The sequence below is a fragment of the Neolamprologus brichardi genome, chromosome 22 (genome assembly GCF_056152115.1).
Source record: "Neolamprologus brichardi isolate AB-2024 chromosome 22, ASM5615211v1, whole genome shotgun sequence".
In the NCBI taxonomy this organism is placed as follows: domain Eukaryota; kingdom Metazoa; phylum Chordata; class Actinopteri; order Cichliformes; family Cichlidae; genus Neolamprologus; species Neolamprologus brichardi.
This window is the reverse complement of record NC_142124.1, coordinates 31,144,333-31,214,875: the sequence shown is the minus strand read 5'-3', so window position 1 is coordinate 31,214,875 and position 70,543 is coordinate 31,144,333. Positions and strand designations below refer to the sequence as shown.

Sequence of the window (70,543 nt, the reverse complement as noted above, 5' to 3'; positions counted from 1 at the left end):
GCCAGGCGGCCCGGTCCGGGTTTTTTATTCTTTCTTTCACACGCCTGGTGGGCGGTGCCACCCGATCACAAGGGCTGGCAAGGCTTTCGGAGCCTAGGGAGCGGACACCCGCGAAAAGGGTGGCCAGGCGGCCCGGTCCGGGTTTTTTCTTCTTTCTTTCACACGCCTGGTGGGCGGTTCCACCCGATCACAAGGGCTGGCAAGGCTTTCGGAGCCTGGGGAGCGGACACCCAGACAAAGGGTGGCCAGGCGGCCCAGTCCGGGTTTTTTCTTCTTTCTTTCACACGCCTGGTGGGCGGTGCCACCCGTCACAAGGGCTGGCAAGGCTTTCGCAGCCTAGGGAGCGGACACCGGCGAAAACGGTGGCCAGGCGGCCCGGTCCGGGTTTTTTCTTCTTTCTTTCACACGCCTGGTGGGCGGTGCCACCCGATCACAATGGCTGGCAAGGCTTTCGGAGGCTGGGGAGCAGACACCCGCACAAAGGGTGGCCAGGCGGCCCGGTCCGGGTTTTTTCTTCTTTCTTTCACACGCCTGGTGGGCTGTGCCACCCGATCACAAGGGCTGGCAAGGCTTTCGGAGCCAGGATAGCGGACACACGCACAAAGGGTGGCCAGGCGGCCCGGTCCGGGTTTTTTCTTCTTTCTTTCACACGCCTGGTGGGTGGTGCCACCCGATCACAAGGGCTGGCAAGGCTTTCGGAGCCTAGGGAGCGGACACCCGCGAAAAGGGTGGCAAGACGGCCCGGTCCGGGTTTTTTCTTCGTTCTTTCACACGCCTGGTGGGCTGTGCCACCCGATCAGAAGGGCTGGCAAGGCTTTCGGAGCCTGGACAGCAGACACCCGCACAAAGCTTGGCCAGGCGGCCCCTTCCGGGTTTTTTCTTCTTTCTTTCACACGCCTGGTGGGCGGTGCCACCCGTCACAAGGGCTGGCAAGGCTTTCGCAGCCTAGGGAGCGGACACCGGCGAAAACGGTGGCCAGGCGGCCCGGTCCGGGTTTTTTCTTCTTTCTTTCACACGCCTGGTGGGCGGTGCCACCCGATCACAAGGGCTGGCAAGGCTTTCGGAGCCTGGGGAGCGGACACCCAGACAAAGGGTGGCCAGGCGGCCCGGTCCGGGTTTTTGCTTCTCTTCTTCTTTCTTTCACACGCCTGGTGGGCGGTGCCACCCGATCACAAGGGCTGACAAGGCTTTCGGAGGCTGGGGAGCAGACACCCGAATAAAGGGTGGCCAGGCGGCCCGGACCGGGTTTTTGCTTCTCATCTTCTTTCTTTCACACGCCTGGTGGGCGGTGTCACGCGATCACAATGGCTAGCAAGGCTTTCGGAGCCTGGGGAGCGGACACCCGCACAAAGGGTGGCCAGGCGTCCCGGTCCGGGTTTTTTCTTCTTTCTTTCACACACCTGGTGGGCTGTGCAACCCGATCACAAGGGCTGGCAAGGCTTTCGGAGCCAGGATAGCGGACACACGCACAAAGGGTGGCCAGGCGGCCCGGTCCGGGTTTTTTCTTCTTTCTTTCACACGCCTGGTGGGCTGTGCCACCCGATCACAAGGGCTGGCAAGGCTTTCGGAGCCTGGATAGCGGACACCCGCACAAAGGGTGGCCAGGCGGCCCGGTCCGGGTTTTTTATTCTTTCTTTCACACGCCTGGTGGGTGGTGCCACCCGATCACAAGGGCTGGCAAGGCTTTCGGAGCCTAGGGAGCGGACACCCGCGAAAAGGGTGGCCAGGCGGCCCGGTCCGGGTTTTTTCTTCTTTCTTTCACACGCCTGGTGGGCGGTTCCACCCGATCACAAGGGCTGGCAAGGCTTTCGGAGCCTGGGGAGCGGACACCCAGACAAAGGGTGGCCAGGCGGCCCAGTCCGGGTTTTTTCTTCTTTCTTTCACACGCCTGGTGGGCGGTGCCACCCGTCACAAGGGCTGGCAAGGCTTTCGCAGCCTAGGGAGCGGACACCGGCGAAAACGGTGGCCAGGCGGCCCGGTCCGGGTTTTTTCTTCTTTCTTTCACACGCCTGGTGGGCGGTGCCACCCGATCACAATGGCTGGCAAGGCTTTCGGAGCCTGGGGAGCGGACACCCGCACAAAGGGTGGCCAGGCGGCCCGGTCCGGGTTTTTTCTTCTTTCTTTCACACGCCTGGTGGGCTGTGCCACCCGATCACAAGGGCTGGCAAGGCTTTCGGAGCCAGGATAGCGGACACACGCACAAAGGGTGGCCAGGCGGCCCGGTCCGGGTTTTTTCTTCTTTCTTTCACACGCCTGGTGGGTGGTGCCACCCGATCACAAGGGCTGGCAAGGCTTTCGGAGCCTAGGGAGCGGACACCCGCGAAAAGGGTGGCCAGACGGCCCGGTCCGGGTTTTTTCTTCGTTCTTTCACACGCCTGGTGGGCTGTGCCACCCGATCAGAAGGGCTGGCAAGGCTTTCGGAGCCTGGACAGCAGACACCCGCACAAAGCTTGGCCAGGCGGCCCCTTCCGGGTTTTTTCTTCTTTCTTTCACACGCCTGGTGGGCGGTGCCACCCGTCACAAGGGCTGGCAAGGCTTTCGCAGCCTAGGGAGCGGACACCGGCGAAAACGGTGGCCAGGCGGCCCGGTCCGGGTTTTTTCTTCTTTCTTTCACACGCCTGGTGGGCGGTGCCACCCGATCACAAGGGCTGGCAAGGCTTTCGGAGCCTGGGGAGCGGACACCCAGACAAAGGGTGGCCAGGCGGCCCGGTCCGGGTTTTTGCTTCTCTTCTTCTTTCTTTCACACGCCTGGTGGGCGGTGCCACCCGATCACAAGGGCTGACAAGGCTTTCGGAGGCTGGGGAGCGGACACCCGAATAAAGGGTGGCCAGGCGGCCCGGACCGGGTTTTTGCTTCTCATCTTCTTTCTTTCACACGCCTGGTGGGCGGTGTCACGCGATCACAATGGCTAGCAAGGCTTTCGGAGCCTGGGGAGTGGACACCCGCACAAAGGGTGGCCAGGCGTCCCGGTCCGGGTTTTTTCTTCTTTCTTTCACACGCCTGGTGGGCTGTGCCACCCGATCACAAGGGCTGGCAAGGCTTTCGGAGACAGGATAGCGGACACACGCACAAAGGGTGGCCAGGCGGCCCGGTCCGGGTTTTTTCTTCTTTCTTTCACACGCCTGGTGGGCTGTGCCACCCGATCACAAGGGCTGGCAAGGCTTTCGTAGCCTGGGGAGCGGACACCCAGACAAAGGGTGGCCAGGCGGCCCGGTCCGGGTTTTTGCTTCTCTTCTTCTTTCTTTCACACGCCTGGTGGGCGGTGCCACCCGTCACAAGGGCTGGCAAGGCTTTCGCAGCCTAGGGAGCGGACACCGGCGAAAACGGTGGCCAGGCGGCCCGGTCCGGGTTTTTTCTTCTTTCTTTCACACGCCTGGTGGGCGGTGCCACCCAATGACAATGGCTGGCAAGGCTTTCGGAGCCTGGGGAGCGGACACCCGCACAAAGGGTGGCCAGGCGGCCCGGTCCGGGTTTTTTCTTCTTTCTTTCACACGCCTGGTGGGCTGTGCAACCCAATCACAAGGGCTGGCAAGGCTTTCGGAGCCAGGATAGCGGACACACGCACAAAGGGTGGCCAGGCGGCCCGGTCCGGGTTTTTTCTTCTTTCTTTCACACGCCTGGTGGGTGGTGCCACCCGATCACAAGGGCTGGCAAGGCTTTCGGAGCCTAGGGAGCGGACACCCGCGAAAAGGGTGGCCAGACGGCCCGGTCCGGGTTTTTTCTTCTTTCTTTCACACGCCTGGTGGGCTGTGCCACCCGATCAGAAGGGCTGGCAAGGCTTTCGGAGCCTGGACAGCAGACACCCGCACAAAGGGTGGCCAGGCGGCCCCGTCCGGGTTTTTTCTTCTTTCTTTCACACGCCTGGTGGGCGGTGCCACCCGATCACAAGGGCTGGCAAGGCTTTCGGAGCCTGGGGAGCGGACACCCAGACAAAGGGTGGCCAGGCGGCCCGGTCCGGGTTTTTGCTTCTCTTCTTCTTTCTTTCACACGCCTGGTGGGCGGTGCCACCCGATCACAAGGGCTGACAAGGCTTTCGGAGCCTGGGGAGCGGACACCCGAATAAAGGGTGGCCAGGCGGCCCGGACCGGGTTTTTGCTTCTCATCTTCTTTCTTTCACACGCCTGGTGGGCGGTGTCACGCGATCACAGGGGCTAGCAAGGCTTTCGGAGCCTGGGGAGCGGACACCCGCACAAAGGGTGGCCAGGCGTCCCGGTCCGCGTTTTTTCTTCTTTCTTTCACACGCCTGGTGGGCTGTGCCACCCGATCACAAGGGCTGGCAAGGCTTTCGGAGCCAGGATAGCGGACACACGCACAAAGGGTGGCCAGGCGGCCCGGTCCGGGTTTTTTCTTCTTTCTTTCACACTCCTGGTGGGCTGTGCCACCCGATCATAAGGGCTGGCAAGGGTTTCGTAGCCTGGGGAGCGGACACCCAGACAAAGGGTGGCCAGGCGGCCCGGTCCGGGTTTTTGCTTCTCTTCTTCTTTCTTTCACACGCCTGGTGGGCGGTGTCACGCGATCACAAGGGCTGGCAAGGCTTTCGGAGCCTAGGGAGCGGACACCCGCGAAAAGGGTGGCCAGGTGGCCTGGTCCGGGTTTTTTCTTCTTTCTTTCACACGCCTGGTGGGCGGTTCCACCAGATCACAAGGGCTGGCAAGGCTTTCGGAGCCTGGGGAGCGGACACCCAGACAATGGGTGGCCAGGCGGCCCGGTCCGGGTTTTTTCTTCTTTCTTTCACACGCCTGGTGGGCTGTGCCACCCGATCACAAGGGCTGGCAAGGCTTTCGGAGCCCAGGGAGCGGACACCCGCGAAAAGGGTGGCCAGGCGGCCCGGTCCGGGTTTTTTCTTCTTTCTTTCACACGCCTGGTGGGCGGTGCCACCCGATCACAAGGGCTGGCAAGGCTTTCGGAGCCTGGGGAGCGGACACCCAGACAAAGGGTAGCCAGGCGGCCCTGTCCGGGTTTTTTCTTCTTTCTTTCACACGCCTGGTGGGCTGTGCCACCCGATAAGAAGGGCACGCAAGGCTTTCGCAGCCTGGAAAGCGGACACCCGCACAAAGGGTGGCCTGGCAGCCCGGTCCGGGTTTTTTCTTCTTTCTTTCACACGCCTGGTGGGCGGTGCCACCCGATCACAAGGGCTGGCAAGGCTTTCGGAGCCTGGGGAGCGGACATCCAGACAAAGGGTGGCCAGGCGGCCCGGTCCGGGTTTTTTCTTCTTTCTTTCACACGCCTTGTGGGCGGTGCCACCCGATCACAAGGGCTGGCAAGGCTTTCGGAGCCTGGGGAGCGGACACCCGCACAAAGGGTGGCCTGGCGGCCCGGTCCGGGTTTTTTCTTCTTTCTTTCACACGCCTGGTGGGCGGTGCCACCCGATCACAAGGGCTGGCAAGGCTTTCGGAGCCTGGGGAGCGGACATCCAGACAAAGGGTGGCCCGGCGGCCCGGTCCGGGTTTTTTTCTTCTTTCTTTCACACGCCTTGTGGGCGGTGCCACACGATCACAAGGGCTGGCAAGGCTTTCGGAGCCTGGGGAGCGGACATCCAGACAAAGGGTGGCCCGGCGGTCCGGTCCGGGTTTTTTCTTCTTTCTTTCACACGCCTTGTGGGCGGTGCCACCCGATCACAAGGGCTGGCAAGGCTTTCGGAGCCTGGGGAGTTGACACCCGCATAAAGGGTGGCCAGGCGGCTGGTCCGGGTTTTTTCTTCTTTTCTTCTGTCTTTCACGCGCCTGGTGGGCGGTGCCACCCGATCACAAGGGCTGGCAAGGCATTCGGAGCCTTGGGAGCGGACACCTGCGAAAAGGGTGGCCAGGCGGCCCGGTTCGGGTTTTTTCTTCTTTCTTTCACACGCCTGGTGGGCGGTGCCACCCGATCACAAGGGCTGGCAAGGCTTTCGGAGCCTGGGGAGCCGACACCCAGACAAAGGGTGGCCAGGCGGCCCGGTCCGGGTTTTTTCTTCTTTCTTTCACACGCCTGGTGGGCTGTGCCACCCGATCACAAGGGCTGGCAAGGCTTTCGGAGCCTTGGGAGCGGACACCCGCGAAAAGGGTGGCCAGGCGGCCCGGTCCGGGTTTTTTCTTCTTTCTTTCACACGCCTGGTGGGCGGTGCCACCCGATCACAAGGGCTGGAGAGGCTTTCGTAGCCTGGGGAGCGGACACCCAGACAAAGGGTGGCCAGGCGGCCCGGTCCGGGTTTTTGCTTCTCTTCTTCTTTCTTTCACACGCCTGGTGGGCGGTGTCACGCGATCACAAGGGCTGGCAAGGCTTTCGGAGCCTAGGGAGCGGACACCCGCCAAAAGGGTGGCCAGGTGGCCTGGTCCGGGTTTTTTCTTCTTTCTTTTACACGCCTGGTGGGCGGTTCCACCCGATCACAAGGGCTGGCAAGGCTTTCGGAGCCTGGGGAGCGGACACCCAGATAATGGGTGGCCAGGCGGCCCGGTCCGGGTTTTTTCTTCTTTCTTTCACACGCCTGGTGGGCTGTGCCACCCGATCACAAGGGCTGGCAAGGCTTTCGGAGCCCAGGGAGCGGACACCCGCGAAAACGGTGGCCAGGCGGCCCGGTCCGGGTTTTTTCTTCTTTCTTTCACACGCCTGGTGGGCGGTGCCACCCGATCACAAGGGCTGGCAAGGCTTTCGGAGCCTGGGGAGCGGACGCCCAGACAAAGGGTAGCCAGGCGGCCCTGTCCGGGTTTTTTCTTCTTTCTTTCACACGCCTGGTGGGCTGTGCCACCCGATCAGAAGGGCACGCAAGGCTTTCGCAGCCTGGAAAGCGGACACCCGCACAAAGGGTGGCCTGGCGGCCCGGTCCGGGTTTTTTCTTCTTTCTTTCACACGCCTGGTGGGCGGTGCCACCCGATCACAAGGGCTGGCAAGGCTTTCGGAGCCTGGGGAGCGGACATCCAGACAAAGGCTGGCCAGGCGGCCCGGTCCGGGTTTTTTCTTCTTTCTTTCACACGCCTTGTGGGCGGTGCCACCCGATCACAAGGGCTGGCAAGGCTTTCGGAGCCTTGGGAGCGGACACCCGCACAAAGGGTTGCCTGGCGGCCCGGTCCGGGTTTTTTCTTCTTTCTTTCACACGCCTGGTGGGTGGTGCCACCCGATCACAAGGGCTGGCAAGGCTTTCGGAGCCTGGGGAGCGGACATCCAGACAAAGGGTGGCCCGGCGGCCCGGTCCGGGTTTTTTTCTTCTTTCTTTCACACTCCTTGTGGGCGGTGCCACCCGATCACAAGGGCTGGCAAGGCTTTCGGAGCCTGGGGAGCGGACATCCAGACAAAGGGTGGCCCGGCGGTCCGGTCCGGGTTTTTTCTTCTTTCTTTCACACGCCTTGTGGGCGGTGCCACCCGATCACAAGGGCTGGCAAGGCTTTCGGAGCCTGGGGAGTTGACACCCGCATAAAGGGTGGCCAGGCGGCTGGTCCGGGTTTTTTCTTCTTTTCTTCTGTCTTTCACGCGCCTGGTGGGCGGTGCCACCCGATCACAAGGGCTGGCAAGGCTTTCGGAGCCCAGGGAGCGGACACCCGCGAAAAGGGTGGCCAGGCGGCCCGGTCCGGGTTTTTTCTTCTTTCTTTCACACGCCTGGTGGGCGGTGCCACCCGATCACAAGGGCTGGCAAGGCTTTCGGAGCCTGGGGAGCGGACACCCAGACAAAGGGTAGCCAGGCGGCCCTGTCCGGGTTTTTTCTTCTTTCTTTCACACGCCTGGTGGGCTGTGCCACCCGATCAGAAGGGCACGCAAGGCTTTCGCAGCCTGGAAAGCGGACACCCGCACAAAGGGTGGCCTGGCAGCCCGGTCCGGGTTTTTTCTTCTTTCTTTCACACGCCTGGTGGGCGGTGCCACCCGATCACAAGGGCTGGCAAGGCTTTCGGAGCCTGGGGAGTTGACACCCGCATAAAGGGTGGCCAGGCGGCTGGTCCGGGTTTTTTCTTCTTTTCTTCTGTCTTTCACGCGCCTGGTGGGCGGTGCCACCCGATCACAAGGGCTGGCAAGGCATTCAGAGCCTTGGGAGCGGACACCTGCGAAAAGGGTGGCCAGGCGGCCCGGTTCGGGTTTTTTCTTCTTTCTTTCACACGCCTGGTGGGCGGTGCCACCCGATCACAAGGGCTGGCAAGGCTTTCGGAGCCTGGGGAGCCGACACCCAGACAAAGGGTGGCCAGGCGGCCCGGTCCGGGTTTTTTCTTCTTTCTTTCACACGCCTGGTGGGCTGTGCCACCCGATCACAAGGGCTGGCAAGGCTTTCGGAGCCTTGGGAGCGGACACCCGCGAAAAGGGTGGCCAGGCGGCCCGGTCCGGGTTTTTTCTTCTTTCTTTCACACGCCTGGTGGGCGGTGCCACCCGATCACAAGGGCTGGAGAGGCTTTCGTAGCCTGGGGAGCGGACACCCAGACAAAGGGTGGCCAGGCGGCCCGGTCCGGGTTTTTGCTTCTCTTCTTCTTTCTTTCACACGCCTGGTGGGCGGTGTCACGCGATCACAAGGGCTGGCAAGGCTTTCGGAGCCTAGGGAGCGGACACCCGCGAAAAGGGTGGCCAGGTGGCCTGGTCCGGGTTTTTTCTTCTTTCTTTCACACGCCTGGTGGGCGGTTCCACCCGATCACAAGGGCTGGCAAGGCTTTCGGAGCCTGGGGAGCGGACACCCAGACAATGGGTGGCCAGGCGGCCCGGTCCGGGTTTTTTCTTCTTTCTTTCACACGCCTGGTGGGCTGTGCCACCCGATCACAAGGGCTGGCAAGGCTTTCGGAGCCCAGGGAGCGGACACCCGCGAAAAGGGTGGCCAGGCGGCCCGGTCCGGGTTTTTTCTTCTTTCTTTCACACGCCTGGTGGGCGGTGCCACCCGATCACAAGGGCTGGCAAGGCTTTCGGAGCCTGGGGAGCGGACGCCCAGACAAAGGGTAGCCAGGCGGCCCTGTCCGGGTTTTTTCTCCTTTCTTTCACACGCCTGGTGGGCTGTGCCACCCGATCACAAGGGCTGGCAAGGCTTTCGGAGCCTGGGGAGCGGACACCCGCATAAAGGGTGGCCAGGCGTCCCGGTCCGGGTTTTTTCTTCTTTCTTTCACACGCCTTGTGGGCGGTGCCACCCGATCACAAGGGCTGGCAAGCATTTCGGAGCCTGGGGAGCGGACACCCGCATAAAGGGTGGCCAGGCGGCCTGGTCCGGGATTTTTCTTCTTGTCTTCTTTCTTTCACACGCCTGGTGGGCGTTGCCACCCGATCACAAGGGCCGTCAAGGCTGTCGGAGCCTGGGGAGCCGACACCCGCATAAAGGGTGGCCAGGCGGCCCGGTCCGGGTTTCTTCTTCTTTCTTTCACACGCCTGGTGGGCGGTCCCACCCGATCACAAGGGCTGGGAAGGCTTTCAGAGCCTAGGGAGCGGTGGAAACCCGGACTGGGCCGCTTGGCCACCCTTTGCCTGGTGCGAGCGGCAAGATGCCGAGCTTGACAGTTGGGCGTCTTCTTTACTGTGAAAACTGCGGTGTATCACCTACTCGACCTAGTGATCAACGAGTACCCGACTGAAGCGTGCAACGGGTGCAAGACCAATCACCCCAGCCAGAGACAACACGAGTGTCTGCGAGTCTTGGAGGATGACTTTTACGCTGAACATTATTACAGCAGCAGGAAAAGACTCCTCACGCCTAGTTTCATTCCTTCCATTCAACGTCTCCTGATCGCCCGCAACATGGAGGCGGACGACGTCAAGGTCGGTACCGTGGCGGAGATGCTGTTGCATGAGCTGAAATCGGCGAGGAAAATCTTCGACGCCATCACCAAGGCCTACAACAAACTGGTGGGAGAGGACGTGGTGAAAATCGGCCAGCTGCGGCTGGTCACAGAGTGTTACAAAGGAGATTGCTGAGATTCATTTGTCACGAAAGGCTGATTCTTTCAATGTACGCATCCTACAGTGATATTTTTATCATGTATTCACAGCGCCTGAAACACGGACAGTTTGTTGATATTTTTTCATGTAAACCTTTTTTTTCATGTAAACCTGTTCTTGACATATCTACTGAGATTCGTTTGTCTTGAAAGGCTGATTCAACCCCGTTGTTGACTTTTATTATGCCTTCCAAATTGCCTCAGTTGTATCGTGAGTGTAATTTCAAATAAAATAAAATAAAACTCAGAAGCGTCTGTGTGTTGTATTATTATTATTATTATTATTATTATTATTGTCATTATGCTTCATTTTCATGTACTGGGGTATCAATGACCCCCACGCTGCCGCAGCAGCTTCTGTGCGTGGCCCCCAAGTGCTACGTTTTCTTTCCCGATCCCCTGACGAAACCCATTAGAACTCGACGACCCCAAATGATCGTTCTTTTTTTTTTTTTTTCATTTTCATTCACCTGTCTCTACTGAGGACGGGGTATTCTGGAACCCCCGGGGTCTGGGGCTGCCCCGAAGGGGAGCACAAGGGTTAGGTTCTAGGTTTTTGCCCGGGATGTTTTTGGTTTGTTTATTTTATAATCTGTTAAGTACATTAGCACTAGAATTACTGAGCCTTTTTTCCCTGGTGCAAGTCCCTACTACTAGTTTTACTAGCCTGTGCAAATTTGCGTAAATTCCCCCTGACCCTAACACCCCTTGGCACCCCGCTGAGATTTTCACAGGTCTTCAGCTCCATTGTTCTCCTGCTTTTGTTGTGCAAAGACACCCTCCCCCAACCCCCAACCATGAGAGTTTCAGGTCTTTCCTTCCTGCAAGGCTACTTTCCTTCCTTACCTGCAGCGTACAATACACCATGGTAGTTCTTGTCAATCCTTGTCACTATATTGCATGCCTGTCCATAAACACATATACACAGTTGTACATATATTTATATAGCCACACCTTACATAATATGCATAAAGTCTAGTTATACACACACACATACATATATATATACATATACATATATATATATATATATATATATATACATATATACACATATATATACATATATACACATATACATATATATATATACACATATATATATACATATATATATACACATATATACACATATATACACATATACATAAACACCCAGCACGCCCCTGCGGGCGGTTTATCCTTCAAGCTCGGGTCCTCTACCGGAGGCCTGGGAGCTTGAGGGTCCTGCGCAGTATCTTAGCTGTTCCCAGGACTGCGCTCTTCTGGACAGAGATCTCCGATGTTATTCCCGGGATCTGCTGGAGCCACTCGCCTAGCTTGGGAGTCACCGCACCTAGTGCTCCGATTACCACGGGGACCACCGATACCTTCACCCTCCACATCCTCTCGAGCTCTTCTCTGAGCCCTTGGTATTTCTCCAGCTTCTCGTGTTCCTTCTTCCTGATATTGCTGTCATTCGGAACCGCTACATCGATCACTACGGCCGTCTTCTTCTGTTTGTCTACTACCACTATGTCCGGTTGGTTAGCCACCACCATTTTGTCCGTCTGTATCTGGAAGTCCCACAGGATCTTAGCTCGGTCATTCTCCACCACCCTTGGGGGCATTTCCCATTTTGACCTCGGGACTTCCAGGTTATACTCGGCACAGATGTTCCTGTACACTATGCCGGCCACTTGGTTATGGCGTTCCATGTATGCCTTGCCTGCTAGCATCTTGCACCCTGCTGTTATGTGCTGGATTGTCTCTGGGGCATCTTTACACAGCCTGCACCTGGGGTCTTGCCTGGTGTGATAGATCCCAGCCTCTATGGATCTTGTACTCAGAGCTTGTTCTTGTGCTGCCATGATTAGTGCCTCTGTGCTATCTTTCAGTCCAGCTTTGTCCAGCCACTGGTAGGATTTCTGGATATCAGCCACCTCCTCTATCTGCCAGTGGTACATACCGTGCAGGGGCCTGTCCTTCCATGATGGTTCCTCGTCTCCCTCCTCTTTCTTGGGTTTCTGCTGCCTGAGGTATTCACTGAGCACGCTGTCAGTTGGGGCCATCTTCGTGATGTATTCTTGGATGTTTGTTGTCTCATCCTGGACTGTGGTGCTGACACTCACCAGTCCCCGACCCCCTTCCTTCCGCTTAGCGTACAGCCTCAGGGTGCTAGACTTGGGGTGAAACCCTCCATGCATGGTAAGGAGCTTTCTTGTCTTTATGTCAGTGGCTTCTATCTCCTCCTTTGGCCAGCCTATTACCCCAGCAGGGTACCTGATCACGGGCAGGGCGTACGTGTTGATGGCCCGGATCTTGTTCTTACCGTTCAACTGACTCCTCAGGACTTGCCTGACCCTCTGCAGGTACTTGGTGGTTGCAGCTTTCCTAGCAGCCTCTTCATTGTTCCCATTCGCCTGCGGTATCCCCAGGTACTTGTAACTGTCCTCTATGTCTGCAATGTTGCCTTCTGGTAGTTCAATCCCCTCAGTTCTGACTACCTTCCCTCTCTTTGTTACCATCCGACTACACTTCTCCAGCCCGAACGACATTCCAGTGTCATTGCTGTATAGCCTGGTAGTGTGGATCAGTGAATCGATGTCTCGTTCACTCTTGGCATACAGCTTGATGTCATCCATGTACAGGAGGTGGCTGACAACTGCTCCGTTCCGTAGTCGGTATCCGTAGCCAGTCTTGTTAATGATCTCACTGAGGGGGTTCAGGCCTATGCAGAACAGCAGTGGGGACAGAGCATCTCCCTGGTAGATCCCGCACTTGATGGTGACTTGTGCTATGGGCTTGGAGTTGGCCTCTAGTGTTGTACGCCACATCCCCATTGAGTTCCTGATGAAGGCTTTTAGGGTCCCATTGATCTTGTACAATTCTAGGCATTCCAGTATCCAGCTGTGGGGCATTGAGTCATAGGCCTTCTTGTAATCAATCCAGGCACTGCACAGGTTGGTTAGTCTGGTCTTGCAGTCTCGGCTGACTGTTCTGTCTACCAGTAGCTGGTGTTTTGCGCCTCTGGTATTCTTGCCAATTCCTTTCTGTGTCCCGCTCATGTATTGGCCCATGTGCCTGTTCATCTTAGCCGATATGATGCCTGACAGGAGCTTCCATGTAGTACTGAGGCAGGTTATTGGTCGGTAGTTGGAGGGGACTGGTCCCTTCTTGGGGTCCTTGGGGATCAGGACCGTCCGACCTTCGGTTAGCCATTCCGGGTGTCCCTCGTTAACTAGCAGCTGGTTCATTTGTGCTGCCAGATGCTCGTGGAGTGCAGTCAGCTTCTTCAGCCAGTAGGCGTGAACCATGTCGGGCCCTGGTGCTGTCCAACTCTTCATACTGGAGACCCTTTCTTGGATATCTGCCACTGTGATGGTTACTGGACCCTGTTCAGGGAGGTCGCTATGGTCTGCCCTCAGATCCACTAGCCACTGAGCATTGCCGTTATGGGTTGCGTCCTTCTCCCATATGCTCTTCCAGTATTGCTCCGTCTGCATATATATATATACACATATATATACACACACACATATATATATATATATATATATATATATATATATGTATGTATATGTGTGTGTGTGTAGATATAGATGTGTGTGTGTATACACACACCAATATTTTTGAATGCACGTGTCCATATTTATGTTTCCAGATTGTTTGTATAGTGCACTTTCTATACCGTGCTCTTTAGTTTTTATTTAGCTGCTTTTTTCTTGCACTGTCCACTTTTTTGCAATGACAATGCAGATTTTCCACTTGTGGGACAAATAAATGCAGGTGTGTGTGTGTGTGTGTGTGTGCGCAACATTGGCATTTGTTTACTCAGATCCAAGGCAGGCCAAACCTCTGTGTTACAACCTACATACAAAAGACACACATTCACAATATATGGGTACACAAGTCTGTTTTATTTCAAAGTGTTTCAGACTTTACAGCGTTTGCAGACCCAGTGTCCATCATCCCTGCATTTGGCACAGGTGAATTTCTGACATGTTGCACAGGTAAACCTGCTGCGATTCCTGTTGCAGCTCTCTTGCACCTGGCACTGCGTTGTCTTTACAGTCCCTGGCACAGCAGCTGCAGCAGCTTCAGCAGCCTGCCTCTGTGCTAATATTTCCTTGAGCTGCATGAATCGGCAACGAAGTTGCTGAGCTAGAAGACTCAGAAACAATCTTCTTTTGCCTCTCCACCCTGTACATGCCTTGTACAAAATGTAGGCATTCACCGCCGCCAGGTCCAGCATATTGTAGAAAACCGCTACTGGCCACCTGCATGTTCCTGCTCTTACGGAATACATCCGCGTCATTTGGTCCAACACGTCTACACCACACTGTAAAAGCAGAGAGAGAGAGAGTCATGAGTATATGTTTTTTTCTATAGGCCTGTATAGCACACATCAGAAAACATTGTAGCACTGGTGTAAAATTGTACACACATTCACATACCTTCATGTGGTTATAGTCTGTTATCCTGTTGGGTTTCCTCTTTCTGTCATCACCGATCATCACGTCTTGGTGCATGGAACTTAGAACACACACAGTCTTGTTTTTTTTAGGTGCATAAATTGTCAAGGAGACACCACCACTTCTAAGCACTGAAGAATACCTCTCGCTTTGCAGTATCTTTTGCAAGTTGAGGAAGTTCACGCCGGACTTTATTCACAGTGCCCAGTAACGTTGTTTTGCGCTGCAGCAGTCTGTGCGACAGTGACAGTGAAGTAAAGAAATTGTCCGTTGTGACGTTTCTCCCATCATCCAAAAACGGCTCCATCAGTTTTATGACCACGTTCTCTGCCAGCCTCTCTCCCTTCTGACGACTGGGGTCCTTTCCCAAGTAAGGAGATGCACTGCAGACATATTTGGTGTCCAAATCCGTGGCCATCCAAAACTTGATCCCAAATTTGTCTGGCTTGGTTGCAATATACTGTGCGAATGGACAACAAACCTTGGTAGGGAACAGCTGTTCATCTATGGGCATGTGTTCTCCTGGAGTGAAACTCTTAGCACAGTTCTCGTTGAAGCGTGTCCAGATGTCGGAGATCGCCGCAAATTTGTCTGTTTTCACCCGTTCTGCCCGCGTGTCCCTGTCATCAAATCGAAGGTGTTGCATAATTGAAATGAATCTATCTCGGGGCACTGTCTCTTTGATTACTGGCACCAGAAATCCTTCTGACCAGCAATCCACAATGGCACCAACAGGACACATGATTGCTCTTACAAACAGGATTGAAATGAATGCCATCAGTTCATGAACTGACAAATTCCAGTCCGGCTCTGTTCTGCGGGCTTGATGTACCGTGCACTCTCTGATGGTCTGCAGCATTCCCACGTCTAACAGGCAAAGGAAGCTTTGGAGCACACTTGTAATCTTACGTTGTCAGAAGATAAACAAATAGAGAATGGTAAATTTACATGAACCTCACTCTAAATGGGTTTATATAAATATCATGAGGTGTGAATGTGTGTCTTTTATATTTGCAGGTCAGTCAATGTGTGGGATATTTTGTATAGATATGGCAGGCATTTCTGAAAGTTGTAACACAGAGGTTTGGCCTGACTTGGAGTGAGCAAATGCAAATGTGCCAGGCCTCAAGGATAATGGGTAGTTTGCACAACAAAAGCTGGAGGAGAAACAAGCTGACGACCTGTGAAAATCTCAGCAGGGGTGATTAACACCTCGGGACTTGCACCAGAAAATAAAACAGCCAGTAATTCTAGGGGGTGTTGGGTTTAGGGAAGTTACACAAATTTGCGCAGGTTAGTAAACCTAGTGTTAGGTATCTAAGTTGTTCACCTTCTTAATGGCTTAGTGGTTAGAACACATCCTAAAGTGTCCACCTTTGCTCAGTGCAGCAGAAAACTTGTTTTGGTCTTATGATGTTCATTGGCAAAAAGTAGAATTTTGGTTTTAATGATGTAGGAAGCAGGAAGGTCATACTGGTACAGTTGTAGCCATCCTAAGCTTTACTGATTTTTCTTTTTGGCAAAAGAAAACAAACTGATCAAAGTTCTTATTGATCACTATTTTAGTTGTAAGTCATTAGACTTAATAGTTATAATAACAATCATTATGTCAGGGCTCTGTGTGCGGGCAGGCGGAGAAGAGGATCCAAGCACAGGACTCGAACACAGAATTGTAAATCAAAACCTCAGCTTTATTGCTGACATGAAAACCAAACTTGACATGAACAAATTAATTTCATAAGTTAGGGTTCAACTGTATTTGCTTTGAAAGCTTCGTCTCAATGCCGTGACCCGGATTCGAACCGGGGTTGCTGCGGCCACAACGCAGAGTACTAACCACTATACGATCACGGCTGGTCAGCTCCAGGCTGAACGTCCATGTAGTCAATCACCTCCAATCCACAGGAGTCCATTTTAAACCCACTAAGCAGGACTGTACATTTTAAGTTTGACACGTTTAGGTCGTATCAACATTGGAACTACAAACATGTTGTGCTTTTCACTGCCAGTCTGGATGTTGCATTTTCTTATTCCACCGTAAAAGCCTGGTATCTGCGTGTAACAGCTGACCTGTACGATGTGCAGAAGAACACCAAAATGTATTTACCGTCAGACCACGAGACGTCCCTGTGTTAATGGAGATATTGTTACTGTGCCACGTGCGTAAATGTGCGCATCGTTGACACAGATTTTGAGATTGATATAAGGGAAAAAGCACAATAAAGATCGCAGCTGACCAGTTGCTCTGCAGCCGTGATCGTATAGTGTTTAGTACTTTGCATTGTGGCCGCAGCAATCCTGGTTCAAATCTGGGTCACGGCAGAGTGGTTGTGATTTGTAGTTGGGGACCTTCATGTTTTTAGTGGTAAATAGTTGTTTGTGTGTATTTTCATTTTTTCCATTTAAAAGGTATACTTTGCCTCATTCTCGAGTTATCGCATAAGAACAATTGCAGAAAACTTGGCCTCTGACTTTTACCTCGAGGTTGAGAAAAATCCAAGTTGCTTCTTTCTTGAGTTATCACATTCACAAGAATTACAGAAATATGAAGTGCTCCAGTAAATATGTTGTTATACTGCAAGAGCATCACAAGCATTTAACATGAAACCTTCCCAGCTTGGTGAAAAACACAGGCTGACCCTGAGATTTCGTAATGATGAAACAGCAGCTTCAGATAAGACTTTCTGGTAGCTGAGATCAGCACCGTGTTTAGGACGAACACTTTGATCAGACTTTGTGCCTGTACATTTTTAATTCACAAAGTTGTTGAAAAAATCCGTCAGAGTATGGATGACATGCAACAGTAAAAGACACTGAATTATTATTATTTTGATTAAACAGAAGATTTCCAACAAAGAGTTATGTCACATTTTCTCAAATAAAATAAAAATAATAAAGTAAAATAGGTATTAATTCAAATAAAAATTGTAGTGTAATATATAAGAAAATGTTTAGTTGTTTAAGTACCACCTATTGTGTAGGAACACATGATGTAAAAATGTCCTTGTTCCAGCGTTGATGAATCATACCAAGAAGTCAAAGCCTTTATCCCTTTGACTTTATGGAAGCAGTTTTTTTGTCATTAAATTCTGAACTTGTGCTCCACTTTATCTGCTGTATTTGCTTTAAAAGCTTCACCTCAATGCCGTGACCCGGATTCGAACCGGGGTTGCTGCGGCCACAACGCAGAGTACTAACCACTATACGATCACGGCCAGTCAGCTGCAGGCTGAACGTCCATGTAGTCGATCACCTCCAATCCACAGAACATGTTGTGCTTTTCACTGCCAGTTACAGTCTGGAATTTGCTTTTTTTTTCATGTTCCACCGTAAAAACTGGAATCTGCATGTAACAGCTGACCTGTACGATGTGCAGAAGAACAAAAATTCCCACTAATTTTGGTATGATCCGAGCTCAGGCACTAGGCGACTGAGCACAGCACTTACGCATGTATGCGAGGGGGGAGAAGCTGCTGCCTGCGAGTTTGCTGTTGGAGAAGTGCAGACAGGCAGACAGAGGAAAGCTTAAGTTTGACCAGGTACCAAAGGAAATCATTCGTACTGTACAAATAATGTAAACATGACGGCGTATCACGAAAGATTGATATCAAGCTGATCACTTGACCCATGTTAAGTTACTTGCTCTTCGAGTAAATCAACAAATGGCGAAATGAAAAGCCGAACAACAACAATGCTGTTTCTTTAGAGAGTCATAGCTTACATGTGTGTTTATTTCATATTTTCAGTTGTTACCCTCCACGGCTAAATAAAGCTCTCTAAACCAGTTTCAGTTATGTACTGATGAACACAACAATGGACATGAGAGGCTTCTTACAAAGAAAAAACTCAGGTAGATGTTATTTTATATATTATGCTTTGTATATTGTTCAGTGTATTTCTATGCAAAATAAGAGGAATTTCAATACACAGCAGTATATTCAATTCAATTCAATTTTATTTATATAGCGCCAAATCACAACAAAAGTCGCCTCAAGGCGCTTCATAGATACAGAGAAAAACCCAACAATCATATGACCCCCTATGAGCAAGCACTTTGGCGACAGTGGGAAGGAAAAACTCCCTTTTAACAGGAAGAAACCTCCGGCAGAACCAGGCTCAGGGAGGGGCGGCCATCTGCTGTGATTGGTTGGGGTGAGAGAAGGAAGACAGGATAAAGACATGCTGTGGAAGAGAGACAGAGGTTAATAACAGATATGATTCAATGCAGAGAGGTCTGTTAACACACAGTGAGTGAGAAAGGTGACTGGAAAGGAAAAACTCAATGCATCATGGGAATCCCCCGGCAGCCTACGTCTATTGCAGCATAACTAAGGGAGGATTCAGGGTCACCTGGTCCAGCCCTAACTATATGCTTTAGCAAAAAGGAAAGTTTTAAGCCTAATCTTAAAAGTAGAGATAGTGTCTGTCTCCTGAATCCAAACCGGAAGCTGGTTCCACAGAAGAGGGGCCTGAAAACTGAAGGCTCTCCCTCCCATTCTACTTTTAAATACTCTGGGAACAACAAGTAGGCCTGCAGAGCGAGAGTGAAGTGCTCTAATAGGGTGATATGGTACTACAAGGTCATTAAGATAAGATTGGGCCTGATTATTTAAGACCTTGTATGTGAGGAGCAGGATTTTGAATTCAATTCTGGATTTAACAGGAAGCCAATGAAGGGAAGCCAAAACAGGAGAAATCTGCTCTCTCTTTCTAGTCCCTGTCAGTACTCTTGCTGCAGCATTTTGGATTAGCTGAAGGCTTTTCAGTGAGTTTTTTGGACATCCTGATAATAATGAATTGCAGTAGTCCAGCCTGGAAGTAATAAATGCATGAACTAGTTTTTCAGCGTCACTCTGAGACAGGATATTTCTAATTTTAGAGATGTTGCGCAAATGGAAGAACGCAGTCTTACATATTTGTTTAATATGTGCGTTGAAGGACATATCCTGGTCAAAAATGACTCCAAGGTTCCTCACAGTGTTACTGGAGGCCAAGGTAATGCCATCCAGAGTAAGAATCTGGTTAGATACCATATTTCTAAGCTTTTCAGCGCCGAGTACAATGACCTCAGTTTTATCTGAGTTAAGAAGCAGAAAGTTAGTGGCCATCCAAGTCTTTATGTCTTTAAGACATTCCTGCAGTTTAACTAATTGGTGTGTGTTATCTGGCTTCATGGACAGATAGAGCTGGGTGTCATCTGCATAGCAGTGAAAATGTATGCTATGTCTTCTAATGATGCTGCCTAGGGGAAGCATGTATAATGTAAACAGAATTGGTCCTAGCACTGAACCCTGTGGAACTCCATAATTAACCTCAGTGTGTGAAGAGGACTCTCCATTTACATGCACAAATTGGAGTCTATTAGATAGATATGATACAAACCACTGCAGTGCAGTACCTGTAATACCTACAGAATGTTCTAATCGCTCTAATAGGATATTATGGTCAACAGTATCGAATGCTGCACTAAGGTCTAGCAGGACAAGCACAGAGATGAGTCCACTGTCAGAGGCCATAAGAAGATCATTTGTAACCTTCACTAAAGCTGTTTCTGTGCTGTGATGAACTCTGAAACCTGACTGAAACTCTTCAAATAAACCATTCCTCTGCAGATGATCTGTTAGCTGTTTGACAACTACTCTTTCAAGGATTTTTGATATGAAAGGAAGGTTGGAGATTGGCCTATAATTAGCTAAGACTGCTGGGTCTAGAGATGGCTTTTTGAGTAAAGGTTTAACTACAGCCAGCTTGAAGGCCTGTGGTACATAGCCGATTATTAGAGATAGGTTGATCATATTTAAGATCGAAGAATTAATTAATAGCAGGACTTCTTTGAGCAGTTTTGTAGGAATGGGGTCTAAAAGACACGTTGATGGTTTGGAGGAAGTAATTATTGAAGTTAACTCAGAAAGATCAATTGGAGAAAAAGAGTCTAACTTAACATCAATGGTACTAAGAGTAGCTGCAGATAATATTACATCTGTGGGATGATTATTGGTAATTTTTTCTCTAATGATAAAAATTTTATTTGTGAAGAAGTTCATGAAGTCATTACTAGTTAACGTTAAAGGGATGGTTGGCTCAAAAGAGCTCTGACTTTTTGTCAGCCTGGCTACAGAGCTGAAGAGAAACCTGGGGTTGTTCTTATTTTCTTCAATCAGTGACGAATAGTAAGATGTTCTGGCTTTGCGGAGGGCTTTCTTATAAAGCAACAAACTATTTCTCCAGGCTAAATGATGATCCTCTAAATTTGTGACACGCCATTTCCTCTCCAGATTACGAGTCATCTGCTTTAGGGTACGTGTTTGAGAATTATACCACGGAGTCAGGTACTTCTGATTAGAGACCTTAGTTTTCACTGGAGTTACAGTATCCAGAGTCGTACGTAGTGAGGAGGTGAAAATTATTAACAAGATAATAGCCATTATATGTATCAATTTCATTCTATGTTTGCACCTCTGAAGCCCAACTGATCCCCCATGACTGCATTTAATGTCGATCATTTATATGAGATGAGCAAAGTCTGTGTATCAAAAGGTTACTGAATATTGCTGGACATAATTGAGCTATTGATGTAAAAGTGCCTGGTTATTTTGCACTGACCCTGTGTTGCTAAATATAGGCTGTCATATATTAACTGTTCCTCTATGTTCCTCAATGAATGCAGCCATTATTACACCCCTGAAAACAGGAAGGAAAGAATCACAAGAGTGATTTTGTGTTGTTATCTCACAGAGTAGTTTAATGCAATGAGGAGAATGTGCGAAAGCCCCCTAGTGGAGATTGGAGACACTACCAATCGATCCCAGAAACTAGCCGATTAGTATTGTACAGATCGCAGTTCTCCTGAATAAAATGACAACCATTGATGCAAAATGAAAAATAATAACTTTTGAACTATTTTCATACCTTATTTACATTGTCTTTATGCTTATGTCAACTAAGATGAATGTGCATTAACTGCATTACTTTTTACTTTCAGTTGTGAACCCTTTTTATATATAAGAATAAGAATATCACATGACTGTGGCCTTGTGTTATACCCTCTCTGCTGCAGTGATGCTGCAGACAAACACAAACATCGTGATTAGACATTCAAGAAGAGCCTCTTAAAGATGAAGGTCTGTGTCTCTTGACCTAAACACATAATCCAGTTAAATCTGATTTATGTTCATTAATGCCCCTCACACTGTAACTTAAAGTAATAAATCAGTCACTGAAGTACGTCTGTGAGCATAAAGATGTAAGCCTTGGACCATCAGGATAAAATGCGGTTGGGAAACTTAACAAGCTTTGATACAACTTCATCAGTAGCTCAAGCAAGACCTCAAAACCTTCGATCACCACGGGTGGTTAGCAGACTGTGGTTATACCATGCAGCCTAACAACATGCAGTAAATTGCAGGTTAAAGCAGTCTGCTTACACATTGTTAAACGAGGGAAGGGAACTAATGTGGCTGTCACATCACCCTTTTGTCCCATTTCATCCCAGGACTCGATTAAATTGCTGCTGACTTTCTACAATACTTAAAACTGATCAGTAGGACCTGAAACTGCAAACATTCAAACATTCAGGACAAGAATCGGTTGGTGAACATATTAATCTACTACAATTAGCAAAAATGAATAAATAAACAGAAGAAAGTTAGAGTGATAACAGAGTCATGCAAGTTTTTGACCAGGAGGTTAAACTCATGCAAATGACCTTCACCCAGGCTCATGAAAACAATCTCCTGCTTATAAACAGCAGATCATTTGTGTCAGTGTCAGGATGGTTTATATTTGAGCTTTTAGTTCACACAGAACAATTTTTATTATTATTTTTTAGCAATTACCAAAGTCTGTGAATCCCCAAATTGTTCAGTTGTTCTTTTTGCTCCCCATGAGGTCACTTTCACCATGTGACAAAAACAACACCCCACTGTACCCACTCGGGCCACCAGCAACTTTCTAAATCCTCAATAAAAAGCTGACAGGTTGCAATGATGTTCCAAATAACTTATTAAGAAAACAACTAAATACACAGAAAATGTTATGAAAATTGGTTTATTTTATATCTCCTACTTTGAAATGATGCAATAAAAATATGTATAAAACATCACAAACTGTAATATTTTACAAATGCTTACGTCCTGCTGATGCAATGGAGACATCTCCCAGTGACAGTCTTCATCCGTGTGAGTGTGAGGAGGATCCTAAACCCACCGATACAGAAGTGCATGTTCACAACTCCCTCTGTGCAGGCGGGGTCAGGACCCTCCTCACCCTGGGTGGGGAGGGGTGGTGCTGTGGCCAGTCAGGTATGAAGTGCTGAGAGTGGATCTTTGGTCCTCTGTGCAGCTCTGTCCACTCTCAGCTTCCCTGCAAAGCAATAACACAAGAAAGACGTCATTTTAACACAAAACAGCATTTTCATTGTTGATAGCTGCAGCATGTTGTTAAAAAGCCATTTTAAACCCAACGTATACACATGAAAAATATAAATAAACCTAAACCTACAGTGCTGCTGACATAGGATGATGATTTATACCAACTATTGGAAGAATTTCGTCTTCAAGACAGTTTGTTGTCAATGTGAGGTGATAACTTACATAGTTGGAACACAGCACCACTCTCCAGTTTTTCACTTGGTCATCCATCCTTCTCATCGGGTTGGTCGGGGTAAGGCTGTCTTCTGGGTGGGGTGTTAGCTCCATCTTGGACGTTGAGTGTCTGAAGTGTTGAATTCTTAGCCACAGGCTATACCTTATGTAAAAACAAGAGACTACAGTCAGTTCACTGCATCATTTTTAAACCTTTTCTACTTATTTGTGTTGACATTAAGTACAAACATACCTTTGTCCTGCATGGTGAATTAGGGCTTGGAAAAAACTTATATTATCCATTTAAAAAGTTACCTGTGATATTAAGAAAAATGGAAGTAATAACAACTAAAAAACTACCTTTCAGTCACAATGTAATATTAATATTAATGTCACATATCAAGAAAAAAACAATACATTTCACATGTGCGAGTCAGATGTTCTTATATCTGTGTTACAAACAGGCTTAACTTAAACATTACAAAGTTAATTAAAAAGTAAAAGATATTTACAAACACTGCAAAACACAAAGGCCAACTTAAGTGTTACAAAGTTTAAAAACACGTTCTAACATAAACTAATCAGAGTCACTGTCATCAAGGGAAAGGTTAAAAAGCCTCTCCCAGAAACATCTGACTCCAAAACAACCTGAGGATGTTGAAGGGGCATCAAACTGGTCACTTACCTTGCACCTCTTTGCACTTACCTCTTCGGTGCAGATGTCTTCTCTGCTTCTCTTTTCTGAGGAAGGAGCAGCAGAGGGAGCAGCTGAGAGAGCAGCTGAGAGAGCAGCTGAGGAAGGAGCAGCAGAGGGAGCAGCAGAGGAAGCAGATGAAAGAGCAGCTGAGGGAGCAGCTGAGAGAGCAGATGAGGAAGGAGCAGCAGAGGGAGCAGCAGGGGGAGCAGATGAGAGAGCAGCTGAGGGAGGAGCAGCAGAGGGAGCAGCTGAGGGAGCAGCTGAGAGAGCAGCTGAGAGAGCAGATGAGGAAGGAGCAGCAGAGGGAGCAGCTGAGGATGGAGCAGCTGAGAGAGTAGCTGAGGAAGAAGCAGCAGAGGAAGAAGCAGCAGAAGAAGCAGCTGAGGGAGGAGCAGCTGGCGGATCACCAACTGGGGCAACAACTCGAGGGAAGAGTGGGGCGTTGGCCTGGCCGAAAGGCGGCATGGCGATAGGGGCAGCACCTGGAGCAATAGGATGTTGCCAATCGTGCCAAAACGGCTCTGGAGGGTGCTCCCGGATGAGAGGGGAATCATCACTCTCATCCATGGTGTCATACCCCGAGTCATCGCTAAGCCAATCCCCCCACTCTTCTGAGTCGTTCCAGTCAGATGAATTGTCAGTCTGTTCACTCACCTCTTCATCGTCTACAGGTAGGTAGGGGGGGTACTCACCTTCCTGTTCACCGTCATCAGCATCTGGTGCTTCATGAGAAGAGGCTGAGGGTGAGAGAGGGAAAAAATACTCACCATACTCACCTTCGCTGATACGCTGGGTATCAGTGTCCTGAGCAGGGCGTTCAACCACATAGTCAAGACGCCCTGTGAAGAAACAATTTTTAAAATAACATTAGGAATGTAATAGACACCCAGTGTTAAAGCAACAGACCTACATCTGTTAGTTTGAGCAGAGGATGAGAGGAAAGCATTTTATGTCAGACTGAATGACACTTCTACTTGTTCAATCTTTAAGTGAAGTATTTTAATAGAAGACCACCAAACCTCCACCAAGGCAGCTCACTCTGTGTACTTTTAAGGTGACACTATATTGACACTATATATGACACTGTATTTTGTGTACATTCAATTTGTTTTATTTGTTCTTTGTAAGCCTTTATGCAAACACTATGTTGGAATAGGTAATGGATAATAGGTATTGATTTGTAAATAGCCGGACATGAGTAACTTATTATATAAATATATTACAGTAAATTTATAACTAACCATGCAGCTCATTCTCCTGTTTTATTTACAATTCACGATGTCACACATTTTGAAAAAAGGTCATAGATTAAATATGTGGATGCAAACCATAATGTAACATTTAGACCACATGTACCAATCTCATGTCCTAAATATAAAAAATATTTTTTTTTTAAAAAGAAAAACACAACCTCCTTGGCAAGAGTAAAAATTGCACACACACAAAGCTCTGCAGGTATGTCTGAAAATGATGGTCAAGTGAAAAAAACAAACAAACAAACAGAAACTCTTAACTCAGAATCCACATTTTTAGAAATGGGCACAAGGACTGTATCTGCCATAAGGACAGATACATCTAATCTGTGGTAAACATGCTATCCCTGTGTAAATATCCCTGTGTACAATTTCTCTCTCTGCTATCTAATAAGGTCAAAAGTATTACTGTAATAGAAGATAGGTCTTATTACCATTATTACTACTGTTTTCATATTCTTTTGATATTATTTTATTTTATTTTTTTATCTTTGTGTTTTGCAGCAGAGAAAAAATATAGTTTATGTCAATAAAGCCTTTGATCCGGAGAAGAAAAGGATGTTAGGAGGGGACCTGGATCTGTGTGTTTACACCTGCGTGTTCTGACGCCATGACATCTTGAAGATGCCGTTACCGCAGAAACTGATTTTTGGGCATTTTACAAATTTTAGTCCATTAAACTATTTTTAACCATTTCATTTTAAAGAAAAGTGTCAAATTTGAAGCCTTCAAATCAAAGTAATACCTTTTTTTCATATTCATACACCAGTCGTTAATAATTTCTACGCCTCTCCCGGAAAATTTAAAGCATACAAACAATTTACGGGAAACAATCTTGGAATACACATATTTGATCACGTTAAAACTTGATATTCACAGTGGAACTTGTTAAATTATTACAGTCATTTAAATTTAAAGAAACTTTCAAACGTACCTGCAGCGAAGTCCAGATGACTGTCGAGGAGTCCGGGTCCACGGCGAGCCATCTTCAAACTTGAAAAACAAAAACAAGTACAAACGATCCACAGATGAAGTACTTGTTGTCGCTTTCAAGTAAAATCCGCTTTCAGGAAAATGTTTGCAAAACTTAGCTTTCCACAGGCTGAGGTTGGAGCAGGTCGAAACAAGTCCACGAGCAAGTGTAAAGGGACGATTGGAACCTTGTGCAGCATTTATATACCCTCGGCGGGCCATGGTTACGGTTGTCAACGTGCGTTTACACGTGCACGTGATAGCACTATATGAATGGAGCTCACCGCAGTGTAATTTACAGTTAATACCGTTAATAATAATAATAATAATAATGGATTGGATTTTATATAGCGCTTTTCAAGGCACCCAAAGCGCTTTACAATACCACCTGGGGCGATTTTAGCCCATTTTTATAATGAATCAAAGCACCCCCAAAGATTTCTTACTTTTTTTGACAATATTTGTTGTTTGTGTGACACACTATTAAAAATATAAAAAGCATACCGTACTTAATTGAGATGGAACATTTTAACAGCAAACGTTTAGATAACCCCTCCCCCCTCCCAAAATGGTTTGTTCCAGCTCGGCTCTTCCCTGCTCTGCAGCGCCGTTGCTGCCAGAGCGATGGTGGCTGAGACGCAGCGGAGCGGAGGGGGAAGTGCCTGGCTTAAAACAGGACATATTAGCTGCATTTAACCTTCAGTTACTCTTTATATAGTTAGGTAGGAGTCAGACCATGTTTCTTTTTAGCTGAAAAACATTACACCAGGTAACCTGCTGTGTTGAAAATGTCTTTTCCGACGATGTTTGCTACCCTACAATCCGTCCTGCTCTGTAGTAAAATCAGTGATATTTGACCGTCCCGTTGCTCCCATTGAAATTTATATAGCCTATTTAAAATCTAAAACTTAACATTATCTAGCCTGCTGTTGTTACCACTGTCCTGTTTGAAATGTAATGACAGAAACTGGTTATTTTGTCATATGTGCATGTGCCGATATTGAACCCAAGTTACTAACTAGCTAACTGACTGGATGCAGTACAGAGAGGCAGCCAGGTTCATAATGGATATGAGGAAGTTTTTTCAAAAGAAGGAGCCACATTTAGGTAAAAGTAAAATCAAATGATCCATTAATAAAGGATAATGTTGGATCAATGTTTCAATATTTGTATCCTTTATTAGATGTACATGTGGTTTGGTTATTTGCATTTTGGTTGAAAGTACACTGAGAGAGGACTTTTTTATTAGTGATCTTAATAGTATTTTTTTTTAATCTAATTGAATACAATCTATTTGTGTATGATTGTCAGTCAAAGAGGGAGAGAGGAAAGAGGAGAACATGAGGAGAAAGTACAAGATCAGGAAGAACCAGGTAAGAAAACAGACAGGGAGTACTAACAGGCAAAACAGAAACTGTTAAACTGGCAAAGAAAAAAAACAAACAACTAATTTTACTCATACAATCTGGAAGTTGTGTTCTGGAAGTCACGGTTGCCAAAAACTTTTTGAAGCTCAAGAGTGAGGCTGGTGCCATTCCAGATATGTTAACATTGTACATTTTGGATAATCAGATCTTCCCCACACTGAAAACTGTTATTCAGGTTGCCCTAACAAACCCAGTTAGCAGCTGTAGCTGTGAAAATTTCTTTCACAAATGTGGGGATTAAATTGTGTTAAAATGTACAAAACAGTGATGTCATGTTTTGTGACGAGGAACCAGGCACAGAGAGACTTGATGAATTTAAGAATCTTATGATTTAATAAAGAAATTTGCAGACTTGCACAGAGAGGGTAAAATTATGATGACTGATAATGGAGATGAAGTCAGCAGACGATGAGGACAGGGAGGAACAGGGGTTTAAATGCACCAAGGAGACAGTCAGAGGGAACTCGGGACAACTGGAGACATTTAAGGATGCAGGGACTGACAGAGACAGGGAAGACGTCTCATTATGATGAGTAAAGTTTACCTTGCCTGGATGGGCAGCTCTCTGGGTGCTCAGCACCCCCAAAGCTCTGATCCTAGAATCGCCCCTGAATACCACTATTCATTCACTCTCACATTCACACACTGGTGGAGGCAAGCTACGGTTGTAGCCACAGCTGCCCTGGGGCAGACTGACAGAAGCGAGGCTGCCATATGGAATCATCCTACTGGCCAACACCAGTAGGATGATTCCGCATAAATCTGAATCATCTGAAAAAGATTCAGATTTATTACATTTTACTCAAATGTTTTAAAATATATTTTATATAGACTTATGATTTATACATGCCTATGTAATTATTATTTTGGGATTTGATTTGGGATTTATTTTACTTTGTTGTGATTGTGAGATGCAAAGCCACATAGATGCAAACAACAGAAAAGTAACTCTATTTGATTGGCTGAAAGTTTTTCAGTGATATAAATAGGCAGAAAAGCTTGTTAAATTATTCCACTGTGGTCTTAGTGAACCAATTAAGTTTTCAAATATTTATCCACCACTGCTTTTAATGATGTCATTTAATTTTTTAGGTGACAGAAAATCAGAATGGCTCCATCTGTAAAGCGTCACAGGTAAGAAGCAGTTTTCTGATATTTAGGCTGTACACACCTGATTTGTCAGATTAAACTTCAGCTCTGTTTATGTTTCCAGCTGTGAGGTTTTTGTGTTTTGTCATGAGTACGGTGTTATTCGTCATGTGATTTTTCTGACCTGTGGATTTATTTATGTAGTGAGGATTAGAGATGTGTACTTATGGTACTTGATCTGCAGCACAAGTAAACTGGAGTTTATGATGTTTAAACAAAACAAAAGAAAGTAACAAATAATTATTGTTGATTGTAAATTATTATTATTATTTTGCCTGTCCCATTTGGTTCTTTTGCCATCAGAATTATTGTCTAAAGGCGAAGAAAGATGCCCAACGGATTTACTTTACCAAATGGACCATCCCAGCCTTGCCGTATTGGTCTATTTGATTCACCTTTTATTGTTTATTTTATTTTATTTTCACTTGCTAAATACAGGCACAGCCCCGTCCTCCAGGGCATGAAGCAGGTATGGAGGAGATCAAAACTCCAGACATCCAGAGGCCCCCAGAACACAAGAGACCAAGGAAGACCAACAGAGGGGCAGCTGCGCCACTGTCCCAGAAAGAGCTGAGGAGAGTCCCAGATGAGGGGTCACTCAGCAGCCGTGGAGCAGAAGCCAGGGGGGGTTGCAGTGACGTGCCCGTGAGCTCCTCCGGCAGCCAGCTGTGCCAGAATGACCGAGCCCCAGGCCGAGAGGCCGAGGGCACCCCACCCCCGAAGTGGCCCGAGCGAGCCCCAGGCTCCAGGCCCCAACAAGCAGCCACCAAGGAGTGAGCCAGTGTGTACCTGGGCGCCCATCCCCAGACACAAAGAACCACCAATGCACCGATGTCTGAGGGCGTCTGCCACTGGCAGGGGAAGTGGGGGGGGAGATAAGCCTCCATACCTTGGAGGGCCTGAGATGTCCCTAGAGAGGTGACATCTGATACCCAACCTGACATATAGAAAAAAACAAACAGGCACACACAGATACTCTAAGCCCCAGGTCTAGGTACCCTTGCCCCTGGAGGGGGAAACTGCACCCAGACCCAGGTAGTGTTAGTCTTTTCCCTGGGGTGGAGAGAAGCAGACCGCCCCGACTCCGCAGCAGCAGGGAGGCCCCACATTCCAGACCCCAATCGGACGGCCAACTCCTCCTCCTGGCCCCCCGCCCCAACAGGCAACAGAGAACGGGGTGTGTGAAGACTCCAAACCTCCCTCCGCCCGCTCATATGTAGTGTTGATGCATGTGTGTTCTAAGGTGCATTTAAAACCCAGGAGGGCATGGAGCTACCTGCCAGAGAGAGCAGCAGGTAAGCGCATAGCCCCTCCTGATAGCCCTCAATGTCTACGTGTATTTAAAATTGAGAGGTGGGCAACAACGCCAGGGGTGAGGTTGTACACCCTGATGGTCTTCTGGATGCCGTGTAGCGTGCTCACCCCCAAGATCCTATATGTATGTGTTATGAGAGTGTGAGTAATGTGAATGTCTAAGTTGTGAGATAAAATTGAGGCACAGGCAGCCAGAAGGGGACAGAGGGGGGATGGCAGAGAGACAGCGTCACCTGTAACCATGGCAACATAACCTGCCGCCTGGAACAACAGAACATAGCTGTCCAACCCCAAACAACCCTGACCCACTACAGTATGCTGATAAACTCCTATAACACATTGATAGCTTATATTGTACAATTTACAACATGTGATGTATATTGGTCGTCCATTATAATAATGAGAGCCTTAAATTTGAAAATCTGACACATGAACAGTCCCTGCTGTTAATCAGCTGTTGTCTGGTGTCCATTAGTATGTGTGTGAGAGAGAGAGGCAAACAGAAGCAAATTTAAATTGTGGTTGTCAGCTTTAATACTTCACGCTATGATAAATAGGCTCCCAATTTTAGTATGACACAAACTGACTGAAAAAAAAAAACTTTAGTTTCCTACACTAAAATCAGTGCCAGTACTCAAAATCACATGACAGTCAGGGACACTGATAAAGAAATAGATATGTTTTCAAATCAAATATTGATTTTTCAGGTAAATGGTTGAATATGATTAAAGAACCATGCTTGAAATGAACAAATTTTCAGTTTAGCTAAACCACCATTAAGTGCATCCACCTGATTTTATTTTTTATTTATACAGAACCTTTCCAGTTGCTGCTGCTTGTTGTCTGATTTCTGTTATTTGTCTTAGAAAATGCAAATTAAACCCTCACAAAGGTTAAAACAACAAACATAACTTTTACAGTTGAGTATTAATTTTTTATGCAAAAACAGAATTATACTATGGAGTCCTCCATTCACCTAGGTCAGCTTAGCACAAAGAGCAGAAGTCACCAAAACAGAACCTAGTGGTACGCATTAAGTAAAACAAATGGAAAAGGACTTACACTTAAAAATGTATGTAAAAATTACTGTAAATAACTGTGAAATTTCAACTGTAAATGAGCATCAAAAAGAATAAATAATTGTAATGTGTATGCTAAATTACTGCAAATTGACATATGATAAATTGCCTTTATTTTTACACTGCTAATCTGCTGAAAATACGCTAATTTACAGTAATACGGCACGATATCTTTGAAAACAACATAAAAAATTTGTAACATTATTTACAATGAATCACCTTACAATTTGAGTGCTCTGGAATGCACACAGTCTTTGCAGACTACTAAGGATCAGACATCCTATCAATATGCAATCGATTATATAACTCTAATCATTAATGAGTATATGTTTCTAAGCATAAATGACAATCCAACAATATAACTCTGACCACAACGACTTTTAAAAACTTTCAAACTTCTGCTTTCTGCTGTGTTTCAGATATTCCAGTATGCTGGATTTCCTTTCTGCCACCAGCTTCTTATACTCTTCATCCAACCTCTTGCCCAAATCGCTCATGCTCGTGTCTGCCCGATTCTCCCTGGGCTACACACAACAGACAATAACATAATTTAGTGACAGTGTTTACAGATGATCATCTTTATTAACGAACAAGTCCAGTAAACAAATTTAACTTCTCACCATGTCTTTAAAGGCCTCTCCCCTGTAATAAACCGTGGAGCCTGGATCGTCCCTCGTCACGTAACTGCTTCATGCTTGAAGCCACCAGATGCAGCTCCTCTTCATCATAGGCATATACCTGTTGGTCCTCACAGGTCATCAGAACGAGCTGCTCACACGGGAATGAGATGCCCTCGACCACACCAATAACCTGCATGGTTACAACCTTCGGAAGGTAGAATTTCCCCCAACCGTTCACCACAAGAAAATTATCTTTGTAAACGGTGTCCTCAAGCCTTGCTTTCCTCAATGTGGCACCAGCCGGCTTCTTTAAGGGGAAACGCTCACCTTTATTTGCAGATACAATCTGTGAAACACCTGCTGGGGAGTCATCCTCACCTGCAACATGTGGCAACACATGCAGTTTCTTTAAGGATGGAAAATAATTATTTCAGCTTTCCTTTTACATGAGACAGAGATGATTGTACTGTACCTTTTTCTCTTTTGACAGGTGGGACATGAGACACAACAGGAAGGTTATGTTTCAACCTGAAATACAGAAGAGATTATGATTGTTATAAAGTTTATAAGAACATTTTTCCTTTTACAATCCATTGTCATCCTTTCTCTCGTGCTCCTGCAGCCCCAGTCAGTCAGCCTCACTGTATGGAGCTTAAAAATTACTGTAAATAACTGTGAAATTTCAACTGTAAATGAGCATCAAAAAGAGTAAATAATTATAATGTGTATGCTAAATTACTGCAAATTGACAAATGATAAATTGCCTTTATTTTTACACTGCTAATCTGCTGAAAATACGCTAATTTACAGTAATACGGCACATTATCTTTGAAAACAACATAAAAAATTTGTAACATTATTTACAATGAATCACCTTACAATTTGAGTGCTCTGGAATGCACACAGTCTTTGCAGACTACTAAGGATCAGACATCCTATCAATATGCAATCGATTATATAACTAACCATTAATGAGTATATGTTTCTAAGCATAAATGACAATCCAACAATATAACTCTGACCACAACGACTTTTAAAAACTTTCAAACTTCTGCTTTCTGCTGTGTTTCAGATTTTCCAGGATGCTGGATTTCCTTTCTGCCACCAGCTTCTTATACTCTTCGTCCAACCTCTTGCCCAAATCGCTGATGCTCGTGTCTGCCCGATTCTCCCTGGGCTACACACAACAGACAATAACATAATTTAGTGACAGTGTGGTATGTTTGTGCTAATGCTGACCTTGGGGCTCAGAGTTTCTCTGTGTGTATGTATTCAGGAATGTTAACTTGACCAATGTCCAATGGTTTGACAGCTTTCCTGTTGGATTGTATCACACAGAACGGGGATAAGTGCCCCAGTGGCCAGGCTGTGCACACCCTCATCTCTCTCCTTCACCATCATTAGTATTGGAAACCGGCATTAGCTCAGAGTAGATTAGACTTCTGTATAGTGCAAGTGATTTGATTTTATGATTATGTGATTCAGTTTTGTCTGTGCTCAAGCTAAATTACTTTAATAAAATATGTTGAATTCAAAAATTATAAACTGTGGACATTACCCTTTTAAACCTTTCTGAAACAATACAGGTAAAAACCAGTGTATAAAAGTTTACATGGGTATAAATAGCTCTTACACTTTACCCCAGCCTTTAAAATGACCAGATCCCTGGGGCCTGTTTTCCAGGCCACTAAATTAAACCCAGTCAATTACCAAGTGCACAGATCAAAAACCTACGAGGCCCACTAATAGTCCAAAAGTCTAAATCTTTAATAGAAAAGACAGGCAGAACTCAAACAAACAATAATCCAAACGAGGAGCATATATACACACTGGAAAGTAACTAATTATCAGTTATTACATCAGACTGATTCAATAAAGTAAAACTAATAAGGGAAGACGAACACAAGGGAAATAAAAATGACAACAGTGTAAACATACCAAAACTCACAAAATAAAACAGGAAATTGACTACAAACCGAGGAGTGTGACACAAATACATTCGTATTAAAACATATGTGATAATTTTCTTCCTTTGTAGCATTTTTAAGATATGTGTTAGAACAGTTATTATGCTGTGTGGATTAGGAACCAAACATCTTTGCCAAATAGTTAACTTAATACAAACTTAAAACAGTGAACAATTTTCAAGATTCTGATTTACAGATGATATGGACAGCAAACAAAAGTCACGAAAGGTTTCATTATTTAAGAGATCCAGTTTTTCACACAGGAAAGAAATGAAAGAATCCAGTGCAGCAGGACCAAAGGTGTGTGTCAGCAAACTGAAGGTTGAGGAATCAGTCAGTTCCTGTTTAAGGTTGTGTTGGATTTTGCGAAGAGTCTGTCTGTTATTAGAAAGTAAGTGTATTAACAATATTACACAAATAACCCAAATGACAAATAATACCAAAAAAGATACAACTTTCATATTGTTCTACTTACTTACTTTGTCATATCAGCACTTGAATGGTCGATGCCTTTACAGACCATGTCTCTTGTGACTTTGCAAGCCAATCTTCCGGCAAACCCGAGGGCTAGCTCCCCAGCCTCCTCTTCACTCAGGACACTAAACACCGTTGGTTTAGTTTTGGCCTTCTTGGGCCTGTCAAGAATCATTGCAGGCAGTTTAGCTTTACGGCCCTAAAAAAGAAAAAGTGCAAACACCAAAAGAGACACACACAGACACAAAGTTAAATGCTTTTGTTTACATGGTGTAACTGTGTATATGTTGCAGCAAATGCACAATTTCCAGATTCCACATTGTCACTTCAGTGATACGAGTAACCCGGATTTCTTTCAGGTGACATCAAAATCAAAATGTAAACCTACCCCAATTAAAGCTCTGAAAACATGAACTGACATGTTCTCTGCTTGGATTCTGCGCTTGATCTCGTCTTCTGTTATTGTGTAGGTTTTCTTTTTTGAGCTTGGTACAGATAAGCGACCATGCACTCTATAAACTGTACTACTTCCTTCTGAATCACTTTGAAATTCTGCATCTGCATCAATCCTGTCAGCATCATCATCATCAGCATTATCTGTACTCAATAATAATGGATTGCATTTATATAGCGCTTTTCAAGCTACTCTTCCACTGCTGTAGATATATTCATAGCACTCTGTAGATCTGTTTACCTCACACCAATACATCTGTATATATGTAGCACATCTGTATATTTGCTCTTATTGCACTTACTGATAAGATGCAAACTGTATTTTGTTACCCTGTATTTAGACATGTGTAATGACAGTAAAGTTGAATTCTAAATGCTATCCTAAACATTTAAACAAAAGCAGCTGCACAGCTACAGAAGTTTTTAGAAGTGATTTTTAGAAGGCCAGTAAAGAGAGCATGGAGACAGATGGAGGATGCCAAATCCACTGAATCTACACGCTTCCTATTTCCACCCCATCCTTCCAGTACTCTACTATACTCCCTGCTCTCTCTACCACAACTGTCTTTGAACTTGCCTGGGCCAGGTCTGAGTCCAGCTTTGCAACTCCAGCCAGGTCACATGACACAGGGGTTTGCTCTGATGTCAACAGGCAGGTCAGTGGAGCCCTCTGGTGATGGATTTATGCCAGTGAAACAGGAGGAGGCCTGAGAACAGACAGCAGGCTTAACTAGCAGGACAAAGTAGCATGTAGTACTTGAAGGAGTCATCACAGCCAATCAGTTCTCAGGAAAATGGAACATCACGTACATTTTCTCTTCTTTGATTTTCATCAATGTATTTCCTTTGAAATTTTAAAAATTATTATTTTTTTAAATATTTCCTTCTGTCAATATTTCTGCCTGATTAGAAGCTCATAGGCAGTTCCTGTCACTCTACAATAAAATAATGTAAAGGCTGCCCTCTCTGCCTCCCACTAGCTGACCTAACTGACACAAGTAAACTGTGTTAAGATGCCCTACATGGACTAAGGTTCTTGGCCACATACATATAGATTTGTGTGGCTGTAGAAATCGTGCCATGAAGCTCCCAGCGCACATTTTTGATGCTTCTGTCTGTGGCAGAGGTGGTTTGGAGCTCGGCAGAGCCTCGGTGGCTTTTACTGACTATACACCTCTACTCATTTATTATGAACAAACAGCACAACTGTTTGTGGTTTTTTCTATATTACACTTGCATGATTTAGATTTATACTTATGTGGTAGCTATTCACTGGCCTGACAAAGTTATTTTAAATGATATCATGTCATGAATAACACAAGTTATTTTCCATGAAATCTAAAAGTGGTGAAATTCTCAAAAAAATGAATGAGACGTGCATGTAATTTGACATATTTTGTTGTTTTGTGTGTGTGTTTGTCTGTATGAAATTTTGACGTGTATCTGAAAAACACAATTTTGAAAACACTGGAAAGACCTCAAGACATTTTTTCATTTGCTTACTATGTAAACAAAAATTCCCACCAATGCTTTTCAGTGTGAAATTTAGTGTGTAGAGAAAATACCTGTGCCAGTTTGTCTCCATCTAGTGGTGAATAACGCATTACCACTACATCAGGTGAGTTTTTCTCTGTGCACAGTGACACAAAACTCATTTAACAACATAAACTATTTAAAAAATGATGTAGGCAGATCAAGGCAATGTTACAGATTCAGTAAGAACAGAAGTTTATTGCAATCCTTCAAATATGCAGGGCGTCACACTAACACAGCTGCTTGTCCAGCATAGCTCTGTTATTATCAATTTGATTCGAAACGTGTCGAGTTTATTGTCTTAAACTGGCATTAAAGCTTCAATGAACTAAAGTGGTCCCTCTGAGTCAGCACCCAGAAAGCTCGTCTCTTTTAAAAATGTGGCCATAAATACGAGCGCTGCTAGGATCTTAAAACACTGGGGCTAAATCCAGACCTGAAATCTTTGGAAGTTTCACTCAGTAACAGCACCTTTTTAATATTATTGACTATATTTTATAGTCACATTTATATAAAATGTCAAACATTATACGTTAGCTAAAGGTTGAAGTCACAGAGCTATACTGAACAACAATGCAATTTGAGTTTTTCTTGTTTGTACTATATATTTGATTTATTGTAAGCAGTGGGACTAAAACCTAAAGAAAAAAATAGTAAAAATATGAATGAATCTCTGCTCTTACAGCTTGTGCTTTTATTGTGCCGTGATGTCTCCTTTGAAACTGTCCTCTTGCTCGTCTTTTGGATGCTCACCTCTTCTTCACCTTTCCTGTTCCTTTCACTAAACTGCTGCACTCTTGTTCTCTGCTCTCGCCTCCTGTTCTGGTTACAATTAGAATGCAGTCAGCATGTGCCAAATAAACTTGCTCCAAATCGATCATGTTTGATATGATGATGAAGTTTTTAAACATCTTATTTATCAACTTATTTGATGCACAATTATTAAACAAATATCAGACTGTAGAAAAGCCAATAATAATGCACTGAGCAAGTTCATGCCATAAGAGCTAAATGACCATAAAAGAAAATCCTGAATGCCTAATACAGGACAGGCCAACATTGAATGCAGCCACAGATCGACATCAGTCAGCTTTCTGCACTTTCCACCTGATCACATCTGTCCTCAAAGTCATGTCATTTCCTCTGTGGTTCATTTATGTTTACTTTTACATTTGCAGTGACAGTAAATTTAGTGACATACATTATTTCCTATGGACTGCTGGGTTATCTTGGTTCATTTAAGTTAGTATTTTTACACCGACCAGCATCTGGCCAATCCACCACCTTTCAATGTTTATAACGTTACAAAAAAAAAAAAAAATCATTGGCCCACCGCGCAAATGCCCGGTATGCCCGGTGGCCAGTCCAGCTATGGTCGTGCCATCAGTTAACCCTTCGCCTAGGGTTGCCGACCCCTGATCTATATATACACTGTCAAAGATACTTGTCTTTGAGTGAAGATTTAAGGTGATAGGAAATATAAATAACTTCAACTTGAATCTTTGACATAGAGTTCAAGCTCACTGCTGTAATATATCATAATAATCTGACAAAAAATATAATATTGGCCATATTATATTTACATTACCAAAGTGAGATGACTATGGTCCCATGAACAACATTAGCTAATTGTTATTTACTAACTAATCTTGAAATGACTGTTCAGTACAGAAATTAAGCCCAACAATTATGTTTTTACAGCCCCATGGTCTCAGCCTCAGATACTCAGCTAATCAAAGTGATGTCATAAAAAAAATGAATGAACAACAAAACATTTTTCTCCTTCATTTCTGTCAAACAATGCTGTATGAAACTTTTCTCGGGGTTAGTATCATGGTTGCTAGGCAACCGGAGCAGCGCGACGACGGCCAGACCGTCCCATTTCACAAGCCTCTCATTTCCGCACTTCTCGTACTTCCTAGTACGCGCCGTACATAGTACGCGAACTGCGCTTACTCCGAAGCGTGGGGTCGCTGGATTGGGACACAGCCCATGTGTGCTCATAGTGCAGTCTGCTAGTTCAAATGCACAACATAAATGACAACTTATGTTGTTGCACTCTTGGTGCATTCTTGCACCTTTTTTAAAACACACCCCTTTAGCTTACATCTTGAAAGTAGTGCAAGCCATATGGGTTTATATTCCAAACAATGACACACGAACTTGACCACCGAAATCCGCTTAACATGGCTGCTAATTTTCAAGTTTACTAGCTTATTCACGATTAGCACACTAATAATCATCATTAACCACACATCATAACATAACCAAACGATAACATATAGAAAGAAACAATGTACGTATAAAACACAAATTCTTACCTAGCAGGAGAATAAATAATCAGTATTTTAAGGCTACTGCATGTACAGATGTCACTGCTGGCTCACATGAGCTACCTCTGAGAACCCCACAGTTTACTCCCCAGCTGACTGTCGCGAAAGAGTCGTAAATCACCGGCATTGTAAAACTTTAAATTATTCCAGGGCATGTTAAAAACAAAACTCCAAACAGATGGACTGGATATTAAACGGTATCAAACGACTAGATTAACACAGGGTTACAACTACATTCTACCATCGTCACATCGAGAGTTTATTCATTAATCATCAGAGTTCAACAATGTGACATCCAGTTGAAAACAACTTCAGTAACGCCAGCCAAAACAGGCTAACAGTGAATAACAGCACAAAAACAGCCGTGCTTATCGACAGCTCGACATATCACATGTCACATTTTAACTGTCCGTTTTACAGCCTCTTCCAGAAAACGAACGCTTACGCGGTACACTATACAAATATACAGTATATTGATTTTATTTGGTTTTAGAGTTTAACCTGAAATCTTTTGCTGCTGAGCAGCAGAGCTCCAAAGCGTCCCCTGCAACCATGGTTACGCAGAGGCGTAACAGTGTTCCAACTGTGACGTCACAGAGGAGAACCTATGTCAAACTGATACCTGGATCAGCCTGCAACTTTGATTGGCACTTTTCTGCTGAGATCCGGAGCTCGACGCCCTGGCACCCCGGGATAAGATGAGTTGCTGTATTTTTCACGGAGAAAAAATAATTAACATGGAATAACGTCAGTCTCCGATGGAAAAAAAAGATGAAGGCAAAAGAGGACAGCAGATTGAGAAGAGATTTCTTCAAACGGTAAGGAGCTTCTACCAAGTGATATTTGATAAGGTTAAAACTTCAAGCTTAAATCTAATGTCCAGATTCATGCTAAACTTTTCTGATTACTCAGTGAATCTGTTCATATGTTGCCGTTTTAAGCTATTAATTTCATGGTGACAAATATCTTTGACAAAAAATGCAGGATTAATTAAAGGCTCTATATGACTGCTAGGTTAGGACGTGGTTAGGAGCAAATACTTAAGAGAGAGAGAGAGATATTTTTGCTCTGATAGAAATCTTTATTAATATTTATGGGAAATGGGCCTCTATTAGATTGTTTGTGGCCAATACAATAAATTGTCTCCTGGCTTTCAGGTCCCCCTGAGCCAAATTTGCAAAAATACCAGATTTTACAATCAAGGAACAAAGTAGAGTAAAGAACAAATTGCCTATTAAACAGTAATTTGGAGCAGAGGGGCAACTTCCTCAGAAGCCATTAAAATGATTTGAGAGTAAAGATCATGCATCATCATGGTAAGAAAAATTATATCCAATGTGTAACAAAGATACAAGAGGGAGTCACTGAAGTGACAGAACACTGAAGTGACACAAAAGATAATTCAAATTTTACAGTTTTTGCAATTAAGAAAACAAAAACAGATTTAAAGTGAAACAAATATTTCCAAATCATGGAATGGTGCTGACATTATCACTCATTCCATATTGTTCCTAAGGTTTGCAGTCTTTTTCTACTTTAACTTTTGAAGTTGCATGTACACATATGCTTTAACTGCATATGTGTACATGGTCATATGGTCATATGGTCATACACGGTCATATCTTGGTAGGTTTGCAGTTGTAGGAAACCTTTTCTAATTTTGGATGATGGATTGAACAGTGCTCCTTGAGATGTTCAAAGCTCAGGATATTTTTTTATAACCTATCCCTGCTTTAAACTTATCTACAACTTTATCACTGACCTGCCTGGTGAGTTCCTTGGTTTTCATGAAGCTGTTTGTTCATTAATGTTCTTTAACAAACTACTGAGGCTGTCACAGAGCAGTTGTATTTATAATGAGACTAAATTACACACAGGTAAACTTAATTTGGTTGCCTTCTAAAGGCAATTGATATCACTGGATTTTGTTTAGGGGTATCAGAGTAAAGGGAACTGAATGCTAATTAACATGACACTTTTCAGATTTTATTTGCTTGATATTCTGAAAACCATGTATCATTTTGTCTGTGAAGGTTCTCAGTCATCCAGGTCATCGTAGTCAAACTAGCTTGCAAAGAAAAGCGTCTGGACTTCTTTAAGTTACTTGAAGACGTTTCACCTCTCATCCGAGAAGCTTCTTCAGTTCTAAGGTCAAATGGTGGGGAGTCCCAGATTTCCCAAACTTGGCTCAGGTGATTAGAGGATCATCAGGGGGTCCTTTTGTCCCTCTGTGGGGGGATACTCCCACTAGGTTTAAATCTGGGACTCCCCACCATTTGACCTTAGAACTGAAGAAGCTTCTTGGATGAGAGGTGAAACGTCTTCAAGTAACTTAAAGAAGTCCAGACGCTTTTCTTTGCAAGCTCCTTTGACATGTATCATTTTCATACCACTTTACAGTTATGTGGTAACTTGTGTTGGTCTGTCACAGAAGATCTAAGAAAAATTCCATTTACGTTTGTTGTTGTAAAGTGACAAAATGTGTGAAAGTTTTTCAAGATACTGTAGGTCTACATTCTTCTTCTTCTATGGTAGAGCAGCCTGGGCAGAGTAAGACCCAGCTTTTAAATGTTGCCATCTGTTAGCACAAATGACTGTAGAAAACATTGGTTATTGCAAAAGCACATTTTTTTGGGGGGGGGAGGGGGGGGAGGGGCAGAGATTGGAACTTTACTGATAAATGTGACAACCTATATATGTGATGTCATTACGGGATAATGACATCACATATATTTAGAATCTTACCACCAGTTTGATCCTTTGATCCTTAAATCCATAAATAGGGGTGAAAAGTGACGACTTTTAGTCCATTAATTGCAGCAATTCTGCTTGCAGAATTGAAACATTTGCCAGAGCAGTATTTTGAAACATCTGGATCCTTTTCGGAGTAACTGTTTACAGATTCCAACATGTCTCAGAGAAAACAACCGTACAGATTTCTAAGGTTTTCTTTCTTTTTTCTGTTGTTCATAAACAGAAAAAAGACTCACACAGACTCAACCTCTACATGGCTGCCTTCTCCTATAACCCGGCATGTTTCTGGGGTTTGTTTACTTCTTTTTTATGTTGTTCTTTCAGTGTTTGTCTTGAGATAAGGTTTGAAGTGTCTGTGGTGCAGCTGGTCTGGTCTGTCTCGAGACAGTGCAGGCTGCACCCACCTGTAACAGGTGGAGACTCACCAGGACATTCAGAACTCACAAGTTTTATCTTTCTAAACTCTTCTGTAGAGGGTTTCTCTGAGAAGCAAGGGGAAGGTAGTGAGGCCTGGGGGAGGTCCACCGATATAAAGAGTGGCCAGGAGGCCTGGTCCAGGTTTTTTCTGCTTTCTTTTGTGGTGATCGTGGCTCAAGAGTTGGGCGTTCGTCTTGTAATCGGAAGATTGCTGTGTCCTTGGGCAAGACACTTCACCCGTTGCCTACTGGTGGTGGTCAGAGGGCCCGGTGGCGCCAGTGTTAGGCAGCCTCGCCTCTGTCAGTGCGCCCCAGGATGGCTGTGGCTACAATGTAGCTTGTCCTCACCAGTGTGTTAATGGGTGGATGACTGAATGTGTAAAGCACTTTGGGGTCCTTACGGACTAGTGAAATGCCATTTACCATATTTTTACCATTCTTTTCCACGCCTGGGGTTGGTGCCACCCTGTCACAAGGGCTGGCAAGGCTTTCGGAGCCTGGGGAGCGGACACCCGCACAAAGGGTGGCCAGGCGGCCCGGTCCGGGTTTTTTCTTCTTTCTTTCACACGCCTGGTGGGCGGTGCCACCCGATCACAAGGGCTGGCAAGGCTTTCGGAGCCTGGGGAGCGGACACCCGCACAAAGGGTGGCCAGGCGGCCCGGTCCGGGTTTTTTCTTCTTTCTTTCACACGCCTGGTGGGCGGTGCCACCCGATCACAAAAGCTGGTAAGGCTTTCGGAGCCTGGATAGCGGACACCCACACAAAGGGTGGCCAGGCGGCCCGGTCCGGGTTTTTTATTCTTTCTTTCACACGCCTGGTGGGCGGTGCCACCCGATCACAAGGGCTGGCAAGGCTTTCGGAGCCTAGGGAGCGGACAACCGCGAAAAGGGTGGCCAGGCGGCCCGGTCCGGGTTTTTTCTTCTTTCTTTCACACGCCTGGTGGGCGGTGCCACCCGATCACAAGGGCTGGCAAGGCTTTTGGAGCCTGGGGAGCGGACACCCGCACAAAGGGTGGCCAGGCGGCCCGGTCCGGGTTTTTTCTTCTTTCTTTCACACGCCTGGTGGGCGGTGCCACCCGATCACAAGGGCTGGCAAGGCTTTCGGAGCCTGGGGAGCGGACACCCGCACAAAGGGTGGCCAGGCGGCCCGGTCCGGGTTTTTTCTTCTTTCTTTCACACGCCTGGTGGGCTGTGCCACCCGATCACAAAAGCTGGTAAGGCTTTCGGAGCCTGGATAGCGGACACCCACACAAAGGGTGGCCAGGCGGCCCGGTCCGGGTTTTTTATTCTTTCTTTCACACGCCTGGTGGGCGGTGCCACCCGATCACAAGGGCTGGCAAGGCTTTCGGAGCCTAGGGAGCGGACACCCGCGAAAAGGGTGGCAAGGTGGCCCGGTCCGGGTTTTTTCTTCTTTCTTTCACACGCCTGGTGGGCGGTGCCACCCGATCACAAGGGCTGGCAAGGCTTTCGGAGCCTGGGGAGCGGACACCCGCACAAAGGGTGGCCAGGCGGCCCGGTCCGGGTTTTTTCTTCTTTCTTTCACACGCCTGGTGGGCGGTGCCACCCGATCACAAAATCTGGCAAGGCTTTCGGAGCCTGGATAGCGGACACCCGCACAAAGGGTGGCCAGGCGGCCCGGTCCGGGTTTTTTATTCTTTCTTTCACACGCCTGGTGGGCGGTGCCACCCGATCACAAGGGCTGGCAAGGCTTTCGGAGCCTAGGGAGCGGACAACCGCGAAAAGGGTGGCCAGGCGGCCCGGTCCGGGTTTTTTCTTCTTTCTTTCACACGCCTGGTGGGCGGTGCCACCCGATCACAAGAGCTGGCAAGGCTTTCAGAGCCTGGGGAGCGGACACCCAGACAAAGGGTGGCCAGGCGGCCCAGTCCGGGTTTTTTCTTCTTTCTTTCACACGCCTTGTGGGCGGTGCCACCCGATCACAAGGGCTGGCAAGGCTTTCGGAGCCTGGGGAGCGGACACCCAGACAAAGGGTGGCCAGGCGGCCCAGTCCGGGTTTTTTCTTCTTTCTTTCACACGCCTTGTGGGCTGTGCCACCCGATCACAAGGGCTGGCAAGGCTTTCGGAGCCTAGGGAGCGGACACCCGCGAAAACGGTGGCCAGGCGGCCCGGTCCGGGTTTTTTCTTCTTTCTTTCACACGCCTGGTGGGCGGTGCCACCCGATCACAAGGGCTGGCAAGGCTTTCGGAGCCTGGGGAGCGGACACCCGCACAAAGGGTGGCCAGGCGGCCCGGTCCGGGTTTTTTCTTCTTTCTTTCACACGCCTGGTGGGCTGTGCCACCCGATCACAAGGGCTGGCAAGGCTTTCGGAGCCTAGGGAGCGGACACCCGCGAAAAGGGTGGCCAGGTGGCCCGGTCCGGGTTTTTTCTTCTTTCTTTCACACGCCTGGTGGGCGGTGCCACCCGATCACAAGGGCTGGCAAGGCTTTCGGTGCCTGGGAAGCGGACACCCAGACAAAGGGTGGCCAGGCGGCCCGGTCCGGGTTTTTTCTTCTTTCTTTCACACGCCTGGTGGGCTGTGCCACCCGATCACAAGGGCTGGCAAGGCTTTCGGAGCCTAGGGAGCGGACACCCGCGAAAACGGTGGCCAGGCGGCCCGGTCCGGGTTTTTTCTTCTTTCTTTCACACGCCTGGTGGGCGGTGCCACCCGATCACAAGGGCTGGCAAGGCTTTCGGAGCCTGGGGAGCGGACACCCGCACAAAGGGTGGCCAGGCGGCCCGGTCCGGGTTTTTTCTTCTTTCTTTCACACGCCTGGTGGGCGGTGCCACCCGATCACAAAAGCTGGTAAGGCTTTCGGAGCCTGGATAGCGGACACCCACACAAAGGGTGGCCAGGCGGCCCGGTCCGGGTTTTTTATTCTTTCTTTCACACGCCTGGTGGGCGGTGCCACCCGATCACAAGGGCTGGCAAGGCTTTCGGAGCCTAGGGAGCGGACAACCGCGAAAAGGGTGGCCAGGCGGCCCGGTCCGGGTTTTTTCTTCTTTCTTTCACACGCCTGGTGGGCGGTGCCACCCGATCACAAGAGCTGGCAAGGCTTTCAGAGCCTGGGGAGCGGACACCCAGACAAAGGGTGGCCAGGCGGCCCGGTCCGGGTTTTTTTCTTCTTTCTTTCACACGCCTGGTGGGCTGTGCCACCCGATCACAAGGGCTGGAAAGGCTTTCGGAGCCTAGGGAGCGGACACCCGCGAAAACGGTGGCCAGGCGGCCCAGTCCGGGTTTTTTCTTCTTTCTTTCACACTCCTGGTGGGCGGTGCCACCCGATCACAAGGGCTGGAAAGGCTTTCGGAGCCTGGGGAGCCGACACCCAGACAAAGGGTGGCCAGGCGGCCCGGTCCGGGTTTTTTCTTCTTTCTTTCACACGCCTGGTGGGCTGTGCCACCCGATCACAAGGGCTGGCAAGGCTTTCGGAGCCTGGATAGCGGACACCCGCACAAAGGGTGACAAGGCGGCCCAGTCCGGGTTTTTTCTTCTTTCTTTCACACGCCTGGTGGGCGGTGCCACCCGATCACAAGGGCTGGCAAGGCTTTCGGAGCCTGGGGAGCGGACACCCAGACAAAGGGTGGCCAGGCGGCCCGGTCCGGGTTTTTTCTTCTTTCTTTCTCACGCCTGGTGGGCTGTGCCACCCGATCACAAGGGCTGGCAAGGCTTTCGGAGCCTGGGGAGCGGACACCCGCGCAAAGGGTGGCCAGGCGGCCCGGTCTGGTTTTTTTATTCTTTCTTTCACACGCGTGGTGGGCGGTGCCACCCGATCACAATGGCTGGCAAGGTTTTTGGAGCCTGGGGAGCGGACACCCGCGAAAAGGGTGGCCAGGCAGCCCGGTCCGGGTTTTTTCTTCTTTCTTTCACACGCCTGGTGGGCGGTGCCACCCGATCACAAGGGCTGGCAAGGCGTTCAGAGCCTGGGGAGCGGACACCCAGACAAAGGGTGGCCAGGCGGCCCGGTCCGGGTTTTTTCTTCTTTCTTTCACAGGTCTGGTGGGCGGTGCCACCCGATCACAAGGGCTGGCAAGGTTTTCGGAGCCTGGGGAGCGGACACCGGCGAAAAGGGTGGCCAGGCGGCCCGGTCCGGGTTTTTTCTTCTTTCTTTCACACGCCTGGTGGGCGGTGCCACCCGATCACAAGGGCTGGCAAGGCTTTCGGAGTCTAGGGAGCGGACACCCACGAAAACGGTAGCAAGGCGGCCCGGTCCGCGTTTTTTCTTCTTTCTTTCACACGCCTGGTGGGCGGTTCCACCCGATCACAAGGGCTAGCAAGGCTTTCGGAGCCTGGGGAGCGGAGACCCGCACAAAAGGTGGCCAGCGGCCCGGTCCGGGTTTTTTCTTCTTTCTTTCACACGCCTGGTGGGCTGTGCCACCCGATCACAAGGGCTGGCAAGGCTTTCGGAGCCTTGGGAGCGGACACCCGCGAAAAGGGTGGCCAGGCGGCCCGGTGCGGGTTTTTTCTTCTTTCTTTCACACGCCTGGTGGGCGGTGCCACCTGATCACAAGGACTGGCAAGGCTTTCGGAGCCTGGGGAGCGGACACCCGCACAAAGGGTGGCCAGGCGGCCCGGTCTGGTTTTTTTCTTCTTTCTTTCACACGCCTGGTGGGCGGTGCCACCCGATCACAATGGCTGGCAAGGTTCTCGGAGCCTGGGGAGCGGACACCCGCGAAAAGGGTGGCAAGGCAGCCCGGTCCGGGTTTTTTCTTCTTTCTTTCACACGCCTGGTGGGCGGTGCCACCCGATCACAAGGGCTGGCTAGGCGTTCAGAGCCTGGGGAGCGGACACCCAGACAAAGGGTGGCCAGGCGGCCCGGTCCGGGTTTTTTCTTCTTTCTTTCACACGCCTGGTGGGCTGTGCCACCCGATCACAAGGGCTGGCAAGGCTTTCGGAGCCTAGGGAGCGGACACCCGCGAAAACGGTGGCCAGGCGGCCCGGTCCGGGTTTTTTCTTCTTTCTTTCACACGCCTGGTGGGCGGTGCCACCCGATCACAAGGGCTGGCAAGGCTTTCGGAGCCTTGGGAGCGGACACCCGCACAAAGAGTGGCCAGGCGGCCCGGTCCGGGTTTTTTCTTCTTTCTTTCACACGCCTGGTGGGCTGTGCCACCCGATCACAAGGGCTGGCAAGGCTTTCGGAGCCTGGATAGCGGACACCCGCACAAAGGGTGGCCAGGCGGCCCGGTCCGGGTTTTTTCTTCTTTCTTTCACACGCCTGGTGGGCGGTGCCACCCGATCACAAGGGCTGGCAAGGCTTTCGGAGCCTAGGGAGCGGACACCCGCGAAAAGGGTGGCAAGGCGGCCCGGTCCGGGTTTTTTCTTCTTTCTTTCACACGCCTGGTGGGCGGTGCCACCCGATCACAAGGGCTGGCAAGGCTTTCGGAGCCTGGGGAGCGGACACCCGCACAAAGGGTGGCCAGGCGGCCCGGTCCGGGTTTTTTCTTCTTTCTTTCACACGCCTGGTGGGCGGTGCCACCCAATCACAAGGGCTGGCAAGGCGTTCAGAGCCTGGGGAGCGGAGACCCAGACAAAGGGTGGCCAGGCGGCCCGGTCCGGGTTTTTTCTTCTTTCTTTCACACGCCTGGTGGGCTGTGCCACCCGATCACAAGGGCTGGCAAGGCTTTCGGAGCCTGGGGAGCGGACACCCGCGCAAAGGGTGGCCAGGCGGCCCGGTCTGGTTTTTTTATTCTTTCTTTCACACGCGTGGTGGGCGGTGCCACCCGATCACAATGGCTGGCAAGGTTTTTGGAGCCTGGGGAGCGCACACCCGCGAAAAGGGTGGCCAGGCAGCCCGGTCCGGGTTTTTTCTTCTTTCTTTCACACGCCTGGTGGGCGGTGCCACCCGATCACAAGGGCTGGCAAGGCGTTCAGAGCCTGGGGAGCGGACACCCAGACAAAGGGTGGCCAGGCGGCCCGGTCCGGGTTTTTTCTTCTTTCTTTCACACGTCTGGTGGGCGGTGCCACCCGATCACAAGGGCTGGCAAGGTTTTCGGAGCCTGGGGAGCGGACACCGGCGAAAAGGGTGGCCAGGCGGCCCGGTCCGGGTTTTTTCTTCTTTCTTTCACACGCCTGGTGGGCGGTGCCACCCGATCACAAGGGCTGGCAAGGCTTTCGGAGTCTAGGGAGCGGACACCCACGAAAACGGTAGCAAGGCGGCCCGGTCCGCGTTTTTTCTTCTTTCTTTCACACGCCTGGTGGGCGGTTCCACCCGATCACAAGGGCTAGCAAGGCTTTCGGAGCCTGGGGAGCGGAGACCCGCACAAAAGGTGGCCAGCGGCCCGGTCCGGGTTTTTTCTTCTTTCTTTCACACGCCTGGTGGGCTGTGCCACCCGATCACAAGGGCTGGCAAGGCTTTCGGAGCCTAGGGAGCGGACACCCGCGAAAAGGGTGGCCAGGCGGCCCGGTGCGGGTTTTTTCTTCTTTCTTTCACACGCCTGGTGGGCGGTGCCACCCGATCACAAGGGCTGGCAAGGCGTTCAGAGCCTGGGGAGCGGACACCCAGAAAAAAGGGTGGCCAGGCGGCCCGGTCCGGGTTTTTTCTTCTTTCTTTCACACGCCTGGTGGGCTGTGCCACCCGATCACAAGGGCTGGCAAGGCTTTCGGAGCCTAGGGAGCGGACACCCGCGAAAACGGTGGCCAGGCGGCCCGGTCCGGGTTTTTTCTTCTTTCTTTCACACGCCTGGTGGGCGGTGCCACCCGATCACAAGGGCTGGAAAGGCTTTCGGAGCCTAGGGAGCGGACACCCGCGAAAAGGGTGGCAAGGCGGCCCGGTCCGGGTTTTTTCTTCTTTCTTTCACACGCCTGGTGGGCGGTGCCACCCGATCACAAGGGCTGGCAAGGCTTTCGGAGCCTGGGGAGCGGACACCCGCACAATGGGTGGCCAGGCGGCCCGGTCCGGGTTTTTTCTTCTTTCTTTCACACGCCTGGTGGGCGGTGCCACCCAATCACAAGGGCTGGCAAGGCGTTCAGAGCCTGGGGAGCGGAGACCCAGACAAAGGGTGGCCAGGCGGCCCGGTCCGGGTTTTTTCTTCTTTCTTTCACACGCCTGGTGGGCGGTGCCACCCGATCACAAGGGCTGGCAAGGCGTTCAGAGCCTGGGGAGCGGACACCCAGAAAAAAGGGTGGCCAGGCGGCCCGGTCCAGGTTTTTTCTTCTTTCTTTCACACGCCTGGTGGGCTGTGCCACCCGATCACAAGGGCTGGCAAGGCTTTCGGAGCCTAGGGAGCGGACACCCGCGAAAACGGTGGCCAGGCGGCCCGGTCCGGGTTTTTTCTTCTTTCTTTCACACGCCTGGTGGGCGGTGCCACCCGATCACAAGGGCTGGCAAGGCTTTCAATTCAATTCAATTCAATTCAATTTTATTTATATAGCGCCAAATCACAACAAATGTCGCCTCAAGGCGCTTCATAGATACAGAGAAAAGCCCAACAATCATATGACCCCCTATGAGCAAGCACTTTGGCGACAGTGGGAAGGAAAAACTCCCTTCTAACAGGAAGAAACCTCCGGCAGAACCAGGCTCAGGGAGGGGTTGCCATCTGCTGCGACCGGTTGGGGTGAGAGAAGGAAGACAGGATAAAGACATGCTGTGGAAGAGAGACAGAGATTAATAACAGATACGATTCAATACAGAGAGGTCTGTTAATACATAGTGAGTTAGAAAGGTGACTGGAAAGGAAAAACTCAATGCATCATGGGAATCCCCCGGCAGCCTACATCTATTGCAGCATAACTAAGGGAGGATTCAGGGTCACCTGGTCCAGCCCTAACTATATGCTTTAGCAAAAAGGAAAGTTTTAAGCCTAATCTTAAAAGTAGAGATAGTGTCTGTCTCCCCAATCCAAACTGGAAGCTGGTTCCACAGAAGAGGGGCCTGAAAACTGAAGGCTCTCCCTCCCATTCTACTTTTAAATACTCTAGGAACAACAAGTAGGCCTGCAGAGCGAGAGCGAAGTGCTCTAATAGGGTGATATGGTACTACAAGGTCATTAAGATAAGATGGGGCCTGATTATTTAAGACCTTGTATGTGAGGAGCAGGATTTTGAATTCAATTCTGGATTTAACAGGAAGCCAATGAAGGGAAGCCAAAACAGGAGAAATATGCTCTCTCTTTCTAGTCCCTGTCAGTACTCTTGCTGCAGCATTTTGGATTAACTGAAGGCTTTTCAGTGAGTTTTTTGGACATCCTGATAATAATGAATTGCAGTAGTCCAGCCTGGAAGTAATAAATGCATGAACTAGTTTTTCAGCGTCACTCTGAGACAGGATATTTCTAATTTTAGAGATGTTGCGCAAATGGAAGAACGCAGTCTTACATATTTGTTTAATATGTGCGTTGAAGGACATATCCTGGTCAAAAATGACTCCAAGGTTCCTCACAGTGTTACTGGAGGCCAAGGTAATGCCATCCAGAGTAAGAATCTGGTTAGATACCAAATTTCTAAGCTTTTCAGCGCCGAGTACAATGACCTCAGTTTTATCTGAGTTGAGAAGCAGAAAGTTCGTGGCCATCCAAGTCTTTATGTCTTTAAGACATTCCTGCAGTTTAACTAATTGGTGTGTGTTATCTGGCTTCATGGACAGATAGAGCTGGGTGTCATCTGCATAGCAGTGAAAATGTATGCTATGTCTTCTAATGATGCTGCCTAGGGGAAGCATGTATAATGTAAACAGAATTGGTCCTAGCACTGAACCCTGTGGAACTCCATAATTAACCTCAGTGTGTGAAGAGGACTCTCCATTTACATGCACAAATTGGAGTCTATTAGATAGATATGATACAAACCACTGCAGTGCAATACCTGTAATACCTACAGCATGTTCTAATCGCTCTAATAGAATATTATGGTCAACAGTATCGAATGCTGCACTAAGGTCAAGAAGGACAAGCACAGAGTTGAGTCCACTGTCAGAGGCCATAAGAAGATCATTTGTAACCTTCACTAAAGCTGTTTCTGTGCTGTGATGAGCTCTGAAACCTGACTGAAACTCTTCAAATAAACCATTCCTCTGCAGATGATCTGTTAGCTGTTTGACAACTACTCTTTCAAGGATTTTTGATATGAAAGGAAGGTTGGAGATTGGCCTATAATTAGCTAAGACTGCTGGGTCTAGAGATGGCTTTTTGAGTAAAGGTTTAACTGCAGCCACCTTGAAGGCCTGTGGTACATAGCCGATTATTAGAGATAGGTTGATCATATATAAGATCGAAGAATTAATCAATGGCAGAACTTCTTTGAGCAGTTTTGTAGGAATGGGGTCTAAAAGACACGTTGATGGTTTGGAGGAAGTAATTATTGACGTTAACTCAGAAAGATCGATTGGAAAAAAAGAGTCTAACTTAACATCAATGGAACTACAAGTAGCTGTAGATAATATTACATCTGTGGGATGATTATTGGTAATTTTTTCTCTAATGATAAAAATTTTATTTGTGAAGAAGTTCATGAAGTCATCACTAGTTAACGTTAAAGGGATGGTTGGCTCAAAAGAGCTCTGGCTTTTTGTCAGCCTGGCTACAGTGCTGAAGAGAAACCTGGGGTTGTTCTTATTTTCTTCAATCAGTGACGAATAGTAAGCTGTTCTGGCTTTGCGGAGGGCTTTCTTATAAAGCAACAAACTATTTCTCCAGGCTAAATGATGATCCTCTAAATTTGTGACACGCCATTTCCTCTCCAGATTACGAGTCGTCTGCTTGAGGGTACGTGTTTGAGAATTATACCACGGGGTCATGTACTTCTGATTAGAGACCTTAGTTTTCACTGGAGCTACAGTATCCAGAGTCGTACGTAGTGAGGAGGTGAAATTATTAACAAGATAATCGACCTCTGTTGGGGTAGCGTTCAGATAGCTGCTCTGCTCTGTGTTGGTACAGGGCATTGACGATGATAACAGTGGCTGGATTATATTCTTAAACTTAGTTACAGCGCTTTCAGAAAGACATCTACTTTGATAAAGTCCACTCTCCACTGCTGCGTAATCAATTATTGTAAATGTAAATTTTATCAAGAAATGATCAGACAGGAGAGGGTTTTCAGGAAACACTGTTAAATGTTCAGTTTCTATGCCATATGTTAAAACCAGATCTAGAGTGTGATTAAAGTGGTGGGTGGGTTCTTTTACATTTTGAGAGAAACCAATTGAGTCTAACAACAGATTAAATGCCATGTTGAGGCTGTCATTTTTAGCATCTACATGGATGTTAAAATCACCCACAATAATTATTTTATCTGAGCTCAGAACTAAATCAGATAAAAAGTCTGAGAAATCAGACAGAAACTCTGTGTAAGGCCCAGGTGGACTATAGATGATAACAAGTAAGACTGGTTTCTGAGTTTCACAGCTGGGGTGGATAATGTTAAGCATCAGGCTTTCAAATGAATTAAAAGTCTGTCTTGGTCTTTCATTAATTAATAGACTGGTGTGAAAAATTGCTGCCACACCGCCCCCTCGACCTGTGCTTCGAGATTTCTGGTAGTTAGAATGACTCGGGGGTGTTGATTCATTTAAGCTAACATAATCATCCTGCTGCAACCAGGTTTCTGTAAGGCAGAGTAAATCAATTTGTTGATCATTTATTAAGTCATGTACTAACAGAGACTTGGAAGAGAGAGACCTAATATTTAATAATCCACATTTCACTGTTTTACTCTTTGGTTCAGATGTGGATACTGTATTGTTCTTTCTTTGTAAATGTTTAAGTTGTTTGTTGCTGGTTTTTAGTTTGTTTTTTGTCTTTTTGGAAGCAGACACAGTCTCTATGGAGATGGGTTTTTGGGGGGGTAGCAGGAGGAGAGAAGCTGCAGAGAGGCGTGTAAGACTGCAACTCTGCTTCCTGGTCCCAACTCTGGATAGTCATGTTTTGAGGGGTTTAATAAATTTGTCCATATTTCTAGAAATGAGAGCTGCTCCATCCAAAGTGGGATGGATGCCATCTCTCCTAACAAGACCAGGTTTCCTCCAGAAGGTTTGCCAATTATCTATGAAGCCCACATCGTTTCTGGGACACCACTCAGACAGCCAGCAATTTAAGGAGAACATGCGGCTAAACATGTCACTCCTGGTCTGATTGGGGAGGGGACCAGAGAAAACTACAGAGTCCGACATTGTTTTGGCAAAGTTGCACACCGATTCAATATTGATTTTAGTGACCTCCGATTGGCGAAACCTGGTGTCATTACTGCCGACGTGAATTATGATTTTATTGAATTTACGTTTACCCTTAGCCAGCAGTTTTAAATTTCCTTCAATGTCGCCTGCTCTGGCCCCTGGAAGACAATTGACTATGGTTGCCGGTGTCTCTAGCTTCACATGTCTGAGAACAGAATCACCAATTACCAGAGTTTGACCCCCAGCGGGTGTGTCACCGAGTGGGGAAAAACGGTTAGACACATGAACGGGTTGGTGGTGTACCTGGGGCTTCTGTTTAGGACTACGCTTCCTCCTCACCGTTACCCAGCCTTTCCCCAGCTGCTTGGGGTCTGCCGGGGAACAGCTAGCGGGGCCTACGCTATCTTCGGCTGCACCAGCTACAGGGGCCTGGCTAGCTAAGGGTGAGTGCAAGGTGCGAAGCCGAGTCTCCAGATCAGTAATCCTGGCCTCCAGAGCTGCAAATATGCTACATTTGTTACAGATATCATTACCGCTAAAGGAGGCCGAGGAGTAACTAAACATCTGACACAATGAGCAAGAAAGTGCAGAAGGGACAGGTGAAGTAGCCATGGTGCTAACGGGTCGGCTACGAGCTAAGCTAGCGAAACAGTAAAGAGACAGTGAGTGACAGTGAGTGAATACTTTGGCTATAAATTAGGTAGTGAGTACACAGAAAGTGTGCTTCGGATGAAGCACGTGAAGATTATACTGTGAAAAAAAGAATGTATTTAGAAGTTGTTAATTAAACTGCTAAGCAAATAAGCTACTCAGAAACACCACTGTGTTTGAGCAGGAACAGGAAGTGATACTATACCACAGAGCGAGCGAACACCAAGTGACAGCGCCACCGACAGGAACAGCCAGATGCAAGCCAAGACCGGAGCCTGGGGAGCGGACACCAGCACAAAGGGTGGCCAGGCGGCCCGATCCGGGTTTTTTCTTCTTTCTTTCACACGCCTGGTGGGCTGTGCCACCCGATCACAAGGGCTGGCAAGGCTTTCGGAGTCTGGATAGCGGAAACCCGCACAAAGGGTGGCCAGGCGGCCCGGTCCGGGTTTCTTCTTCTTTCTTTCACACGCCTGGTGGGCTGTGCCACCCGATCACAAGGGCTGGCAAGGCTTTCGGAGCCTAGGGAGCGGAGACCCGCGAAAACGGTGGCCAGGCGGCCCGGTCCGGGTTTTTTCTTCTTTCTTTCACACGCCTGGTGGGCGGTGCCACCCGATCACAAGGGCTGGCAAGGCTTTCGGAGCCTAGATAGCGGACACCCGCACAAAGGGTGGCAAGGCGGCCCGGTCCGGGTTTTTTCTTCTTTCTTTCACACGCCTGGTGGGCTGTGCCACCCGATCACAAGGGCTGGCAAGGCTTTCGGAGCCTGGGGAGCGGACACCCGCACAAAGGGTGGCCAGGCGGCCCGGTCCGGGTTTTTTCTTCTTTCTTTCACACGCCTGGTGGGCGGTGCCACCCGATCACAAGGGCTGGAAAGGCGTTCAGAGCCTGGGGAGCGGAGATCCAGACAAAGGGTGGCCAGGCGGCCCGGTCCGGGTTTTTTCTTCTTTCTTTCACACGCCTGGTGGGCGGTGCCACCCGATCACAAGGGCTGGCAAGGCGTTCAGAGCCTGGGGAGCGGACACCCAGACAAAGGGTGGCCAGGCGGCCCGGTCCGGGTTTTTTCTTCTTTCTTTCACACGCCTGGTGGGCTGTGCCACCCGATCACAAGGGCTGGCAAGGCTTTCGGAGCCTAGGGAGCGGACACCCGCGAAAAGGGTGGCCAGGCGGCCCGGTCCCGGTTTTTTCTTCTTTCTTTCACACGCCTGGTGGGCGGTGCCACCCGATCACAAGGGCTGGCAAGGCTTTCGGAGCCTGGGGAGCGGACACCCGCACAAAGGGTGGCCAGGCGGCCCGGTCTGGTTTTTTTATTTTTTCTTTCACACGCCTGGTGGGCGGTGCCACCCGATCACAATGGCTGGCAAGGTTTTCGGAGCCTGGGGAGCGGACACCCGCGAAAAGGGTGGCAAGGCGGCCCGGTCCGGGTTTTTTCTTCTTTCTTTCACACGCCTGGTGGGCGGTGCCACCCGATCACAAGGGCTGGCAAGGCTTTCGGAGCCTGGGGAGCGGACACCCAGACAAAGGGTGGCCAGGCGGCCCGATCCGGGTTTTTTCTTCTTTCTTTCACACGCCTGGTGGGCTGTGCCACCCGATCACAAGGGCTGGCAAGGCTTTCGGAGTCTGGATAGCGGACACCCGCACAAAGGGTGGTCAGGCGGCCCGGTCCGGGTTTTTTATTCTTTCTTTCACACGCCTGGTGGGCTGTGCCACCCGATCACAAGGGCTGTTAAGGCTTTCGGAGCCTGGATAGCGGACACCCGCACAAAGGGTGACCAGGCGGCGCAGTCCGGGTTTTTTCTTCTTTCTTTCACACGCCTGGTGGGCGGTGCCACCCGATCACATGGGCTGGCAAGGCTTTCGGAGTCTAGGGAGTGGACACCCACGAAAACGGTGGCAAGGCGGCCCAGTCCGCGTTTTTTCTTCTTTCTTTCACACGCCTGGTGGGCGGTTCCACCCGATCACAAGGGCTAGCAAGGCTTTCGGAGCCTGGGGAGCGGACACCCGCACAAAAGGTGGCCAGCGGCCCGGTCCGGGTTTTTTCTTCTTTCTTTCACACGCCTGGTGGGCTGTGCCACCCGATCACAAGGGCTGGCAAGGCTTTCGGAGCCTAGGGAGCGGTCACCCGCGAAAAGGGTGGCCAGGCGGCCCGGTCCGGGTTTTTTCTTCTTTCTTTCACACGCCTGGTGGGCGGTGCCACCCGATCACAAGGGCTGGCAAGGCTTTCGGAGCCTGGGGAGCGGACACCCGCACAAAGGGTGGCCAGGCGGCCCGGTCTGGTTTTTTTATTCTTTCTTTCACACGCCTGGTGGGCGGTGCCACCCGATCACAATGGCTGGCAAGGTTTTCGGAGCCTGGGGAGCGGACACCCGCGAAAAGGGTTGCAAGGCAGCCCGGTCCGGGTTTTTTCTTCTTTCTTTCACACGCCTGGTGGGCGGTGCCACCCGATCACAAGGGCTGGCAAGGCGTTCAGAGCCTTGGGAGCGGACACCCAGACAAAGGGTGGCCAGGCGGCCCGGTCCGGGTTTTTTCTTCTTTCTTTCACACGCCTGGTGGGCTGTGCCACCCGATCACAAGGGCTGGCAAGGCTTTCGGAGCCTAGGGAGCGGACACCCGCGAAAACGGTGGCCAGGCGGCCCGGTCCGGGTTTTTTCTTCTTTCTTTCACACGCCTGGTGGGCGGTGCCACCCGATCACAAGGGCTGGCAAGGCTTTCGGAGCCTTGGGAGCGGACACCCGCACAAAGAGTGGCCAGGCGGCCCGGTCCGGGTTTTTTCTTCTTTCTTTCACACGCCTGGTTGGCTGTGCCACCCGATCACAAGGGCTGGCAAGGCTTTCGGAGCCTGGATAGCGGACACCCGCACAAAGGGTGGCCAGGCGGCCCGGTCCGGGTTTTTTCCTCTTTCTTTCACACGCCTGGTGGGCGGTGCCACCCGATCACAAGGGCTGGCAAGGCGTTCGGAGCCTGGGGAGCGGACACCCAGACAAAGGGTGGCCAGGCGGCCCGGTCCGGCTTTTTTCTTCTTTCTTTCACACGCCTGGTGGGCGGTGCCACCCGATCACAAGGGCTGGCAAGGCGTTCAGAGCCTGGGGAGCGGACACCCAGAAAAAGGGTGGCCAGGCGGCCCGGTCCGGGTTTTTTCTTCTTTCTTTCACACGCCTGGTGGGCTGTGCCACCCGATCACAAGGGCTGGCAAGGCTTTCGGAGCCTAGGGAGCGGACACCCGCGAAAAGGGTGGCCAGGCGGCCCGGTCCGGGTTTTTTCTTCTTTCTTTCACACGCCTGGTGGGCGGTGCCACCCGATCACAAGGGCTGGCAAGGCTTTCGGAGCCTGGGGAGCGGACACCCGCACAAAGGGTGGCCAGGCGGCCCGGTCTGGTTTTTTTATTCTTTCTTTCAAACGCCTGGTGGGCGGTGCCACCCGATCACAATGGCTGGCAAGGTTTTCGGAGCCTGGGGAGCGTACACCCGCGAAAAGGGTGGCCAGGCGGCCCGGTCCGGGTTTTTTCTTCTTTCTTTCAAACGCCTGGTGGGCGGTGCCACCCGATCACAAGGGCTGGCAAGGCTTTCGGAGCCTGGGGAGCGGACACCCAGACAAAGGGTGGCCAGGCGGCCCGGTCCGGGTTTTTTCTTCTTTCTTTCACACGCCTGGTGGGCTGTGCCACCCGATCACAAGGGCTGGCAAGGCTTTCGGAGCCTAGGGAGCGGACACCCGCGAAAAGGGTGGCCAGGCGGCCCGGTCCGGGTTTTTTCTTCTTTCTTTCACACGCCTGGTGGGCTGTGCCACCCGATCACAAGGGCTGGCAAGGCTTTCGGAGCCTGGATAGCGGACACCCGCGCAAAGGGTGGCAAGGCGGCCCGGTCCGGGTTTTTTATTCTTTCTTTCACACGCCTGGTGGACGGTGCCACCCGATCACAAGGGCTGGTAAGGCTTTCGGAGCCTTGGGAGCGGACACCCGCGAAAAGGGTGGCAAGGCGGCCCGGTCCGGGTTTTTTCTTCTTTCTTTCACACGCCTGGTGGGCGGTGCCACCCGATCACAAGGGCTGGCAAGGCTTTCGGAGCCTGGGGAGCGGACACCCGCACAAAGGGTGGCCAGGCGGCCCGGTCCGGGTTTTTTCTTCTTTCTTTCACACGCCTGGTGGGCGGTGCCACCCGATCACAAAAGCTGGCAAGGCTTTCGGAGCCTGGATAGCGGACACCCGCACAAAGGGTGGCCAGGCGGCCCGGTCCGGGTTTTTTATTCTTTCTTTCAGACGCCTGGTGGGCGGTGCCACCCGATCACAAGGGCTGGCACGGCTTTCGGAGCCTAGGGAGCGGACACCCGCGAAAAGGGTGGCCAGGCGGCCCGGTCCGGGTTTTTTCTTCTTTCTTTCACACGCCTGGTGGGCGGTGCCACCCGATCAGAAGAGCTGGCAAGTCTTTCAGAGCCTGGGGAGCGGACACCCAGACAAAGGGTGGCCAGGCGGCCCGGTCCGGGTTTTTTTCTTCTTTCTTTCACACGCCTGGTGGGCTGTGCCACCCGATCACAAGGGCTGGAAAGGCTTTCGGAGCCTATGGAGCGGACACCCGCGAAAAGGGTGGCCAGGCGGCCCAGTCCGGGTTTTTTCTTCTTTCTTTCACACTCCTGGTGGGCGGTACCACCCGATCACAAGGGCTGGAAAGGCTTTCGGAGCCTGGGGAGCGGACACCCAGACAAAGGGTGGCCAGGCGGCCCGGTCCGGGTTTTTTCTTCTTTCTTTCACACGCCTGGTGGGCTGTGCCACCCGATCACAAGGGCTGGCAAGGCTTTCGGAGCCTGGATAGCGGACACCCGCACAAAGGGTGGCCAGGCGGCCCAGTCCGGGTTTTTTCTTCTTTCTTTCACACGCCTGGTGGGCGGTGCCACCCGACCACAATGGCTGCAAGGTTTTTGGAGCCTGGGGAGCGGACACCCGCGAAAAGGGTGGCCAGGCAGCCCGGTCTGGGTTTTTTCTTCTTTCTTTCACACGCCTGGTGGGCGGTGCCACCCGATCACAAGGGCTGGCAAGGCTTTCGGAGCCTTGGGAGCGGACACCCGCACAAAGAGTGGCCAGGCGGCCCGGTCCGGGTTTTTTCTTCTTTCTTTCACACGCCTGGTTGGCTGTGCCACCCGATCACAAGGGCTGGCAAGGCTTTCGGAGCCTGGATAGCGGACACCCGCACAAAGGGTGGCCAGGCGGCCCGGTCCGGGTTTTTTCTTCTTTCTTTCACACGCCTGGTGGGCGGTGCCACCCGATCACAAGGGCTGGCAAGGCGTTCGGAGCCTGGATAGCGGACACCCAGACAAAGGGTGGCCAGGCGGCCCGGTCCGGCTTTTTTCTTCTTTCTTTCACACGCCTGGTGGGCGGTGCCACCCGATCACAATGGCCGGCAAGGTTTTTGGAGCCTGGGGAGCGGACACCCGCGAAAAGGGTGGCCAGGCAGCCCGGTCTGGGTTTTTTCTTCTTTCTTTCACACGCCTGGTGGGCGGTGCCACCCGATCACAAGGGCTGGCAAGGCTTTCGGAGCCTTGGGAGCGGACACCCACACAAAGAGTGGCCAGGCGGCCCGGTCCGGGTTTTTTCTTCTTTCTTTCACACGCCTGGTTGGCTGTGCCACCCGATCACAAGGGCTGGCAAGGCTTTCGGAGCCTGGATAGCGGACACCCGCACAAAGGGTGGCCAGGCGGCCCGGTCCGGGTTTTTTCTTCTTTCTTTCACACGCCTGGTGGGCGGTGCCACCCGATCACAAGGGCTGGCAAGGCGTTCGGAGCCTGGATAGCGGACACCCAGACAAAGGGTGGCCAGGCGGCCCGGTCCGGCTTTTTTCTTCTTTCTTTCACACGCCTGGTGGGCGGTGCCACCCGATCACAATGGCTGGCAAGGTTTTTGGAGCCTGGGGAGCGGACACCCGCGAAAAGGGTGGCCAGGCAGCCCGGTCTGGGTTTTTTCTTCTTTCTTTCACACGCCTGGTGGGCGGTGCCACCCGATCACAAGGGCTGGCAAGGCTTTCGGAGCCTTGGGAGCGGACACCCACACAAAGAGTGGCCAGGCGGCCCGGTCCGGGTTTTTTCTTCTTTCTTTCACACGCCTGGTTGGCTGTGCCACCCGATCACAAGGGCTGGCAAGGCTTTCGGAGCCTGGATAGCGGACACCCGCACAAAGGGTGGCCAGGCGGCCCGGTCCGGGTTTTTTCTTCTTTCTTTCACACGCCTGGTGGGCGGTGCCACCCGATCACAAGGGCTGGCAAGGCGTTCGGAACCTGGATAGCGGACACCCAGACAAAGGGTGGCCAGGCGGCCCGGTCCGGCTTTTTTCTTCTTTCTTTCACACGCCTGGTGGGCGGTGCCACCCGATCACAAGGGCTGGCAAGGCGTTCAGAGCCTGGGGAGCGGACACCCAGACAAAGGGTGGCCAGGCGGCCCGGTCCGGGTTTTTTCTTCTTTCTTTCACACGCCTGGTGGGCTTTGCCACCCAATCACAAGGGCTGGCAAGGCTTTCGGAGCCTAGGGAGCGGACACCCGCGAAAAGGGTGGCCAGGCGGCCCGGTCCGGGTTTTTTCTTCTTTCTTTCACACGCCTGGTGGGCGGTGCCACCCGATCACAAGGGCTGGCAAGGCTTTCGGAGCCTGGGGAGCGGACACCCGCACAAAGGGTGGCCAGGCGGCCCGGTCCGGGTTTTTTCTTCTTTCTTTCACACGCCTGGTGGGCGGTGCCACCCGATCACAAAAGCTGGCAAGGCTTTCGGAACCTGGAGAGCGGACACCCGCACAAAGGGTGGCCAGGCGGCCCGGTCCGGGTTTTTTATTCTTTCTTTCAGACGCCTGGTGGGCGGTGCCACCCAATCACAAAAGCTGGCAAGGCTTTCGGAGCCTGGATAGCGGACACCCGCACAAAGGGTGGCCAGGCGGCCCGGTCCGGGTTTTTTATTCTTTCTTTCAGACGCCTGGTGGGCGGTGCCACCCAATCACAAGGGCTGGCAAGGCTTTCGGAGCCTAGGGAGACGACACCCGCGAAAAGGGTGGCCAGGCGGCCCGGTCCGGGTTTTTTCTTCTTTCTTTCACACGCCTGGTGGGCGGTGCCACCCGATCAGAAGAGCTGGCAAGGCTTTCAGAGCCTGGGGAGCGGACACCCAGACAGAGGTTGGCCAGGCGGCCCGGTCCGGGTTTTTTTCGTCTTTCTTTCACACGCCTGGTGGGCTGTGCCACCCGATCACAAGGGCTGGAAAGGCTTTCGGAGCCTAGGGAGCGGACACCCGCGAAAACGGTGGCCAGGCGGCCCGGTCCGGGTTTTTTCTTCTTTCTTTCACACGCCTGGTGGGCGGTGCCACCCGATCACAAGGGCTGGCAAGGCTTTCGGAGCCTGTGGAGCGGACACCCAAACAAAGGGTGGCCAGGCGGCCCGGTCCGGGTTTTTTCTTCTTTCTTTCACACGCCTGGTGGGCAGTGCCACCCGTCACAAGGGCTGGCAAGGCTTTCGGAGCCTAGGGAGCGGACACCGGCGAAAAGGGTGGCCAGGTGGCCCGGTCCGGGTTTTTTCTTCTTTCTTTCACACGCCTGGTGGGCTGTGCCACCCGATCACAAGGGCTGGCAAGGCTTTCGGAGCCAGGATAGCGGACACACGCACAAAGGGAGGCCAGGCGGCCCGGTCCGGGTTTTTTCTTCTTTCTTTCACACGCCTGGTGGGTGGTGCCACCCGATTACAAGGGCTGGCAAGGCTTTCGGAGCCTAGGGAGCGGACACCCGCGAAAAGGGTGGCCAGGCGGCCCGGTCCGGGTTTTTTCTTCTTTCTTTCACACGCCTGGTGGGCTGTGCCACCCGATCAGAAGGGCTGGCAAGGCTTTCGGAGCCTGGACAGCGGACACCCGCGCAAAGGGTGGCCAGGCTGCCCGGTCCGGGTTTTTTCTTCTTTCTTTCACACGCCTGGTGGGCGGTGCCACCCGATCACAAGGGCTGGCAAGGCTTTCGGAGCCTTGGGAGCGGACACCCAGACAAAGGGTGGCCAGGCGGCCCGGTCCGGGTTTTTGCTTCTCTTCTTCTTTCTTTCACACGCCTGGTGGGCGGTGCCACCCGATCACAAGGGCTGACAAGGCTTTCGGAGCCTGGGGAGCGGACACCCGAATAAAGGGTGGCCAGGTGGCCCGGTCCGGGTTTTTGCTTCTCTTCTTCTTTCTTTCACACGCCTGGTGGGCGGTGTCACGCGATCACAAGGGCTAGCAAGGCTTTCGGAGCCTGGGGAGCGGACACCCGCACAAAGGGTGGCCAGGCGTCCCGGTCCGGGTTTTTTCTTCTTTCTTTCACACGCCTGTTGGGCTGTGCCACCCGATCACAAGGGCTGGCAAGGCTTTCGGAGCCAGGATAGCGGACACACGCACAAAGGGTGGCCAGGCGGCCCGGTCCGGGTTTTTTCTTCTTTCTTTCACACACCTGGTGGGCGGTGCCACCCGATCACAAGGGCTGGCAAGGCTTTCGGAGCCTGGGGAGCGCACACCCAGACAAAGGGTGGCCAGGCGGCCCTGTCCGGGTTTTTTCTTCTTTCTTTCACACGCCTGGTGGGCTGTGCCACCCGATCAGAAGGGCTGGCAAGGCTTTCGAAGCCTGGGGAGCGGACACCCGCACAAAGGGTGGCCTGGCGGCCCGGTCCGGGTTTTTTCTTCTTTCTTTCACACGCCTGGTGGGCGGTGCCACCCGATCACAAGGGTTGGCAAGGCTTTCGGAGCCTGGGGAGCGGACACCCAGACAAAGGGTGGCCCGGCGGCCCGGTCCGGGTTTTTTCTTCTTTCTTTCACACGCCTGGTGGGCGGTGCCACCCGATCACAAGGGCTGGCAAGGCTTTCGGAGCCTGGGGAGCGCACACCCAGACAAAGGGTGGCCAGGCGGCCCTGTCCGGGTTTTTTCTTCTTTCTTTCACACGCCTGGTGGGCTGTGCCACCCGATCAGAAGGGCTGGCAAGGCTTTCGGAGCCTGGATAGCGGACACCCGCACAAAGGGTGGCCTGGCGGCCCGGTCCGGGTTTTTTCTTCTTTCTTTCACACACCTGGTGGGCGGTGCCACCCGATCACAAGGGCTGGCAAGGCTTTCGGAGCCTGGGGAGCGGACACCCAGACAAAGGGTGGCCCGGCGGCCCGGTCCGGGTTTTTTCTTCTTTCTTTCACACGCCTTGTGGGCGGTGCCACCCGATCACAAGGGCTGGCAAGGTTTTCGGAGCCTGGGGAGCGGACACCCGCATAAAGGGTGGCCAGGCGGCTGGTCCGGGTTTTTTCTTCTTTTCTTCTGTCTTTCACGCGCCTGGTGGGCGGTGCCACCCGATCACAAGGGCTGGCAAGGCATTAGGAGCCTGGGGAGCGGACACCTGCGAAAAGGGTGGCCAGGCGGCCCGGTTCGGGTTTTTTCTTCTTTCTTTCACACGCCTGGTGGGCGGTGCCACCCGATCACAAGGGCTGGCAAGGCTTTCGGAGCCTGGGGAGCCGACACCCAGACAAAGGGTGGCCAGGCGGCCCGGTCCGGGTTTTTTCTTCTTTCTTTCACACGCCTGGTGGGCTGTGCCACCCGATCACAAGGGCTGGCAAGGCTTTCGGAGCCTTGGGAGCGGACACCCGCGAAAAGGGTGGCCATGTGGCCCGGTCCGGGTTTTTTCTTCTTTCTTTCACACGCCTGGTGGGCGGTGCCACCCGATCACAAGGGCTGGCAAGGCTTTCGGAGCCTGGATAGCGGACACCCGCACAAAGGGTGGCCAGGCGGCCCGGTCCGGGTTTTTTATTCTTTCTTTCAGACGCCTGGTGGGCGGTGCCACCCAATCACAAGGGCTGGCAAGGCTTTCGGAGCCTAGGGAGCCGACACCCGCGAAAAGGGTGGCCAGGCGGCCCGGTCCGGGTTTTTTCTTCTTTCTTTCACACGCCTGGTGGGCGGTGCCACCCGATCAGAAGAGCTGGCAAGGCTTTCAGAGCCTGGGGAGCGGACACCCAGACAAAGGTTGGCCAGGCGGCCCGGTCCGGGTTTTTTTCGTCTTTCTTTCACACGCCTGGTGGGCTGTGCCACCCGATCACAAGGGCTGGAAAGGCTTTCGGAGCCTAGGGAGCGGACACCCGCGAAAACGGTGGCCAGGCGGCCCAGTCCGGGTTTTTTCTTCTTTCTTTCACACTCCTGGTGGGCGGTGCCACCCGATCACAAGGGCTGGAAAGGCTTTCGGAGCCTGGGGAGCGGACACCCAGACAAAGGGTGGCCAGGCGGCCCGGTCCGGGTTTTTTCTTCTGTCTTTCACACGCCTGGTGGGCGGTGCCACCCGATCACAATGGCTGGCAAGGTTTTCGGAGCCTGGGGAGCGGACACCCGCGAAAAGAGTGGCCAGGCAGCCCTGTCCGGGTTTTTTCTTCTTTCTTTCACATGCCTGGTGGCCGGTGCCACCCGATCACAAGGGCTGGCAAGGCTTTCAGAGCCTGGGGAGCGGACACCCAGACAAAGGGTGGCCAGGCGGCCCAGTCCGGGTTTTTTCTTCTTTCTTTCACACGCCTGGTGGGCTGTGCCACCCGATCACAAGGGCTGGCAAGGCTTTCGGAGCCTAGGGAGCGGACACCCGCGAAAACAGTGGCCAGGCGGCCCAATCCGGGTTTTTTCTTCTTTCTTTCACACGCCTGGTGGGCTGTGCCACCCGATCACAAGGGCTGGCAAGGCTTTCGGAGCCTGGGGAGCGGACACCCGCACAAAGGGTGGCCAGGCGGCCCGGTCCGGGTTTTTTCTTCTTTCTTTCACACGCCTGGTGGGCTGTGCCACCCGATCACAAGGGCTGGCAAGGCTTTCGGAGCCTGGATAGCGGACACCCGCACAAAGGGTGGCCAGGCGGCCCGGTCCGGGTTTTTTCTTCTTTCTTTCACACGCCTGGTGGGCGGTGCCACCCGATCACAAGGGCTGGCAAGGCTTTCGGAGCCTAGGGAGCGGACACCCGCGAAAAGGGTGGCCAGGCAGCCCGGTCCGGGTTTTTTCTTCTTTCTTTCACACGCCTGGTGGGCGGTGCCACCCGATAACAAGGGCTGGCAAGGCTTTCGGAGCCTAGGGAGCAGACACCCGCGAAAAGGGTGGCCAGGCGGCCCGGTCCGGGTTTTTTCTTCTTTCTTTCACACGCCTGGTGGGCGGTGCCACCCGATCACAAGGGCTGGCAAGGCTTTCGGAGCCTGTGGAGCGGACACCCAAACAAAGGGTGGCCAGGCGGCCCGGTCCGGGTTTTTTCTTCTTTCTTTCACACGCCTGGTGGGCAGTGCCACCCGTCACAAGGGCTGGCAAGGCTTTCGGAGCCTAGGGAGCGGACACCGGCGAAAAGGGTAGCCAGGTGGCCCGGTCCGGGTTTTTTCTTCTTTCTTTCACACGCCTGGTGGGCTGTGCCACCCGATCAGAAGGGCTGGCAAGGCTTTCGGAGCCTGGACAGCGGACACCCGCGCAAAGGGTGGCCAGGCGGCCCGGTCCGGGTTTTTTCTTCTTTCTTTCACACGCCTGGTGGGCGGTGCCACCCGATCACAAGGGCTGGCAAGGCTTTCGGAGCTTTGGGAGCGGACACCCAGACAAAGGGTGGCCAGGCGGCCCGGTCCGGGTTTTTGCTTCTCTTCTTCTTTCTTTCACACGCCTGGTGGGCGGTGCCACCCGATCACAAGGGCTGACAAGGCTTTCGGAGCCTGGGGAGCGGAAACCCGAATAAAGGGTGGCCAGGCGGCCCGGTCCGGGTTTTTGCTTCTCTTCTTCTTTCTTTCACACGCCTGGTGGGCGGTGTCACGCGATCACAAGGGCTAGCAAGGCTTTCGGAGCCTGGGGAGCGGACACCCGCACAAAGGGTGGCCAGGCGTCCCGGTCCGGGTTTTTTCTTCTTTCTTTCACACGCCTGTTGGGCTGTGCCACCCGATCACAAGGGCTGGCAAGGCTTTCGGAGCCAGGATAGCGGACACACGCGAAAAGGGTGGCCAGGCGGCCCGGTCCGGGTTTTTTCTTCTTTCTTTCACACGCCTGGTGGGCGGTGCCACCCGATCACAAGGGCTGGCAAGGCTTTCGGAGCCTGGGGAGCGCACACCCAGACAAAGGGTGGCCAGGCGGCCCTGTCCGGGTTTTTTCTTCTTTCTTTCACACGCCTGGTGGGCTGTGCCACCAGATCAGAAGGGCTGGCAAGGCTTTCGGAGCCTGGGGAGCGGACACCCGCACAAAGGGTGGCCTGGTGGCCCGGTCCGGGTTTTTTCTTCTTTCTTTCACACGCCTGGTGGGCGGTGCCACCCGATCACAAGGGCTGGCAAGGCTTTCGGAGCCTGGGGAGCGGACACCCAGACAAAGGGTGGCCCGGCGGCCCGGTCCGGGTTTTTTCTTCTTTCTTTCACACGCCTGGTGGGCGGTGCCACCCGATCACAAGGGCTGGCAAGGCTTTCGGAGCCTGGGGAGCGCACACCCAGACAAAGGGTGGCCAGGAGGCCCTGTCCGGGTTTTTTCTTCTTTCTTTCACACGCCTGGTGGGCTGTGCCACCCGATCAGAAGGGCTGGCAAGGCTTTCGGAGCCTGGATAGCGGACACCCGCACAAAGGGTGGCCTGGCGGCCCGGTCCGGGTTTTTTCTTCTTTCTTTCACACACCTGGTGGGCGGTGCCACCCGATCACAAGGGCTGGCAAGGCTTTCGGAGCCTGGGGAGCGGACACCCAGACAAAGGGTGGCCCGGCGGCCCGGTCCGGGTTTTTTCTTCTTTCTTTCACACGCCTTGTGGGCGGTGCCACCCGATCACAAGGGCTGGCAAGGTTTTCGGAGCCTGGGGAGCGGACACCCGCATAAAGGGTGGCCAGCCGGCTGGTCCGGGTTTTTTCTTCTTTTCTTCTGTCTTTCACGCGCCTGGTGGGCGGTGCCACCCGATCACAAGGGCTGGCAAGGCATTCGGAGCCTGGGGAGCGGACACCTGCGAAAAGGGTGGCCAGGCGGCCCGGTTCGGGTTTTTTCTTCTTTCTTTCACACGCCTGGTGGGCGGTGCCACCCGATCACAAGGGCTGGCAAGGCTTTCGGAGCCTGGGGAGCCGACACCCAGACAAAGGGTGGCCAGGCGGCCCGGTCCGGGTTTTTTCTTCTTTCTTTCACACGCCTGGTGGGCTGTGCCACCCGATCACAAGGGCTGGCAAGGCTTTCGGAGCCTTGGGAGCGGACACCCGCGAAAAGGGTGGCCATGCGGCCCGGTCCGGGTTTTTTCTTCTTTCTTTCACACGCCTGGTGGGCGGTGCCACCCGATCACAAGGGCTGGCAAGGCTTTCGGAGCCTGGGGAGCGGACACCCAGACAAAGGGTGGCCAGGCGGCCCGGTCCGGGTTTTTGCTTCTCTTCTTCTTTCTTTCACACGCCTGGTGGGCGGTGCCACCCGATCACAAGGGCTGACAAGGCTTTCGGAGCCTGGGGAGCGGACACCCGAATAAAGGGTGGCCAGGCGGCCCAGTCCGGGTTTTTGCTTCTCTTCTTCTTTCTTTCACACGCCTGGTGGGCGGTGTCACGCGATCACAAGGGCTAGCAAGGCTTTCGGAGCCTTGGGAGCGGACACCCGCACAAAGGGTGGCCAGTCGGCCCGGTCCGGGTTTTTCTCTTCTTTCTTTCACACGCCTGGTGGGCGGTGCCACCCGATCACAAGGGCTGGCAAGGCTTTCGGAGCCTGGGGAGCGGACACCCGCACAAAGGGTGGCCAGGCGGCCCGGTCTGGGTTTTTTCTTCTTTCTTTCACACGCCTGGTGGGCGGTGCCACCCCATCAGAAGGGCTGGCAAGGCTTTCGGAGCCTGGGGAGCGGACACCCGCATAAAGGGTGGCCAGGCGGCCCGGTCCGGGTTTTTTCTTCTTTCTTTCACACGCCTTGTCGGCGGTGCCACCCGATCACAAGGGCTGGCAAGCATATCGGAGCCTGGGGAGCGGACACCCGCATAAAGGGTGGCCAGGCGGCCTGGTCCGGGATTTTTCTTCTTGTCTTCTTTCTTTCACACGCCTGGTGGGCGTTGCCACCCGATCACAAGGGCCGTAAAGGCTGTCGGAGCCTGGGGAGCCGACACCCGCATAAAGGGTGGCCAGGCGGCCCGGTCCGGGTTTCTTCTTCCTTCTTTCACACGCCTGGTGGGCGGTCCCACCCGATCACAAGGGCTGGGAAGGCTTTCAGAGCCTAGGGAGCGGTGGAAACCCGGACTGGGCCGCTTGGCCACCCTTTGCCTGGTGCGAGCGGCAAGATGCCGAGCTTGACAGTTGGGCGTCTTCTTTACTGTGAAAACTGCGGTGTATCACCTACTCGACCTAGTGATCAACGAGTACCGGACTGAAGCGTGCAACGGGTGCAAGACCAATCACCCCAGCCAGAGACAACACGAGTGTCTGCGAGTCTTGGAGGATGACTTTTACGCTGAACATTATTACAGCAGCAGGAAAAGACTCCTCACGCCTAGTTTCATTCCTTCCATTCAACTTCTCCTGATCGCCCGCAACATGGAGGCGGACGACGTCAAGGTCGGTACCGTGGCGGAGATGCTGTTGCATGAGCTGAAATCGGCGAGGAAAATCTTCGACGCCATCACCAAGGCCTACAACAAACTGGTGGGAGAGGATGTGGTGAAAATCGGCCAGCTGCGGCTGGTCACAGAGTGTTACAAAGGAGATTGCTGAGATTCATTTGTCACGAAAGGCTGATTCTTTCAATGTACGCATCCTACAGTGATATTTTTATCATGTATTCACAGCGCCTGAAACACGGACAGTTTGTTGATATTTTTTCATGTAAACCTTTTTTTTCATGTAAACCTGTTCTTGACATATCTACTGAGATTCGTTTGTCTTGAAAGGCTGATTCAACCCCGTTGTTGACTTTTATTATGCCTTCCAAATTGCCTCAGTTGTATCGTGAGTGTAATTTCAAATAAAATAAAATAAAACTCAGAAGCGTCTGTGTGTTGTATTATTATTATTATTATTATTATTGTCATTATGCTTCATTTTCATGTACTGAGGTATCAATGACCCCCACGCTGCCGCAGCAGCTTCTGTGCGTGGCCCCCAAGTGCTACGTTTTCTTTCCCGATCCCCTGACGAAACCCATTAGAACTCGACGACCCCAAATGATCGTTCTTTTTTTTTTTTTCATTTTCATTCACCTGTCTCTACTGAGGACGGGGTAATCTGGAACCCCCGGGGTCTGGGGCTGCCCCGAAGGGGAGCACAAGGGTTAGGTTCTAGGTTTTTGCCCGGGATGTTTTTGGTTTGTTTATTTTATAATCTGTTAAGTACATTAGCACTAGAATTACTGAGCCTTTTTTCCCTGGTGCAAGTCCCTACTACTAGTTTTACTAGCCTGTGCAAATTTGCGTAAATTCCCCCCGACCCTAACACCCCTTGGCACCCCGCTGAGATTTTCACAGGTCTTCAGCTCCATTGTTCTCCTGCTTTTGTTGTGCAAAGACACCCTCCCCCAACCCCCAACCATGAGAGATTCAGGTCTTTCCTTCCCTGCAAGGCTACTTTCCTTCCTTACCTGCAGCGTACAATACACCATGGTAGTTCTTGTCAATCCTTGTCACTATATTGCATGCCTGTCCATAAACACATATACACAGTTGTACATATATTTATATAGCCACACCTTACATAATATGCATAAAGTCTAGTTATACACACACACATACATATATATATACATATACATATATATATATATATATATATACATATATACACATATATATACATATATACACATATACATATATATATATATACACATATATATATACATATATATATACACATATATACACATATATACACATATACATAAACACCCAGCACGCCCCTGCGGGCAGTTTATCCTTCAAGCTCGGGTCCTCTACCGGAGGCCTGGGAGCTTGAGGGTCCTGCGCAGTATCTTAGCTGTTCCCAGGACTGCGCTCTTCTGGACAGAGATCTCCGATGTTATTCCCGGGATCTGCTGGAGCCACTCGCCTAGCTTGGGAGTCACCGCACCTAGTGCTCCGATTACCACGGGGACCACCGATACCTTCACCCTCCACATCCTCTCGAGCTCTTCTCTGAGCCCTTGGTATTTCTCCAGCTTCTCGTGTTCCTTCTTCCTGATATTGCTGTCATTCGGAACCGCTACATCGATCACTACGGCCGTCTTCTTCTGTTTGTCTACTACCACTATGTCCGGTTGGTTAGCCACCACCATTTTGTCCGTCTGTATCTGGAAGTCCCACAGGATCTTAGCTCGGTCATTCTCCACCATCCTTGGGGGCATTTCCCATTTTGACCTCGGGACTTCCAGGTTATACTCGGCACAGATGTTCCTGTACACTATGCCGGCCACTTGGTTATGGCGTTCCATGTATGCCTTGCCTGCTAGCATCTTGCACCCTGCTGTTATGTGCTGGATTGTCTCTGGGGCATCTTTACACAGCCTGCACCTGGGGTCTTGCCTGGTGTGATAGATCCCAGCCTCTATGGATCTTGTACTCAGAGCTTGTTCTTGTGCTGCCATGATTAGTGCCTCTGTGCTATCTTTCAGTCCAGCTTTGTCCAGCCACTGGTAGGATTTCTGGATATCAGCCACCTCCTCTATCTGCCAGTGGTACATACCGTGCAGGGGCCTGTCCTTCCATGATGGTTCCTCGTCTCCCTCCTCTTTCTTTGGTTTCTGCTGCCTGAGGTATTCACTGAGCACGCTGTCAGTTGGGGCCATCTTCGTGATGTATTCTTGGATGTTTGTTGTCTCATCCTGGACTGTGGTGCTGACACTCACCAGTCCCCGACCCCCTTCCTTCCGCTTAGCGTACAGCCTCAGGGTGCTGGACTTGGGGTGAAACCCTCCATGCATGGTAAGGAGCTTTCTTGTCTTTATGTCAGTGGCTTCTATCTCCTCCTTTGGCCAGCCTATTACCCCAGCAGGGTACCTGATCACGGGCAGGGCGTACGTGTTGATGGCCCGGATCTTGTTCTTACCGTTCAACTGACTCCTCAGGACTTGCCTGACCCTCTGCAGGTACTTGGTGGTTGCAGCTTTCCTAGCGGCCTCTTCATTGTTCCCATTCGCCTGCGGTATCCCCAGGTACTTGTAACTGTCCTCTATGTCTGCAATGTTGCCTTCTGGTAGTTCAATCCCCTCAGTTCTGACTACCTTCCCTCTCTTTGTTACCATCCGACTACACTTCTCCAGCCCGAACGACATTCCAGTGTCATTGCTGTATAGCCTGGTAGTGTGGATCAGTGAATCGATGTCTCGTTCACTCTTGGCATACAGCTTGATGTCATCCATGTACAGGAGGTGGCTGACAACTGCTCTGTTCCGTAGTCGGTATCCGTAGCCAGTCTTGTTAATGATCTCACTGAGGGGGTTCAGGCCTATGCAGAACAGCAGTGGGGACAGAGCATCTCCCTGGTAGATCCCGCACTTGATGGTGACTTGTGCTATGGGATTGGAGTTGGCCTCTAGTGTTGTAC

The 70,543-nt window shown here is 50.5% G+C and overlaps 2 protein-coding genes, 1 long non-coding RNA gene and 2 other non-coding genes across 5 annotated transcripts; all 5 read right to left on the bottom strand.

The window, feature by feature from the left end:
* Positions 1-16,102: 16,102 nt before the first annotated feature.
* trnah-gug (transfer RNA histidin (anticodon GUG)) lies at positions 16,103-16,174 on the bottom strand. The gene has a single exon. It is a non-coding gene; the product is annotated as a tRNA-His (tRNA).
* A 1,289-nt stretch (positions 16,175-17,463) lies between these two features.
* On the bottom strand, positions 17,464-17,535 carry trnah-gug (transfer RNA histidin (anticodon GUG)). The gene has a single exon. It is a non-coding gene; the product is annotated as a tRNA-His (tRNA).
* A 5,711-nt stretch (positions 17,536-23,246) lies between these two features.
* LOC148096834 (uncharacterized) lies at positions 23,247-25,841 on the bottom strand. Its single transcript, XM_087835016.1, has 3 exons — positions 25,787-25,841; positions 24,007-24,438; positions 23,247-23,937 (listed from the first exon to the last, which is right to left on the bottom strand). Exons 1-3 carry the CDS (start codon positions 25,836-25,838, stop codon positions 23,480-23,482), a joined length of 942 nt encoding a protein of 313 aa, XP_087691142.1. The 5' UTR covers positions 25,839-25,841; the 3' UTR covers positions 23,247-23,479.
* A 5,618-nt stretch (positions 25,842-31,459) lies between these two features.
* On the bottom strand, positions 31,460-34,029 carry LOC148096833 (uncharacterized; the record flags this gene model as incomplete). The annotated part of the gene is made up of 3 exons (XM_087834844.1): positions 33,860-34,029; positions 31,886-31,941; positions 31,460-31,791 (listed from the first exon to the last, which is right to left on the bottom strand). Coding segments are annotated over exons 1-3 (558 nt in total), but the record flags the coding sequence as incomplete, so codon positions are not given.
* A 1,500-nt stretch (positions 34,030-35,529) lies between these two features.
* On the bottom strand, positions 35,530-38,667 carry LOC148096832 (uncharacterized). Its single transcript, XR_015717135.1, has 3 exons — positions 38,162-38,667; positions 36,524-36,662; positions 35,530-35,937 (listed from the first exon to the last, which is right to left on the bottom strand). It is a non-coding gene; the product is annotated as an uncharacterized LOC148096832 (long non-coding RNA).
* Positions 38,668-70,543: the final 31,876 nt, after the last annotated feature.

Excerpts from the sequence above, each read along its gene's own strand:
- LOC148096834 (XM_087835016.1), bottom strand. The coding sequence starts at position 25,838 with ATGGCTCGCCGTGGACCCGGACTCCTCGACAGTCATCTGGACTTCGCT. Across the intron at positions 24,439-25,786 it reads TCATCTGGACTTCGCTGCAG|GGCGTCTTGACTATGTGGTT; the intron begins GTACGTTTGAAA and ends GTTTCTTCACAG. Across the intron at positions 23,938-24,006 it reads TCGAGTTGTTGCCCCAGTTG|CTACTCTCTCAGCTGCTCCA; the intron begins GTGATCCGCCAG and ends CTTCTTCCTCAG.